The sequence below is a fragment of the Acanthopagrus latus genome, chromosome 17 (assembly GCF_904848185.1).
Source record: "Acanthopagrus latus isolate v.2019 chromosome 17, fAcaLat1.1, whole genome shotgun sequence".
NCBI lineage: Eukaryota > Metazoa > Chordata > Actinopteri > Spariformes > Sparidae > Acanthopagrus > Acanthopagrus latus.
Genome location: NC_051055.1, coordinates 144,300 through 202,121, shown reverse-complemented (window position 1 = coordinate 202,121; position 57,822 = coordinate 144,300). Strand labels below are relative to the sequence as shown.

General features: G+C 41.9%; 2 protein-coding genes and 3 long non-coding RNA genes across 8 annotated transcripts; 1 reads left to right on the top strand and 4 right to left on the bottom strand.

Annotated features, from left to right (window-relative positions):
* Window positions 1-1,639: 1,639 nt before the first annotated feature.
* Window positions 1,640-3,828, bottom strand: LOC119006465. The gene is made up of 3 exons (XR_005070804.1): window positions 2,863-3,828; window positions 2,564-2,705; window positions 1,640-2,360 (listed from the first exon to the last, which is right to left on the bottom strand). It is a non-coding gene; the product is annotated as an uncharacterized LOC119006465 (long non-coding RNA).
* Window positions 3,829-9,223: 5,395 nt separating this feature from the next.
* LOC119006649 lies at window positions 9,224-10,167 on the bottom strand. The gene is made up of 4 exons (XR_005070860.1): window positions 10,032-10,167; window positions 9,769-9,903; window positions 9,511-9,579; window positions 9,224-9,417 (listed from the first exon to the last, which is right to left on the bottom strand). It is a non-coding gene; the product is annotated as an uncharacterized LOC119006649 (long non-coding RNA).
* A 971-nt stretch (window positions 10,168-11,138) lies between these two features.
* On the bottom strand, window positions 11,139-12,150 carry LOC119006693. Its single transcript, XR_005070871.1, has 3 exons — window positions 12,012-12,150; window positions 11,390-11,498; window positions 11,139-11,284 (listed from the first exon to the last, which is right to left on the bottom strand). It is a non-coding gene; the product is annotated as an uncharacterized LOC119006693 (long non-coding RNA).
* A 5,381-nt stretch (window positions 12,151-17,531) lies between these two features.
* Window positions 17,532-25,224, top strand: LOC119006795. 3 transcript variants are annotated; one of them, XM_037075866.1, is made up of 8 exons: window positions 17,532-17,665; window positions 20,305-20,417; window positions 21,235-21,338; window positions 21,447-21,621; window positions 21,719-21,827; window positions 22,867-22,952; window positions 23,113-23,183; window positions 23,717-25,224. In XM_037075866.1, exons 1-8 carry the CDS (start codon window positions 17,639-17,641, stop codon window positions 24,982-24,984), a joined length of 1,953 nt encoding a protein of 650 aa, XP_036931761.1. In that variant the 5' UTR covers window positions 17,532-17,638; the 3' UTR covers window positions 24,985-25,224. The 3 variants fall into 3 exon arrangements, with proteins under 3 accessions (XP_036931761.1, XP_036931760.1, XP_036931759.1); XM_037075864.1 differs by lacking the exon at window positions 17,532-17,665 and adding an exon at window positions 18,369-19,148; XM_037075865.1 differs by lacking the exons at window positions 17,532-17,665; window positions 21,235-21,338; window positions 21,447-21,621 and adding an exon at window positions 18,364-19,148.
* A 1,487-nt stretch (window positions 25,225-26,711) lies between these two features.
* LOC119006796 (aldehyde dehydrogenase, mitochondrial-like) lies at window positions 26,712-55,264 on the bottom strand. 2 transcript variants are annotated; one of them, XM_037075867.1, is made up of 13 exons: window positions 55,071-55,262; window positions 52,891-52,995; window positions 49,435-49,575; window positions 49,081-49,160; window positions 48,727-48,838; window positions 47,742-47,870; window positions 46,611-46,724; window positions 45,369-45,471; window positions 38,349-38,533; window positions 36,911-37,075; window positions 29,603-29,760; window positions 29,331-29,445; window positions 26,712-26,981 (listed from the first exon to the last, which is right to left on the bottom strand). In XM_037075867.1, the coding sequence occupies exons 1-13, from the start codon at window positions 55,185-55,187 to the stop codon at window positions 26,949-26,951; spliced, it is 1,557 nt and encodes a 518-aa protein (XP_036931762.1). In that variant the 5' UTR covers window positions 55,188-55,262; the 3' UTR covers window positions 26,712-26,948. The 2 variants fall into 2 exon arrangements, with proteins under 2 accessions (XP_036931762.1, XP_036931763.1); XM_037075868.1 differs by lacking the exons at window positions 26,712-26,981; window positions 29,331-29,445 and adding an exon at window positions 31,410-31,505 and having other exon boundaries at window positions 29,635-29,760; window positions 55,071-55,264.
* Between the last annotated feature and the right edge of the window lie 2,558 nt (window positions 55,265-57,822).

Genomic DNA, 57,822 nt, shown 5'->3' with positions numbered 1-57,822 from the left:
CTTAAGTAGTGGTGGTGAGACTCTGGAGTGAGACTGTTGTTGTTCTTTCACCTGAGTTAAATGAATGCTGTGCTGTGGCCCGTTAAGGTTGTGTGGCGTTAGTGAGTGAGTTTGGAGCTGACCAGAGGATCGAAAAAGGAAAGCGAGAAGATACAACTGTGATATGACAATCCCCCGCTGAGGAGAAACTTTTAAGAACTCAGCTGTGATGGAAACGCACCTAAACCAAGTCAAGTAGAGCTGTAAATGTGTAGTAGAAAGGGGTGCAAATTAATGATAACTGATAGTAAAAACCCTGCTTTACATTAAAAAAAAGGCTTTTATTTTGCCGTGCGCCATGATCAATTACATGTAGCGGAAACCCTGACAACAGACTGGATGGAACAAATAAAAAGTACAGCAATTACATAATAAATATGTTTAATCTCACCTTTGATCAGTTTATTCATATCCTGGCAGAGGAAGGGTAGCACTGGTTTGTCCGTCTGATACAAGACGAGAAAGGGCTCGATTTCTCTTGCAACGCTGTTAAACGTCGCCACTTTCACGGTGAAAAGAGGGTCAGCACAACGGTTCTTCACCTCCTCGAATGACTTAACCTTTAGATTGGGAAGCTCATCCCGATGTAGTTTTTGACATGGGGCCAGAGCTGCAATTCTCTCTCTGAAATGTTGACATTCTCCACCCACCGGTGCTTGCAAAATTTAAGCATGGCTGTGTTACATCCAGTTGCTTTCACAAAATCCTCGTGTCGGGCTGGGCTATCATGAAACAGCCACTATAAACTTGAGAGTCCGTGTTCAACTTCCCATCCGGTGGATGTACATCCATCTCTGAATGCATTGTGCAGTATGTGCAAACCGCACGAGCTGATGTTGATATGCGTCTTTCCCGCATCAGAGGCATCAAACATCTGATATCGTTGCCAACTTTGTTGGAAAAGATAAACAAAACTCACCTCTCCAGCTGTAGGCTCGTTGTGGGGAAGCCCTGTCAGTCGATTACCGAGTGCAGTAGAGTTCCGCAGCTCAGTGAAAAAAATACTGCGGGACGATACCAAATGTTTGATGCCTTGAAATATGTGCTGGGACCCTGTTTCTAATGTTGCTGAAGTTTGGTGCTGTCCTGAACATTATTTGTGGCTTTTTGATGGCTATTTATACTTGGATCCATTTACTGCAGTGTATTGTTGTTGTGCGGTCGTTTCTGAGGATGCTAAAACTACGCAAGCCAGTAGACTGCAAAATTTATCTCTCAAGGGCGGGGTCGTACTCGGTGTCAAGGTGTGTTAGAACATGGATTAAACTTACACCAGAATATCCCTTTAACCTACATGAACGTCAGGGATATGCATGCTGGCAATCTGTCTATTACGCATTTTGATCAAGGCTTATTATGAAGTGATGTCACATTCACAAAGAAATATGAGAGAGATCTACAAATTCCTCCAAAGTGCCGAATTACCTATGAGCTCTGTCCATCACTTGTGAGCATTGATTCAAGTTTTGATGTTTACATTATGGCCTTTATCCCAGACTTAAGTCAGCACATGGATGTTTTGATTTCTTTTAACTCTTCAAAATCACACTGGCCTTAACAATTTCAGTACATATTGAGCTCACAACTGACAGTGCCACAAAACAGAGGTAAAGACCCAGCAGAATACCGTCCATCTCCATAATGGAGCTGTGAGGCGGTGCTGCAAGAACAACCAGAAGAATCATGAAAAACGAGGAGTGTCTGGTTTCCTTCTGTGAAAGTGGACTGTGTCACTGGCATCCATATGTCCTAACTTGGAGGCCATGTGTTTATAGTCCATCAAGAAGCTCTGTGTTTTCAAAACACAACGCTCACTGTCCTGGTTATAATGCAGCAAAATCATTTACTTGTTACTTCTGAAATACCAAGCTACAAAAACAGTTACTTGTGCCAGTTCTAAGTCCAAAATATAACATCACACCCTTCAAATGAGTATGGATTTTTTTCTGAACAAGAACTGAACACTTAACTACAGCACATAATTACTGAGCACTACAGTGTATGTAGGCTCTTAAGCCAGAAGCTTGCTCTTGAGGCTGTTAAGGTTTTGGGGAAAGCTTTGAACAATCCAGTTGGAGGAAGAGTTTCTGAAATGCTTCAAAAGTGTACCTGAGCTCCTTGGGATAGGCAAGATTCACTGCATATGTCAAACCAATGAGCATGGCACAAGCCCTTGGAGGGTTACCCAGAGCAGTCAGGACCGTTGTTCCGCCTATCACGATTCCGATGTCCTCTGTACCCTCTGACAGATTAGTCTGGATGCTGTAGATTTTCATCTCTTGTACAGCAAGGTCCTGTGCCACACTGTCTTCATCTGCATCCTAAGATAACAAGAACATTTTGTATTTTAGACTGTACAGCTAAAGGAGATGGTCCTAAATAAATAGAGATTGAGAGATAAAGAGATATGCATTTCAACTTACATCATACTCTTTTAAGAGATGGATAGACAGTCACAGGCTCAACATTTCCTCCTGCAGATTTAATATAAATAAAAAACATAATATGGCCAAACTTAGGATACCTTCAGTAGGATAGTCTGCAACCTCAATCCCATGGCCCTGCCCTTTGAGTGGAAGAGGTTTAGAAGCCTGGGAGAGTATTCATCTAGCTTGGACATGAACTTCCAGGTGCACCGTTGTGATTCTGTGAAACTCATCCTGGATCTAAAAGACAAATAATGTAACCAGTAAACCATATTTGATCTTGAAAATACCTGAAAACATGATTTATGAGATGACAATAACTAGTATTTTGTATCAAATAAATGACCCCTCACAATTGCAAGGGAATGTTTCTGATTACCATACACTTGTAACTCACATCAGATGCCTCAAACAGAGCTGGCCATCTGGCTTTTATGTCCTCTATGGTGGGTGACTGGTTGGCGATTTCATTTCTTCGGTGTGCAAAGGTTTTGGCCATCTTTTCTTTGAACAGTTCGTTGTTGTCTCGTTTCCTTACTTCAGTTAGCAACAGAATCCTTTCCTGTTCTTGACTTTCCTCATCCTCTCCTGCTGGTTAAAGGGGGAGGTAGTTTAATTCAGCCTTTCGAGGCTTTTACACATTCTTGGCAGATTTCTGGTCTGCAGGGCTCTTGCGCTTTAAGGCATGGCACATCACCTCAGGAACACCGGAGCTGCGGAGTTTGGTGCAATAATTTGCCATCTTGTATTTGAGGCTTTGTTGCCAGCCATAGTAACCTGAGAAGGAGCCAGGTTCCTTCAGACAAGGATATTTCTTGACAAGTGCTTCAGCAACATCACATATCTGTGTACTTGACGGATAAGCTGTATACATATATATAGTTTCAGCCAGCTTCTCTAATATGTCTGTCTTGACCTTTGAGGCAGTCAGAAGTGTTCCATTCTTTCCGTATTCATTGGCTCTTTCAAGGTACATCTCAGTCTCATATGCAAACTGCGGAATGGGGAACTGCTTTGGCCATGGCTGACATCGTTCAGTGGTGCTTATCCATCTCGGCAGGATAATGGTGTCCAGTGAAGATGATGTTCCTGAAGAGGACTCTGCGTTTGATGCTGATGACTCTGTATAAGATACTGAGTTATAGTCTGTTGACTGCTGACCAAAAGAAATGTCCAAACTTTCAACTTACTGCAAGTCAAGAATAATCGGGGCAGCATAGACAACCTTTATCGTGTCTTTGTGTTTAAATTGGTCAGTTTTATGCAGAGTGAAGTAATCTTCAAAGACTGAGTCCAAATACTGAAAACTGAACTCCTCAAAAATTCCAAAGTTCTCTTTCACAGCAGTTTGCAGCTCCTCCACAGTCGGTGGGATTCCTGATGGAAGGACCAACTTCTCAATTCGTTCGTCGATGATAACTCGCAGTTCCATCCATCTCCATCTCTGCCAGCCTGAAGATAAGAATATCAACAGACAGAAGCAGATGCTTAGAACACGCATACAGTGAATAATACAAAGAGCAAGAACACACCTGATCCAAATCAGGTGTGTTCTTGCTTGGTTGGCTGATTGGTTGGCTGATCCAAATCATGTGTGTTCTTGCTTGGTTGGAATGAAAACCTGCAGCCACATGGCCCTTTATTGGATCAGTTTGACACCACTGGTCTAGAGTGTGACACCAGGAAAAATAAACAACATAACAAATTCAGAGAGAATATTAATGACAACTGAAATACACTTGGATTTTCAAATAAAAATTATATTTCCTAATTCCGTCATCACATGATAAATCACTGACAAAATCTGCCACTTTTTTGGGTATTCCCATGTGTGTCATCAGTTATATGTCTAATGTAAATTAATACTGCTATCATGTGTTGGACCACTTTCAGTTTTAAGAATTCAAAGTTGAACAAAAAAAAAGAGTTTAAGTATTTTTGCATTCCGTCTTGACATCAAATTATTAACCATTCATATATTGAAATAATGTATTTAATATTCCTAAATAATTTAACCTTTTAAGTCATCAATTTCTATAGACTTTTTAAGATTGAGTCTGTAGGAATCAACACCAAACAAGTTCATAATTATTAGTGGGACACTGGAATTATGGACTCCTAACAATTTATTTATGTATGCCATCATTTTAACCGTCATGAAATTGCACAAAATTAATTAAAAGCCCAGTTACATGGACCCGAATACAGATGACATGATGCATGTACAGATGAAAAGTTCAATATAATGTCATTTACCTAAACCGAACAACAGATGTGACGTTTGAGTGTAACCAAGTGTTTTCTTCCCACACTGTATGCAGCCAAGGGGGTAGACATCACCAAGTTTCTGCTGCTCCCAAAGTGCCATTTTCCCAGTGTCCTCCAACTGAAAAGATCTTAGGTGCTCTTCATACCAGGCAGCAAGTAACTTTATAATAAAGTGTACACAGTTGTCCAAAATAGCAATCTGAATAATCTCAGTAAAATCAGGAAGTCCGCCTGTAGAGCCAAAGGAAAGGATCATCCCAACATTGTACCTTGTTCCATAACAGGTGACAGTCTTGGCTAACAGCACAGTAGACGCAAGTGGTGATGTGTCTCTTAAGGTTTCCTGGATGTCTGGATGCAACACATTTAAAGGCACTTCAGATACACACAGTGCCTGCTTTCCACAATCTGTTTGCCGGTGGTATGCCATCATCATCTGGTGTCGTGTCGAAAGGGTCAACAAGATATTCCTGAAATTGTTAGTGTGCCTCATAACTTGCTTAAAAAAAACTGTGTTTCGCTTCCATACACCAACCAGAGGCCCATCATCTTCGATCAATGTAAGGCGGTGTTCCAAAAAATGGTGCTTGGGTGTCAGTGTCTCTTCAGGAAAAACTGCCAAAAATCTGTCACGATGTTCAGATATTTTAAAGTCCAGGTATGCAATTGTCTCAGGTGTATGAACTGGGGCAACCACCAGTTCAACAATGTCTTTTAAAGTCATAAGAACCTGCCAAGCAGAATCACCCTCGGGTATCAGTGAACCAACGAGTGGCAACAACCGTATTAGGGCCCAATTTTCATGAGCGTTTCCCCCTATAGATTAGCGACTTGTGTAACTTTGAGGGATTTCCTGAGGGCTATTGGTTTTGTCTGATCCCTTATAGGGGAAACATGTAATTAACCCATTACGTTGAGTTAAATTAAAGTACTTGTTCTTAATGAAAACCTGAATACACAATGCCAGTTCCCTTGGAACAATCCCTTCAAAGATATCATGAAGTACATCTGGTGGGTACCCAGAGACAAAGTGAAAGTGAGTCAATTTGTCAGTCAGTGGACATGACCGCTTTACACCAAAGGAATGTGTTAAACTGGGATTTTCTTTAACAGTTTGTACATGCAAACTATGGTCCTCCTACCACACAGTTCAGTGGCAGGAAAGGCTCGGTTTGCTTGGCCTTCGGCTCGGGATCAAAGAGTCTGGATAGCACATCGGGTTTCACGTTTTTGGATCCCGGCCTGTAAGACAAAGTAAAAGAGAAGCGGTTAAAGAACAGAGCCCACCTGGCCTGGCGAGAGTTCAATCTTTTGGCCTTCCTAATAAATTCCAGATTTTTATGATCAGTCCAGACAATGAAAGGTATCTCAGCACCCTCTAGCCAATGTCGCCATTCCTCCAACGCTAGTTTTACTGCCAGCAGTTCTCGATTGCCCACGTCGTAATTCCGCTCTGCTGCAGATAGTCATCGGGACAGGAAAGCGCATGGGTGCATCTTACCATCCTTCTCGGATCTTTGGGACAGTACTGCTCCTACTCCATCATTAGAAGCATCTACCTCCACCACGAATTGTCTCTGGGGGTCCGGTAAGGTGAGGATAGGAGCTGTGGTGAAGCGGTGTTTCAGTTCCTGGAACGCCTTTTCAGCCGCCGGATTCCAAGCGAACGGGACCTGGGTGGAGGTAAGAGCATGGAGAGGAGCAGCTGTTGCGCTGAAACCTCTGACAAACTACCTGTAAAAGTTAGCAAAACCAAGGAATTGCTGCACCTTTTTGCGGCTGTCTGGGGTAGGCCATTCGGCTACAGCGCTAACTTTAGCCGGATCCATCTGTACTCTTCCAGGGGCTACAATGAAGCCCAGGAACGAGACAGTCTCGGCATGAAAGACACTCTTTTCTGCTTTGACATACAGATCATGTTGGAGCAACCTTTCAAGGACTTGGGTTACATGGTTCTGATGCGTGGCAAGATCGGGTGAGTAAATCAGAATGTCATCCAAATAAACGTAGATGAACTGGTCCAGGAAGTCTCTGAGTACGTCGTTTATCATAGCCTGGAACACAGCAGGTGCGTTAGTGAGTCCGAAAGGCATAACACAGTATTCATAGTGTCCACTCGGGGTGTTGAAGCCTGTCTTCCACTCGTCTCCTTCCCGGATTCTGATCAGATGGTAGGCGTTGCGAAGATCTAATTTGGTGAATATTTTCGCCTGTTGCAACTGGTCGAAGACAGATGTCATCAGAGGAAGTGGGTAACGATTTTTAATAGTTATATCATTCAATGGGCTATAGTCAATACATGGGCGGAGCGAACCATCCTTCTTACCCACAAAGAAGAAACCGGCCCCCGCTGGTGATGATGAGGGGCGAATGAGTCCGGCTCTCAGAGAAGCGGTGATGTATTCGTTCATGGCCTTTCTCTCGGGTCCGGATACTTTACGATGCCTCCGGAGTTGCGTGCGACGGTTCTCCGTGCGAATAGCGAGGGCGATGAGTGCGTCCAGATCAGTGGGTAAATCCAAGGGAACCAGCAGATCTTGAATCTCCGCCGATAATCCTTTCAGGAAGGTGTCGTAGAGAGCAGCATCGTTCCACCCACTCTCAGCAGCCAGCGTGCGAAAATGAATAGCATAATTGCAAACCGAATCTTTACCTTGCTTTAGGGTACTGAGTTCTTGCGCCTTCTCTCTGCTAGAACACACGGGGTCGAAGGTTTTGGTTAGCGCCGTCTGGAATCCGACTATGGTCTCACATACTGTGGAATTTCGACTCCATTCGGCCGAAGCCCAAGCTTTGGCCCGCCCGGTTAGGTGCGAGATCATGAAAGCCACTTTGGCTCGATCAGTCAAAAAGGCTTGAGGCATTAATTCAAAATGAATTGAGCAGTCTATTAAAAAGGTTTGACAAAGTCCAGGCTCACCGGCGTACTTAGTGGGAGAGGCCAGTTTGCAAGAAGCTCCTCCGGATGCAGCTTGTACTTCCGGGGTGGCTGGAGAAGGCGGGGTCGGAGTGGCGGAGCTTTGGCGACAGATCTGTCCCAGCAGTTCCTGGATCTGGGAGGAGAGTTGCCCCATGTTGGCCGCCATGGCGGTCTGAAACTCCTCCTGGCTGGTTAGGCGAGCTTCCTGAATCCGCAGCAGTTCTGAGAGTCGCCCTGTTTCTGCTGAGTCCATAGCTGGCCTAAGTATACTGACAGACTTGGACAGGAAAGAGGACTCAGATGCAGAATGAGCGAAAGTAAAGTCAAGGTTTATTAATCTGATTTTGACACTCTCCAGAATGAATGAAAACCCAAATGACTATGAAATATCTGACAAACAAGACGAACAACACAGAACATAGAATAACAGAAAACGCTCCCGCAGGAGGAAAACCTACTCTATTCTTAGAATCAATCTTAGCTATAAGATATTACAAAATAAAGTCACTCCGAAGAGGATACACCAGGCTATGAAATATAACTGCTCTGTCTTATCAAACTTACAAACACAAAATCACTCACAACGAGGAGAACAAAAAGGCTATGAAAATTCAAACACAAAAATCTTAACCAGAAAATTACAACAAAAATTCACTCTCCTAGTTTTATTTATCTGCAAAATGCAGATAAATAAAACAAGAAATATACTTAGCAAAACGAGATTCAGGACTGTGGAAAATGGCTTGGGTACACGACGTAGAAGACGAGATACTTAGGCGACGCAGACAGGGAAAGACAAAGACTTTATACACATGAGGAAGGGGAGCACAGGTGGAAACAATCAGGAATTAGGGATGACGTCAGACCGGTGACACAAGAGGAAGGGCAAGTGACCTGAAACGAGAGGAGAGTTACTTTTCAAAATAAAACATAAAATTCACGAGACAGATCCCAAGACAAGACAACCTCACTGTGATGTGACAAATGCACCATTTTCCCTACCCACCGTGTTAAGTTTTGGAAATTACTTACTCTAATTCTGTGAATCTATGAATATTATTTTAATGGCTCAATCCATTTACCAAAAAGTTCTTATGACTCCAAATTGCCAGTGCTGTCTTGTTATGTTACATTTTCCAGTTAAGCACCAGAACTCTGACCCATTATGTTTGATAGAGAAACATAGAGATAGAAGTAAACATCACAAACACATACACACACACACACACACACACGGCCATTACCATGACCCCGCAACTACACTTGTCACGTTGCACAGGGTGGTCCATGACTCCTCCTCTCCATCTGACTCTTCCCCAGTCGTTCTTGCCATGGACAATCATGCGCATCCTCATGTAATCCCTATATAAAACACATGGTGTTATCAAAACACATGCAATATCGACATCAAAGTCAGGTTTACAAAATAATAAACTTCAAATCAATAAAACTGCATCAAGTAACTACTTCGAATTACTGTGTTGTTGTGACATGTGTTTTATACAATTAATAGCAACATTTTCACAAAACAAAGGAGGAGTATATGAGACCAGATGCCAAAGATGTCTTCTTTCAAAATTTCTCAGGGATTTGTTGGTTGTTCTATGTATACTGGTTGTTTCTGGCAAAGACAGAGAGAAAAAGAAAACTAAACCTTGATGAGAAAAATGATGACCTTTTTGCAGCATGTGCAGACTCAGCTTGCTCTGATTTGTTAGCCACAGGATCCAACAGATATACTGTGCTTATGTCAGGAAGTACATACTAAAAAAGATTAATGTTATTTCAAAACAACATAATAAATATATACATAACACAAGAGGATTTCAGATCATCATTGAAGTAACAATCACTGACCAGTAACTTCCAGTGTACTCCACCAACATTTACAAAAGAAAGTATGGCTTCATAGTTGTTGAAGTCAGTCTGTAATGGAAATAAAAATAAATTAAATAATAGTCAATAACGTTTCTAGAGTATTCTTTTTAAAGAAAAGCCACATTCGGAAAATTTGAGTTATTTATTCTCTTATTCTAAAAATGCAAATCGGGTATTCCTTTTAAGATTTGGCTTTTTGAGGTCTGGACAGGATAAAGGAATGAAAACAACTATTACCCTCCGCAAACTGTGCTGTCTAACGCTTTCTCCTTTTCCAAACAGTATCACACCAGCTGTGTAATGGTTCAGTAAAAATAAGTCCTTTCCGAGGTTGAGCTGTTTGGCATACAGATGGAAGAGACTCTCCATAACCTAGTATGGAAGAAGAGAAAAGAAACACAGCTTTCAAACCTTGGAATACTTATTTCAATAAAGTCAGCATAACTACTTCATGTGTGATATTTGAGTGTAATGTGGGTAACATTCAAACCATAAAATACCTCGCCTGTCAGCCATCGGTGAGGTCTCAGTGAACAGAGTTCACTGTGGTGCACAAGAAAACTGGAACCTTCCTGGTTGGCAGATGGTATCACTGCAACTACCACTTCTGTGTCCTTCCTTTTCCACAGAGTTTTTAGCTGGGAAAACAATTGTACAATTTCTTAGCTCTTCCCATTAATATAAATAAAAATAATGAATGACTCCATATAATCAATATCTCGACCTTTGTAAATTTTAAATCACAGTTCATTCATTTCTAGCAAACAACTGAACAGGCTGTATCATGAAAAAAACATTTGAAAAGCGTAACACTAAACACCTGTAATACGATAACTTCCGCAGGTGTACCTATCACTAAATACATATTCAAAATATATGCAGAAATGAAATGTTCATCAGTCAATAACTAATTTTTGTTGGATATGCATTCAAAATGTGAGAATTCTCCTATGAGTAATGAAGTACCTGCTGTTCTTCATCCATGATTGTCTTACTCTTCGGCATTTGCTCTGAGACTGTGGCTTCTGAAGTTGGTGATACTAATATCTCCAGGCAGGCCCTTTCCATTTCTTTGACAGATGGCTCATCGTTGTTTACAAGATGAACCACACGATGTTGAGTTTTGAGCTTCTTGTGATCATGGACCTCCTTTATTGTGGACACTATCCTGTCTGCACACAGTCCCAATGGAAAATTGAAAATCCCAGAGCTTATTGCTGGAATAGCAACCGACTGAATGTTAAGGTCTCTTACCTTCTGCAAGATGCTCTCTATGGCCTTTTTTAAAGTCCCCTTGCCTTTGGAGAGCATGGTTGGGGGTGGATTAATTGTGACTTTGGGGCCAACGGCATGAATGACATATCTGCATGGTAAATTACCAGCACTTGTGACTACTGCCTGGCCAGGTTTCAGTTTGCCACACTTACGAATATGCAGGTCACTCAATATAACAATTCAACAATATCTGGCCCTCCAGCTTTAACTAAAGCCCCCCAGAATGACTCAAGCTCGTATTAGCAGCATTGACAACTGCGTCCACGTCAAACGTAGTCAGATCTGCTTTCCACACACATACTGTGAGGTCTTCTGACAGTGTAACTGACAACCTCTTGTCTTGGTGGGTGTCCAGCATGGGTGGTGGTGGCGGTGCATCCTCCAACAAAGTGTCAACATCTGTTTTGTTGGTTGGTTCGTTGGTGTTTATGAACTTCTCCTGGACCTCAGTCTGGTTTGATGTCTTCGTCTTTAAAACCTGATAATCAAAATGTTACACTGAATCCCCATTTATATTTCATGTAACCACATAGTACAATACACTTTAAGCTGATGGTGATCACAAACAACATCTTGTTGTTACCTTCTGCTTTTCATGTTTCTTGAAATCAAAAGGCTTCTTCATTGGTGAGACTAACACCTCTCCTCCCCTGCTTCCTTTGTTTCCACCTTTCAACGGCAACCCTGTGGGTCTTGTTACATAAAACAGAGAGATGTATTGTTATTACTTGAGCAAGTTATGAATTTCGGATGTCTATTTTGGATTGTGGATGCATTACAACACTAGTAAATTTTGTGAATTGATCTGTTGACATCTCTTTTTTATAAACTTTTTTAAATTTTTATTTGCTGTTGTTTTGCTTGTCTTATGAATCACTGTGGTCTGTAATAGGAAGTATTATTCAATATGAAAAACCTATGATGTTCTGTGCTTTCATATAGTGACACAGACAGTGTGTTATTGATTAATAATATTGTATGAGATGTATTTTTAAATATGACATACTATTCAGTCCTAAAATTCTACAACAAAACAGCTTTTTGAAATTATGATAACACATGGAAAAATTAAGAAATTATACATCAGCTACTTCATCTATGTTTTTTTCCCCCTACTTCCTGCATTGACGACCATCAAAACTTAATACATACAGTTTTAAATCAAGTACATTGTCTGATAATATTATGATTCCTAAAATAAATACCTTGATCTTGATTTTTAGAGAGTCTTGGTACTTTCGTAGAAGACCTTCATGCATCACCTTGTAGGTGTGCACAAAGTCATCCAATCTGGTCAGCCTTTTCTGTTGAAAACAGATCTTCTTGAGATCCCACTGACTTTTCTCCATGATTCCCTGGGTCTTGTTATCTTTAGTGTAATTCTGTTGAAGACATGTTGAGTTTAACATGAAGTCACATTAGTATTAAACTTATTGATTTATTGTGCCTACAAAGGTCAAGAAAATAGTTATTTTATTATAGTTTATGGTTAGCTGTTAAGTAAGCGGTAATATAGATTGAGCAGGTTGTGACAAATAGACAAATAAGCCCTGACAGAATGGCTAGAACCCTGATGCGAAGCTTATTACACAGCTTACTCCTGAATTAAATAATTTCAGCCAAATTTTTTGATCCGATCTTGCCTCTCAAAAAACTGCCCTTGATGGTTGAACAATCTTCAGTCTGCACACATAGCGACAGCAATCAGCAGCGAGTTGGTAGAAACTTTTATTTCTAATTCACATTAAACTGGACATTGCCTCTGACACTGAAATGAGAAATGCGGGAGAATGGGACTTTTTTGGGTAGTTGAAAGTGAAGTCTGTGTATTTCCTCATTCCGTTGCCCCGTGTTACAAAACTGTGAACACTTTTTTTGAAGTCAGGGTGCTTTCATGAAAAAACACCTGTGTCTGACCAAAAAATGGAGAACATGAGCTACTGATTATTATCCTAGCAGGACAATGCTGCCACCTACAGGCGTCAGATGGTCATAACACTTATGCAACACAATACATGACTGATCTTTATAAACAAGCTCTGCCAGACCGTATTCTTGCACACCGCGTTAAAGAAAACATTAATGACGCCAGAGACATCTTTGGCAGCGAACATTTGGATTTTTATAACATTTAGAGATGTCAATGGCAGCCAACGAGTTAATAATGCATATTAACCCTTGCAACCTGTGTCGAGTTCTGGGCAGCTCTGCTGTATTTTTTGGAGAGCATACCATAAACAGGACCTGTCCCATGCCGTCCAAGGTCTCCTGCAATATTATGTTAATATTAAGAATTTGAAAAACAATCTTTAAATTTATGCATACATATAGGCACCTGACTTACCAAGTAAAAGTCCTGACCACAGAACTGACTGAGGCAGAAAGTGCTTCAGAAGCTTGGGGATAAAGGTGGGACAGTAGTAGTCATTTGGCTCTCCCTGTGTGTCCAGTGGTGCCTGCTGGATGACTTTAAAGTGGTCATCGAAGGGTGTTGGGCTCGATTCAACCTGTGAGAGGCACAATTACATTCATGTCACACATGTAATTTGTTCATGTATTGTCGTATTTGGAGACAGCATCAGTCATTCCTTAGAACATTATGTTTCTGTGCTCCATGCAATTGTGTATACATGGCCTACATGGCTTGCAATGTCTATGCGTCAATATTTCACCCTAACCCAAACAACAAATAGTCCATTCAATATCTATGACAGACCTAAAAGATCCACAATTCAACAGAGAAAACATAAATTAACTCATTTTAGATTTTAAATCCAACAGGATAACCTACCACAGAGTCCTCCTCTGTTGTGTCAATGTCCTTAACGACTGGCGGTGCAGTTGAGGTGAGGAGTACTTGGAGTTTTTGAAAATATTTTTCAACATTTTCATGACTTGCTGGACTGGAGAAAACCACTTAGCACTCACTACAACTTCTTCCAGTTCTTTCAGCGTTGTAGCCTGAGTCATCAGCCCGAGCACATGCAAAGGAGATAGTGTTTTCCAGCACTGTGGGAAAGATTTTTTATAAATAAATATCAATATTAACAATACTGAATGATAATGGTAATAATCAAAATGAAATCATAAGAAGTAGAAGGCATCACTAACTGTTTCTTGCAGAGGTCCTTGGCATTTTTCATTAAGTGACTCAAGCACCGATGTAGTATTGGAAGATGAGCTGCATCACTCTTTGCTTGTCCTGTCACAATGTGATAATACTTTGTAAGTAGCTCTGTGAGGCTCAGGCCACACAAGTTTTGTGCAATGGCTTCCATTAAAACTGCTGAGCCATCACATAAGTACATCACAGTTCTTTTCCGAATTTTTGTCCCATGAAGTTTGACACAGTCTGTCATGAAGGATCCTAAAAAAAACGATACAGATGCTGTGGTGTGTTCTGCGGTCACAAATGTAGCAACTGGCACCGGGGAGCATCCTTTCAGGGGATGTCTTACTATCAGTTTGTAAATGTAAAATGGTGAACTCTGTCCTTTGGCCTTTTTAACTACACTGCCAGTTGCGTCCAAATATACTATGTCACTTTTTGATCTTTGATGGAACAGATGGATTGTGTTTTTGGACCAGAGCGTCATTCCTTTTGGCTGCAGAATGATTTTTTGTATGAACTTGTCCTCTGTGTTTTTTTCTTTTTCGGACATCAGCTGCATGTTGATCATCTCATTGCTGTGGAGCCTCTTTGTTTTCCTCTCTGAGTAGCTGATGGTTTTCAAAACTCCTGGGGTCGGCACTTCATCCCTGCATCCAGATGCAAGAACATCCTCCTCCAACTTTATCAAGCTCTCCAGATGAAGGCGCCTCGGAAGTTTTGAGCTTAGTTTGTCTGCAATTTCCTTTCTCTTATCTGCTCTAATTGGCCTTCTCTTGAGCATGTCCAATCTGTGCCGCACCATTTCCCCCTTGAAAAAGACCAGAGCCCTAAGTGAAGATTCACTTTCCACCTTGACGTCAACCTGGACACCACACTCCTTGAAAAGCAGGTAAACACAGGGCAGTTTTTCTTGGATCCCTTTGTTTTGACAGAGTGCCGCTTGAATCCAAAAGAGCAGAATGGGTGCACACTTCTTATGCCCTTTGCTATTATGTTAGTCCAGTGTAAAGTTTTGAATTGCCTTTTTTGTTGTTTTGCGAGAAATTTAAAAAAAAACAGCTTATCTGGCAACTTGTGAGTGAAGTTGTGGTGTCTTTCAGCACTGTTTTTTGACGATGTAGTGGAGGCACTGCTGGTATTCTGCAAGCAAGAAATGTCTTTTAAGAAATTGTTTCATAAAGAACATTTCATAACAAAACATTTCCAGCAGTCACTTTAAATTGTTTTAAAAAATAAAGCTTCTTTACAAAAAACACGTAACATAAGTTAGTTTTTGTTAATGTCCAATCCACTGTTTGACTGCACTTTCAAACAACATAATAAAATAGAAAGGATAATTATGTTCTAATAATTTTAAAAGATCTGGAATCATTTTGTGACAACATAGTAATAGCTTGTAAGATGATAATCGAAATAAACAAAGCTAATCACCGCATTTGAAATCTGTTAATCTGTAACATTTATCTTAAAAGGCATAGCTATAAAGTTTATGTACCTTCTGCTACGTATTTATTTTTCACCCCGAGTCGAGCCTAAATTGGTTTCAAGCGTTGCTTGTGTTACCAACTTTTCCACCAGAGCAACAGGGCTGGATGATTCTGTTTCAAGAGCCTGTATGTTAGATGGTTCAGTGTCGTCGTGTGCGTCTTCCCTTTCTTCTTCCCTTTCCAATGTGGTCTGGTCTAAATTCACCGGCAGAACTTCATCATCTTTGTCTTTGTCTGTTCTGTCAGGCATCTCAGGCTTTTCTGTCCCACTGACATCTCCTACACATAAACATTTTCGAAAAGTCATTAATCAAATTCTACTGATGGATATACCTAATCTTTACAATGAGGCAATAAAAATATAACTATCATTCAACCGCTTGATAAAACCATTTCAACATAAAAAAAAAAAAACATGGTGAAACATTTAACATTTCACTGTACTGAAGACCCTTATGACTGTAGTCCTAATCCTCAGCATCCTTTTGAGCCATTTTGTGTTCATTTAACTTTTTACAACAATTTTTTATGTTTTTATATGTTTCATGTTTTTTTCCCTTCTGATTTCCCAAATGTGTAACTGCTGGTTCGGGCACGGACCAGATTAAACCTGTTGTGGCTGGTTTCGGACTGAAAGTATATACAAATGACTTTGGTCGGATCATGTCATGGGCTTCCTTTTTTTTTGGCCAGGTTCAATAATAAGATGCTAGTGAGTCAGTAACTTACCTTTAAGCTGCAGTCCTCTTCTGTCCTCGGTCCAGATGACCTTCAGCCATGTCATGAATTTCTTGCTAGTGGTTTTGAAGACATCTCTTGAGACTGCCAACCACTGCTCAGGTGTCACATTTTCTGAGAAATTATGTCTCACAAAGGCTTTCAACAGAGCATCCCTACCTCCACTCAAGTTCCAGAGGTCTTTACACTTCTGCCTTTGTCCTTTCCTAACACGACCCATCTTTATTACCAATTTATTGACAATGAAGACTTGTTACCTCGCTCAAGCCCAGTTGGAGTCTTCTGGAAGTTCATCTGCATTAGCGCCATCTACTGGTTTACAACTAAGTAATGATACTTGAAAAGTCCTTTTTTATATTGGTATCAATGCTGACTCAACGTTCAGAACATACAATATGACAAGTAATATGGCATGATCATACACTGTTTTTTAACTGACTGTATTCATTTTAATTGACTGCCAGCCATATTCAGCTCAGAGAGCCCCTCACTGCCACCTGTTTCAAGACATTTGACCCATCATTCAAGACCCACAGAATATTATGTTCTAGGACTATATAAACAACAAAACCACCACAAGAAAGATTAGACGTGAGATACACCTCTTTTTTTTCCATTTTAACGTTTAGAATATTTTATATTAATTTTTAAATATCAATTTTTGCATTTTAGCTCAATAGCTTCCAGGTCATGTGACCTAATGACTCCAAACCAGTGCAGGATCATAGTACTCCACTGGAGGGTTGAGATACACCTCTTATATTTCCATTTTAAGTTTTAGAATATTTTATATTAATTTTTTAATATTAATTTTAGCATTTTAGCTCAATAGCTTCCAGGTCATGTGACCTAATGACCCCAAACCAGTCCAGGATCATAGTACTCCACTGGGGGTGGGGATACACCTCTTATTTTTCCATTTTAAGTTTTAGAATATTTTATAAAAAAAATTTTTATGTCAATATTAGCATTTTAGCTCAATAGCTTCAAGGTCATGTGATCCAATGACTCAAAATTGGTGCAGAATCACAGTACTCAATTGCCTGGTTGAGATACACCTCTTTTTATTCCATTTTAACATTTCTGACATTTTACATACATTGTTTAATGCAGTATTAGCATTTTAGCTCAACAGCTTCCAGGTCATGTGACCTAATGACTCCAAAACCGTGTAGGATCATAGTAACATACTGGCAGGTTGGGATACACCTGTTTTTATTTCATTTCAACACTCCTGATCATCATTTTTTTCAGTAGAGTCTGGGTCATGAGACATGATTCAAAACCACTACAGGATCACACTGACACGTCTCTCCATTGCCTTTCAAAAACCCACGTTTTATTCTGAAAACCGGAAGTCGACCTGACTTTCTCAACCTCAGCCGTCTATCTACCGTAAAGCCTGTAAAACGAGAGCACTTGAAATGTTGGAGCGGCTGGCTTGACTTCGCAAAAGGGAGAGACGGCTGGCTTGACCGCAGTAAATTGCTGCATAATGTACGTTATAACTGGAGGAGAGTGGGTGAGTTGTGATTTCATCTCTTTTGAATCGAAACCAGGCAAAGCTAACAGGTGTTTGATGCCTCGTATTATGTGCTGTAACCCTGTTTGTACTGCTAATGAAGTTCGATGCTTGGATTAAATTTACGCCGGAATCGCCGGAGTCGCTAACGGCGAGAGGAGGGCCCAATCTGTTGGGTCAAAATATTTAACCCAATCTTGGATAAAAACAACCCAATCAGCTCAAAATCCACAACTACCTAGCAGATGGGTTATGAAAATAACCCAGCATTTTTTAGTGTGCATCATGAGGATAATCATAAACTTAGCTCTTTATTCAAACGTTTAACTAGACTTTACAGCTTTACAGTCTGGAAATAAAGCAGCCTGATCTGGATCTGTTCATCTTGGTCCATTTATGTACATGAAGTAAAAGTAGTCTCAAACATCTCCACAGTGACAATATGATATAAGTCTGAACGTCTAACGTTTGAAAGTGAAGGCTTGTAAGGCTCCAAAGGCAGCAGGCTGAGCACTTTAACGGACGCACAACGTACTTTAACGGACATTTGAGGTTTTAATGTTGCTTTAAGTTTGACATATATGGCGTTGGATGTTCAAAGGAGTAAAGACCAAGTATATGCCCAACACTTACATTTAAATGTGAGATATGCGCCACTTGAGATCGCCATTACTTATTTATTTATTTCTTCTCTTCGGGCGCGCGATGAACCTTGGGATATGTGAGACTACGAAGTATGGTAGCGGTGCACACTCCAAAAACAGGTCAAATGAGTGCGCATTTGTGGGGTGCATTATGAGAACACTTTGAATTGGGACACCATTCGCCGCGACACGGCAACCGTCCAGCTCATCTACTCTTCTTCTAGGTAAATGTTACATTATTCACTAAACAAAAGGAGGTGCCACCCATGGCACTACATTCAATAACCATGGCCGTTCTCGGCTTCTGTATCTCCGTCCAATCAGCAGCAGGTGTCTTAATTAAGTTGAGGGCAGGTGAGATCAAATTATGGCAGCCTGGTTGCTCTTGTTTTCACATCATGCCGGTGCTCGCGTGGCTTCTGTGGACGTTGTTTCCTGGTACCCTGGGAGGTCCTGTTCAGCACGCGACATGGTCCGAGACAGACACTGATGCCCAACGCCCTGCATTCTACTTCCTGCCCATGTTCCAGCAGTCAGCGGGGCCGCTTGTAGCACCCGAGTTTTTCCGGCCGGGTCCCCATAGAAGCGCGCTTCCCGCCGGACTACCTGTGCTGCTCTTACCACCAACCAGACAGCAGCAGAGCGTCCCAGGGACCGGAACACGCGCTGTGGAGGTCTGGTGCGGTATCGATGAAATATCCGTGCGCGTGGACCGCTTCCAGCTGCGGTCTTGGGCCCTTCCGACCCAGTTCCGACTAGGTTGGTGTGAAGCTAGCAGGACCAGCCTCCGCTTCCTTTACTTCCACTCCGGACTGACGGAGTGCGGCGGACAGTCTGAGGTCAGGACACCACTCAACAGTTAGGCAGATCACAGCTTAGTGTCCTCACAGATGTTCACCTAACAGATGTTCACTTGTCACTGACAGAAGCAGATCCCTCATCATAGTCTACTGGAAATTTATTGGATCCAGAAATTGTGTTTCCTATAAACTTTTATGATTGAAATGTAATCTAGAGGCCTAGTGGATGAAATTCAGCTTGGTTACTAAGAGTTTCATGTTGGGCAATTTGCGTAATTAGCTAAGGGGAGACACTACAGGTCAAGAATAGGGGCATTTTTTTTAACTAATGTATCTCACCATGAAACTTCCCCAGTTGATTATTTACATTAAGACAGTTATATTTTGTGTTATGAGTTTTCTGAAATTGTATGTTTGAATATGCAAATGAGGCATTATCCAATTGAATATCTGCTCATCTGCATACATTTCCAGAACATAAATCTAAACATTGGATAAAGCCAGGTTCAAAATTCCTGTTTCATTTCGTTGACATATTATAGCCAAATGGAGGGAGGGAGGGATGGATGGATGGATGCTTGTTCAAAGCTGAAGACTGTTACATTAACAAAAATGTAGGGCTTCCCCACAACAAGCAAGAGGAGGAGAGTGGTGAGTTGTGCTCTCTATTCAGTAGAAATCCGGCAAAGCTAGCAGATGTCTGATGCCTTGAGTTATGTGCTGGGACCCTATTTGTACCGTTGCTGAAATTTGGTGCTGTTCTGAGCATTATTTGTGGCTATGAGTGGCTTTTTGATCGCGTTTTTTTGCTGGAGGTATAGACTGCAGTGTATTGTTATCATGCAGTCTTTGTTGAGGTTGCTAAAACTACATAAGCTAGCGGTCAGAAAACTTGGTCTCTGGGGGGGGGGGTCTTACTCGGTGTCACGGTGTGTTAGACCATGTATTAAATTTACACCGGAATGTCCCTTTTAATGAAGTTCAGTCACATCTATAAATTATTTGGTCCTGCAAAAAAAGGGGAAAAGTTGTGAGTTCTGTGAGGCAGCGTGAATTGAGCCTGTAAGACTTTTGCATTCCTTTTTTAAATATTTTAAACTGTGCAAAGCAGGAACCTAAGGACCTTATACCGATTTTGTAAATGTAGATGGATTGAAAAATGTAATCATGATGTTCTCAACTTTTTTTCTCTCAGGTGGCTCAGGGAAGGCTTGTGTATACCTTTTCACTACGTTATACTCCACGTCCACAAGGCTCGGTCATCAGAGTTGTACCACTCAACCTCCCCATCCACTGCCATTACAACAGGTAGTTGTAATCCACTGCTATTTAAAAGGTTGCCTGTCACTGTGTGTCTCGGGCTTTCAGGGAGTGATGAGCCAGTCTGTGACCCAAAAGCAAGACACAAGTTTCTGCCTGTAGTCACCATCCACTCACACTCAGTCACATTGCCTGATGATCAGTTTCATAAACATAACACCACCATGTGTCTATAGAGATTTTCACAAAGTGAGGATTAAGGTAACCTGTAATATTTGAGTGGACTATTTTGTTTTCAGGTTGTGTCATTCCCACTATTTTGTGTGTTTACTGTAAGTTTGGTAACTTTATTTACAAAAAAGTACAAACCATTTTTTTTTTATTTTTTTTTATCAGTTTGAGATCATCTTGAACTATAAGGAAAAAATCCACCAATCATTAAAAGGACTAACATGTGAGGTGAATAACAATGACCATCTTGTTATGATGGACTGCAGCCACCAAGGGACACTGAGGCTGTGAATCTTCACCAGCCTTATGACAGTAGTCTTACTAATGTCATTCGCAAATTTAAAAATTTTCGTTGAGACAAGGCTAAACAATAATTTGTTCACATTTCAAAAACATGCACACAATTTGGCACTAAAAGACATCCAGCAGTTGTCACCACAAATTCATTGGTTTTGCTGAAGACTTGAACCTTTGTGTTGCAAGAAATGTCTTGAGTATCAGACCCAGGGACTTTTTTTAAAATCAGCCTTGGAAGTGATGTACCAGATGCGTCAAAGCACATAGTCCAGGTTTCACTTCTGTTGTCTAATACTGATTTTTCTTTTTTTTTTTTTTTTTTTCTTTTCCGTTTCAGGTTTCATTACTCTTACCAGATTGGCTTCAGACCTCATGTTCAGCATATGACTTTTATGAAGAGTGTCAGGAGTAAACTACATTTCAGCCTCACAGTCTGCAATGGTAACGTGATTAAACTATCTATAAAGTGTGGGTACAATTTGCACAAGATGATATGTTGGCTGCAAATGCAATTTTCTACTTAGAATTGGCATCATATGTGTGTTACAGCCCAGTGGGAGGCCCTTCCCCCAGGCCAAGGGTTCTTTTTAGGGGAGCTGGTGTATTTTGTTGCCCAGACAGGACCTCTGTTGACTGGAGAGAGGCTTTATGTAGACTCATGCTATGCCACAGGCTCCAAAGACCCAAAGAGCATACCCAGAGTGGACATTATAACAAACTATGGGTGTGTGCATGAACATGCAGTCACACAACTTTTTGCAGTTACTGGTTTGTCACTCCACGTCCTCACTGATGTGTTGTGCTTTGATTTTCGGTTACAGCTGCCTGACAGACAGCAGCAGGGAGGGCAGCAGCTCCCAGTTCCTGATGAGAGATGGCAGTGTGTTAACATTCTCTGTGGATTCATTTTTCTTCCAAGCTGTCTCACAAGTAAGATTAAAACCAGTCCTACAACAACTTAAGGGCTTGACAACCATTTCACTTGCTCAGGTTTGTTTGTCCTTGTGGAGGGGGTAATTTACCTAAAGTGAAAAATGTGACAGCAGTGTACAAAAGACAAAGGGAAACTAACAAGGTAAGGCAGACCAATGGAGCAATGCTATACACACCCAAACAGCTCTGAGAAGAGATCTAATCAGGCTACACCTGTACTAATGTGCCATGGGCTTGTAAAGACTATACAGATTTTGGGTCAAATAAAGGTTTATTTTAAAGCAACCAGCTAAACCACAACCTTCAGAGGCTTCAAATATGGACTTGTGTTAATCTGTTCCTCTGAACCTGTAATTCTTTTTGGCACGAATTAGGTCCAGTTTAAGTTTCAGAAAAACTGTGAGAGAGTCTGATCTCCATCAGCTGTTAATAAGAAAAATACTTTACTTTTTTTACAGCATTAAAAACCCCAAACTGAAATTACATTTTTTTGGAAATGAGATTTGTTTTTCTGCCAAAATATTTTATTCAGTACTTTTACAGTATGCCCTTTTGAGCAGCAGAAATGCAAATGACTGTATTTGTAGTGTATTACGCAAAAAATGTATTTTATTTTGTAGCCGACACTGTCTTTGACATGTAAAAACATCCAAAACGTTTCTGTTAAGAGGTTTTATAACTTTACAAACATGATGAATCTACTTAGCATGACAAGTCTTGCTTTTTTTTGTTTGGGTTTTTTGCTTGTTTGCTCACCGAGGGGGTTGGCTGTTACAGAAATTGATTTGGCAGATATGGGTGGTTTAAATATAAATTTGATATATTTAGTTTGACATTGGATCAGATCTGATTTTAGATTGTTGGGTCTTGGTGGAGGTGTTCCAGTTTGTATCTCTTTATTGACACATTTCATCAACTGTTTTAACATTCCAGCAGAATGTATTTAAACAATTTTGTAACATTTCATATTTGACAGCACACAAGTTGAGTTACTCTAGTGTTGTATGATGGCCTTTAACCTGCCACCTGTGTATAGGTGCTCTACGTCCATTGTTCTATGTCAGTCAGTCTCACCACTTCCCATACCTCAAAGTCCTGCAACTACAACAAGGCTACTGGCAGGTAAGCAACCAATGTTGTTAAAATATCCTTAAATAACAAAATGACTGATCTGCCCTTTTTTTTTTTTTTTAAGTCCATTGTGGTTCAGTTTTGGTACTGTGTTGTACCTTGAAGTCAACGGTAACTAATGGACATGACTGCTTTGTTCTGTCGTGTGTAGGTGGGAGGAGCTGGACGCTCCGGCCTCACTGTGCTCCTGCTGTTTGTCCATGTGTGCTGACATACAGGACTGTAAGTTCTGAGACGTTATCATACTTGAACATGGAAACAAAGACTAATAGAAGACTAGTACTGGTTGTTCAGTATCTTACATTATCAAGGTTCAAGATAATTCATTTGTCCCTGACAACAAGATACTGATTCTCATCTTGACATTAAAGTTTGACATCTGGGAAATTATGTCCCTGTTCTCAGACTGTGTAAAACATGGAGTGGACCTCCTCTCTGATAGTCCCCTTGGTCCATTTCAGTTTGCTGTGACCAGACATCAGCCAATAGCAGCTTATGTCCTGGCTCCTATCTCTTCCCTGTTATTCCCTCTCTTCTGTCAAACCAGTTAGTCTGATGGTGTGGTCAGGTCTGCTCATAATCCAAAAACCCTGCCCTTCTCCTCAAAGTAGGCAAATTCTGAAATGTAGTGATTTTATGGCAATATAGGCAATTCTATAATCTGCACTGCAATCCATCTGACATTCAAATGGATAATTTAGTGAAATCATGAACAGGAGATTGAATGAAAAACATTGTTGTCTTTCTCTCCTCAGCTATCAAGAACACAGTGAGCAGTGCAGGCTGGTTCATTGAGCGAAAGAGTGAAGAGAAACCAAGGATGAAGGTGCCATCTTTTCAAGCAGAGGAAGGAAAAGACTGGTTGGATCAAGAGGAGAGAAGAGAAGAGCACCTTAAAGTCCAGACTTTTCCAAAGGAGACAAAAACTGGCACTGAGGAGGAAAAAGAGACAATTTCTGAGAAGACTTCTGAGCTCCTTATGGAGAAAAAAGAGTGGAGACACAGTCCTGCAATCAGCCAGCAAGATGAGGTGATGGAAGAAACGGAGAGCCAGCTAAAAGAATTAGAAACAGATGGCATCATTGTGTCTGACCAACCTAGATCAGTGGGCAGAGAGGTGGTTCAGGCCAGGGAGGATGTCCCTGGGAACAAAAATGGTTCTATGGGTGGATTATCTACTGAGAACATGAGCACGAATGCATCGAGAGATGGTTCTGCCTCTGCCACTATGACTAGCAGAAATTCCATGTTTGGTATTGCTTCTGATAATACAAGTAATCATGGTTTTGCTGAAAATGTTTCCACAGCTGCAATTCCTATCACTAAACATGTCAACATGATCACCGCTCTTGCAGAGAGATTTACCCCCAATAATGGTCGAGCTATATTTGGCAACAGTGAATTTGGTACTGTTTGGGATTCAAAAGGATCACCTAGACTTCCAGGTCAGGAAAGAGCAGGAAGGTCAGGTAAAATGGATGCTCTTCTGTGGTTGGGGCAGGTAAAGTCTGTTAAATCACTTGACACAAAGTCTGACAGAATACCAGAGCAACTGGGTGATTCTGTCAACAGCAAAGGACCACGTGGAGATGATGTGCTTCACAGTATAGAGGTCAGAGGGTCAGAATCAGACCAGTCTGCTCATCCAGCTGTTTCCAGGGCTCAAAAGTGTGTACAGGAGAGTTGGAGAGAGTTGGCTTTTGATTGTGGAATTGAGGAAGATGAAGCTTTTAATCTTGATCAGCTAACTGGAGCAGTAAAACCAAAGATAGAAGTACAGGGATTGTCGGGCGGCATTATAAGTTCTGGTTCTGTTAGTTCAGAGCAAATGTATCAGAACGAGCTCAGTCATTCTGCTGAGGTGACAGTCACTACCATCCTGCGAGGCTCTGAGAGCAGCCAGATGTCTGACAGAGGGTGGGGTGAAGTGTTGTCGGGATGGGGCCTGCAGACTTCAGGGTTTGTGGTTGAGCAGCCATCAGAGGTAAAAGAGTTGAGACAGGAGATGATGGATGACTTCTAATCATATGACATCATTCTCACTTGTTCTTGGAGGGACTTGATACAACAAATGTTTACATCTCTTTGAATTAGTTCTGTGTACAAAAGTTCAGTATGTAGTAGTTCAGTTGTATTGTTTGTGGAGTACTCAGGGCAGGTTTTGGAGCAAACCCTCAGCAAGCAAAAACAGAAGCCGGTGCTCACCTGACTTCACCTGTAGACAAGTGATGACCAATAAACTCCTGTCCACGTAATTAAATAACTTTTGCCTTGTTTTTATTGATCATGTAGTTCAAACTATGACATGATTAACATAAGCAGTATGGGGAAAGTATTTTCATTGCGGTCTTACACCATTTAGATTGCAAATAGATTTGTGTTTTAAAATCACAGTTAATGAAGTCAACAGGGTGACTCTCATTTAACTACAGCCATTGGCACATGTATGGTACATGTATTCAGTATTTTCTTCATCAATACCATGTACCATAATAACCATAATTGTAGTAAATAGGTAATTGTAAGCTGATAAACAGACTCAATTCAGAAAAAAAAACACTTAGAGAACATTTTGGTTCACCTAAGGCTCCAGCCCATGCAAGCCCTGTCAGACAAGGTGTGGATGAGTTTCTGGGTTATGTTGACAAATATTACAGTTGCTAATGCAGTAATGATAAAAATGATAGTTGTCCACTGTCTTGTCCATCCTCCACACTGACTTACTTTTTTAAAGTTTGAGATGGGTAGACAAACAGTGCGTCTCATAGGTTCTGATACTGTGCTGATTATCAAAAGCAGCAAGATATTTTGTCAGCTTAATTATGTATGAACTTATATGCAACAATGACTTTTTTCATTAACATAAAAGAATACTGCATATGAAAACAGACCATTTTATTAACATGAAGTGAGTCCATGTTGTCACTGTTTGCTGTGTAGCCTGTTTGCTGCTGCTCAACTTGTTTAGTATGTAAGTAATAAGCCAACCATGTGAAGGTCCAATAGCAACTAGCCTACCTACCGTGGTGGGGTCACACATACTTCCATCAATAAACTGATTCTCCCCTGGTGCTTGTACACTAGTCTGGAACAATGGCAGCTCAATTTAATGGCCTCATCGAGTTATGACCGGAGCTCAACTTAAAATGTTATGTAAAATGTAATGCATGGAAATGTACTGTTTCTTTTCGTCTTCACGATGTCACCTCTAAATTCACCTTTTATATCAGTTTTCTGAATATAAAGCTGCTGTCAGTATCTCATTTAAGTGAGCGTTGTCTATATTCCAACAGTGCTAACTGTTGCATTTGGTCAGTGTCTCTGCTCATGCAGTAATGGAGACAATAGTTCTCTGGCCATGTCACGTCATTGACCGTAACCTCTTATCCCATTCCATGGGGTCGTGGGGTGTTGCTGCTGGAGCCAATCCCACCATGTCTCAGGGCGAGGGCAGGGTACTCCCTGGACAAGTCGCCAGCTCATCGCAGGGCCCTCACTGACGAGCAATGTGGGGTCCAGTATCTTGCTCAGGACACTTCGACATGCAATCAGGAAAGGGAAAGAGAGGCAGTCCTGTCTGACAGCAGGATCCTCCTGATTTGGTACATCCACTGGTGATGGAGGACTAGGAAAAGCTGCCAGGTCAAGTTATTGGCCTGTTCAAGCCAGTTTGAGTTATTGGCCTGTTTGGTAGTCAAAATTGAAATGGAGTGCACACAGTAACTCACAGAAGGAAGAGGATCAGCCATCCTGAGAGTGACTCAAATTCATTTATTTTGAAAAATTAGAAATCTCAAAGCCTGCAGATTACAAACAGAGGCTGTGACTTTATAGTTTCATGTTTTCAATTAATCACGTGTAAGGTGTAGAGAGTGTCATTGTTAACAGTGCTTGGAAAATCATCAGCGGCGTGTTTGGTAATGAACTGAAGGTTTGACAACAGCAGAATCGCAGTATGATCTTCTTGACTGGGTTCACTGCACGGGTCTAAGAATTCTTCTGCGGCACCTTGATGGTCACCTGGAACATGAATAGAAAGGAGTCAAGATGTAAAGAGAGTTGCTCTGTATCTCTGTGTGCAATCATGGGGTGTTTTAACCATCAAACTCTGTGTGAATATTAGTGTTAAGAAGTGGAATTTGGAGCACTCTCTGTGTATATACACATAATATGTACAGTATGTCAACATGTAAAAAGCCTTTTCAGTCACTGACAACAGACCTCCATTCCATCCAGGGTGGAGATATTCACTGACTCTGTTTTTTACATCTGGATGCAGAAAACAAGCTATGATGCAGATGCATTATCTTTCTTTTTTTCTACTTTTTTTACATTTCCTTTTTTTTTTCTTTTTTGGCTCACCACCACCCCACCCTCTTCGGAGGACAACTTTATCTTTATTCAAGCATAGGTATAAAATAAAATAATGGTTGAAGCAGATTAGAGACCCTCTCACCCTAACGCAAACAAAACAAGAGAAACAACAAATAAACAAATAATTGAAAAAGTTTAACTGGGTCAGACAGACAGACAAGAACAAGAACAAGCAATTACATAGAAGTGATGGGGAAATAAGGTGTGAGATTATGACAGATGAACATTCGAGATATTTTAGAAAAATCTAAATCAGAGTCTTAGCCAGTTGTTGGGCTAGAGTGGGAATGGTCTGAGTTTTGGAAGCTTGCAATGGACCTGCATTTAGAACTGTGATGTGGATTGTGTGGGTGTGTGTACCTGAGAGTAAGTGTAGTGGTATGATTATGAGTGTTGGTGCATCTGAATTTAGTGTGTGAATAAACGTAGCTGTCTGGGAGGAATGGGAGGTAGGGGAGAAAAGTGGTGGGGAGGGGCGAATATAAGGTCATGTGAATATACATGGATTTTCTTAGCAATAGCTAGAGAGACAAGGACTGGGATTGTGTATTTTAGGGAAAAGGGAGTATCTGAAGTGTCGCCTAAAAGGCAGAGTGCGGGAGACATTGGGACTCTGCAGTTCAGGAGCATGGATAGTGTCTCAGTTACTGTGGTCCAGAGAGAATGAACAGGTTGGCAAAGCCAGGTGAAAATAGGTGTCAGTGCTCCCCAAAATGCACTGTGAGTAAGTGTCTCTCAGTTAGTCCCATTATAAACATTTACTCTGAGTGATACGTGTTATCTTTCTAAGTGGGTCTTATCAGTGTGTGAAGTTAAGTCAACAAGGGGTATGTAAAAGTATTGAAAGTTAGTCATATTTTCAACAATTAAGCAAATGACAAAGTAGGCAATCTGCTTGTGTTTACACCTGTTTTCAGGTGTGTTAGTCTGCACAGAGATTACTTCTGAAAAGGTGCTAAAAAGCTTGTCTGGACTGAAATGTTTTTTGTTTGCAAAAATACCAGTGCACATGTGGAGTAGGCCTCAAACAATCAGTTAATATGTTTCTGAATATCCTGTCTGTACTGCATTGATTAAAATGTGATTATTAAAGCAATACATTGCAAACACAAGTTGGTGTCGGTTAATCTATAGTTACTGCTGGGTGGCTATGGTTCTCTTGTATTACCAAATTTCAATGATCTGTATTGATTCCACTAAAAGAAGTGAAATTGACAAATACATCTTTCACTACAGTTGTTTTTAACCAACTTACATGTTGGATAAAGCTACAGATAAGTTATGTTCAGTTTTAAATGGTTTTAAACAATTCCTAATGACTGAGAATGATAAAATGACTTAATATTAATAAGCATCACATTAAATATTCAGATCAGATCTGTAATAAGAGTTTGTTGGAAGATTAATCAAACAACCTGTTGTGAATGGAAAATGAGACCTCACCAGTGTAAAATATGGAAATTAAATATCTTTGTTAAATAGAAACAGTTTAATAAACAACATCATATCAAGTGAAAAGTGCAACGGCTAATTTCATTTTTGAACTAATCTAAACTAATTTATTTTATAAACACTGAATAGATCCAACTTCCATGGCAAATCTGACCCTAACTAAACCTGGACCTCTTTCATTATGCTAAGAAATGTACCAAACTAAACTGGCAGACCATTGCTCCTATATTTGACTTAAACCTCTGTTAACCTTCATACTACTAAAGTAGTATTCTGGTATTCAGAAAACAAATAAAATAACACAGAACAATCTAAATAATTGTAGGGATGGCAAAAAATGTCAGCTTGTTAGAGAGACTGGTCAATCACGTGTGATTATATAAAAGCTGATGATGACTGATCATACAATGACAACTCTACTTGTTAGCCAAAGTTTTGTCCTCTGATAGGAACAATATCATGCACCACATCCTGGAAGTCCCAATTCAGAGCAACTCACCGGATCGGTGCCCAGTATTTGTGTGTTGATTTTTCAATCATTACCGTTTTGACCTCTGTATAGTTGTCTAGACCGTACTCTCCTAGCTCTCTGCCAGTACCAGAAGCCTTGTATCCTCCAAATGGAGCTTGAGCCCCAAACACATCGTAACAGTTAATCCTGCAGAGGAGAGAGAGAGAGAGAGCGTATTAGCTCTCCTCCTGTCAGTGGTGCAGTCAGGACAGCTGCCTGGCTGTAGCTGAAAGTGCAGGTGAGCACCAAAAATGCTTACAGAATAACATGTGCACAATAAGGATTTCAATAATAGCACTCCTACCAGACTGTGCCAGCACGGAGTCCATTGGAGACATAATTGGCCTTATCAATGTCCTTAGTAAACACAGCGGCTGCTAGACCATATTTGGTATCGTTGGCCCTTGTCAGCACTTCCTCCAGCGTTTTAAACTTGAAGATCTGCATCACTGGACCAAATATCTGCAAGAGAACCCATGGCAGAAAAAGAAAACACAAACAGTTAAACTGGAGATCATAATGCAATGTGAACAAGGCAACTGCAATGCTCATCAACACATGTTCATGGTCTGACCCATGACTGATCAGTACTGATATTTCCCTCTCGGAAATATGTATTCCTAAAGAAAAGTGGGAGGTTAAGTAGCTATTTCATGGATGGCCAAGTGTGGCTTTGTTTGAAGGTGGGACGTCATGGATATTTAGGTTTGTTGTGAAATCTGATAATCCAGGGTATAATTGGCCATTTTTGACTATTTTTGATTTTGCCATTATATTTCACCTAAAAGACTATTTACTTGGTGTCATTATTTTCAGCACAACCTCACTTGTGTGACTGTACAGTTATTTTTTTTTATTTTGACATACTGTATTAACACAATGGACAATGTTTAACTTTTTTTTATTACTAATAATGCAAATATCAGTTGTTCGCTAAATATGTGCATACATTTTAAAAATGTACAATGTTATATGTAACTATTTACATTTAAATGCAGGCAATGCTCAGGTCTGCCTGAGCTCCTTCAAAAATCGACTCCACTACACACTAAATACACCACACCAAACACTACATAACACACTAACTATACACTTCAAACACGCAATATGTCACAAATCTCTGTACTCTCAATATCGCTGGCAGTCTCTCTACACCGATCGTTGTTGTCGTTGTCATTCATCCGCCTACGTCCATCCCACAACTTCCTGTTCCTCAACAACCAAACTTGATGCTTGGACACTTTCGAGACAAATGCCCGTTTTTATCGTTTCTTCCTGCACCAGACACAAAGCACACGTGACAGCAATGTTCGCGAAAAAGCGTGGCGGACATTATTTACCCTTTTGGAGCTGCCGGTGCATCCGTTGACTTGGGAGGTGGGCCGTGTGTGTGGCCTAGCGGCTAGCAGCTAGCTACACACTAACATCCTCAGATTCCGATTCCACTTTGTTGTCCGCGCGTCTCTGGATCTCCTCAGACCCGAACAGACTCGGTCCGGACTCGTTTAGTCTATTAATTCACAACAGTTAGTTTAGATGCACAGAACGGGACCGAACCACCGGCAAAATCCTGGTCCAGCTCGCGCCGCTGCAGGTATAAATCTGATTGTTGTCGTGGGTTTTAGCTCTGGTGCACACGTGACTGTGGTGGCTACAGTTAGCAATGCTGGCGGAATTGGTAAAGCATTTATGAAATAAATTATTAACGGTATCATTGCAGTCCAAACAAATGCGATGTTGCACACCCTTGAACCAAGCAGCAGCCATGTGGAAACTCTCTGGTCGGTCTAATCCTGATCCACAGAGATATTTAAGGAACACACACACGCGCACACACACACACATTTACACAGATTCCTTGCTTTTATAGGGAGATGAAATTATTATGCAAGACCACTCCCAAATTTGAACTCTGCCTTGATTTTCGTATCTCAAATGCACACCTGTTCAGTTTCATGGCTGCATCTTATGGACCTGGCAAACTGCTTGTGTGGTAGTGCTGTAGTGCCCATCTCCAAAACTCGCCTCATATTGATCACTGAGGCTTTGCTTTAGACCTTGAAAAAACTTGATAATAACATGGTGATAGTAAGGTGATCCACTGCTCTTACTTATATGAAGTTTGACTGCAGTGGCAGTAGGCTGAGCAGAGTATTCCAAAAGTCCCTCTTCCCAGCAACACTTTCCAGCTCTCTCCCAAGGTGTTCCTAGGGCAGATGAGAAATGTAATTCCACCTTCGGGATGGAACTTCACATCCACCCTGGCAGGCACATGCACACATAGGGCCCAAGGGGTGCTTGAGCCCCTGCCCATTTTGCCTCGTATTAAAAAGTGTCCTTTCTGTGTGTTTTTTGTATGAATGAATAAATAAATTCCCGTCCAGGGGTAGACAGTAAGGAAAATCTTTTGAAGATCACTGGCCTCACCATTCTAACCAGTGGCCCAGGACAATGTTAGGTACCAATCCCCATAAAAACGAAAAAGAACATATCCCCGCCAATTCCTGCGGTCTAGCCATCAAGGCTGGAACTTTCTATGATACCAATCAGAATCAGAATCAGAAGCAGAAAAAGCTTTATTGCCAAGTACAATTTTACACATACGAGGAATTTGTTGTGGTGATGTTGGTGCATGCATCAAATAACTATCAAGTGAAAATATAACAAATATAAATATATATACACAATCTGTTTTTTGGGTAAAAGGAGCAGACCAGCTGGCATTGAACAATTACAAGATATAATGTGCAAATGAAAATGCGCAAATGAATAGGTAGTTCAAGCTGAGCATTAATGTAATGCATAGAGTTATGGTGCTGTCAGTGTGACAGTAGAGTCAGTGCAGTGTGAGGAGTGTCAGGGGGGTTTCAGGCCTTGTTGATAAGGCTGACAGCAGACGGGAAGAAACTGTTCTTGTGGCGTGAGGTTTTGGTCCTGATGGACCGCAGCCTCCTACCAGAGGGGAGTGTCTCAAAGAGTTTGTGACCGGGATGGGAGGGATCAGCAACAATCTTTCCTGCACGCCTCGGGGTCCTGGAGGTGTACAGGTCCTGAAGAGACGGGAGGTTGCAGCCAATCACCTTCTCTGCTGACCGAATGACACGCTGCAGCCTGCCCTTGTCCTTGGTGGTGGCAGCAGCGTACCAGATGGTGATGGAGGAGGTGAGGATGGACTCAATGATGGCTGTGTAGAAGTGCACCATCATTGTCTTTGGCAGACTGAATTTCTGCAGCTGCCGCAGGAAGTATATCCTCTGCTGTGCTTTCTTGATGAGGGAGCTAATGTTCAGCTCCCACTTGAGGTCCTGGGAGATGATTGTTCCCAGGAAGCGGAAAGACTCCACAGTGTCAATAGTGGAGTCACAGAGGGTGATGGGGGCAGGTGAGGCTGAGTTCCTTCTGTAGTCCACAACCATCTCCACTGTCTTTAGAGCATTGAGCTCTAGGCTGTTCTGGTTGCACCAGGTCACCAGGTGGTCAACCTCCAACCTGTAGACGGACTGGTGACTGGAGGTGCAGCTGTTGATGTACAGGGAGAAGAGCAGAGGAGAAAGAACACAGCCCTGGGGGGATCCGGTACTGATAGTCTGTGCATCGGAGATGTGTTTTCCCAGCTTTACACACTGTTTCCTGTCAGACAGGACGTCAGTAATCCACCTGCAGGTGGAGTCAGGCACGTTCAGCTGGGAGAGCTTCTCCTGTAGCAGAGCTGGGATGATGGTGTTGAAAGCAGAGCTGAAATCCACAAACAGGATCCTGGCGTAGGTTCCTGTAGAGTCCAGGTGCTGGAGGATATAGTGGAGGGCCAGGTACTATACTAGTACAATACTAGTAAATTTCCATGATTCTCGATACTTATTCGATACCATGATTCAAGAAAAAAAATTAATTAGGCTACTTAAATAAATAAATAAACTGTTTCACATCAAACTTGTGTTTAAGCTCCACTGTGCTTCAACAATGAAGTAAAACAGAGTTAAAATGGTAAATATGCCTCAACACAAACGAAAAGTCATGTTGTCATCACTTTTATCTTCCAGTAGCTCAATGATAGAACTGTTGTTCTCATTCATTCACTTTTCAAAACTAATTCAGTGTTTCATTTTTCAGCTCTATTTTGTGTTTACACACGTTTGTTTTTTCTCTGCTCCAAACCATGGATGTATTATGGTCTAAACGCGCACCACCGCTGTGGCGCACACTGAGCAGCTGGAGCGGCTCCAGGATCGGCTGCGTTCATATAAACGGACTGCGAGCTCGACTGTAGCCGCACCGAGACCCAGCACGTGCTCTGGCCTGCGTGTAACGTCCGCATCGGTCCCAACATGACGCGACACAACGCGCACTGAGGGCAAAGTTTCACGGTACCGAAACAAAGGTTCTTATTGGCTCTAGTGACAACCTTCAATCAGCAGCAATGAGCGAGCGGCACGCGTTCCACAGGACCGAGCGAGCTGTGCACACTACAGTTGCTTGCAAGTGGTGTGCTGACGTCCCAGGGCACAGCGCTCGCTGCGCACAGAAAGTAGACGTCTATCTCTGATCGGGTCGGGATCTCATAACACTAATAACGGTAATTGGCTACCGAAATTATTTCACAGAAATCATTGCAAATCACGGGGAATTAACGTGAAATTAGATTTATTACATTTTTTACTTGTTATCTATTTTCAATGCATTATTTTTCACTGGCCCCACCAGGCCAGTGCTTGGAGCGTTCTGGTGGCCCTTACAGTTTTAAAAGTACTTCCGGGCCACAGGGCCATTTATATTGTCGACCCCTGCTGTCATGCAAAGGGATGTTAAAAAAATGGTGGTATAAAAACACCACGCATTTCCTTGTAATACGGTTTTGTGTGTGTTGAGCCTATAAAGCCACTTCTCTGTCCGCTGCGGCTCCACTCTGTCTCGCACAGAGGGGAGGGAGAGAGAAAGAGAGTGAGAAAGAGAGAGGGAGGTAGAGTGAGAGGGGGAGAGCGAGAGAAATAGAGAGAGAAGCTATTGCCTCATCGACATCTCCACCAGCACAAATGAGATGAGACGCGACAGTGGAGCGACTTGAACCTTTTTGAGTTATAAATCCATTAACATAACTTTCTTTTAGGGGCTAATAAGTCGCCTTCCATGAGAGTTAAGAATAATTTAATAATATGACAGCTGTCAGTGTTGGCTGTTAATCTTGCCACAAATCTTCAACTTCTCCCAGATATTGAGTTTACTGTGACTTTGCTGTTGTAAACATTGCTGTTCCTACTAACAGTCACAGTAGCAGACACAATAATCATTTCTTGGTTTTGTCACATTTTTAGATTAGTAACATGTATTTCTAGTTTGCATTTGCCCTCCAATAAACAAGTGTTTCATTGCTTTTTAAGAATTACAGCTGAATTGTATGTCTTCTATTCCTCAGTATTATGATAATGTGAATAAACTCACATTGACAATAATCACTCACAGCTACACAGGATACATAGCTATGGAGCTGGCTTTCTCTAAGTACTTTGTTTATTAATTTTACATTATGTTATTAAGGCCTGAAAAAAATGTTTGCGCACCCACATACCGCCCTATTCTGACTTTCAGCCCCTGCCCCTCTATAATCATGTGCACATCACTGCACCCTGGGGTCCAGGAGACATTCTAGTCCCATTTCCAAATTTTACCCCTCGTTTTCAACCCACTTGCCCCCCATTTGTCCTAGATTGATACTGGGCACTAACATCCTCTGTCTGCAGCCACTCTGTCTGCAGCCACTCCCCCTCCACACATCAGTTTGGCTCCCTCTCTCTTTCCACTGCTGATGTAGCCCAGAATCTTGTTAAACTGCTCCTGATCAACCTGGACAAGTCAGCACAGACAGAACAGCAATCGTGTGTGTGAGAGCTCATGCCAGAGTATTTACACTCTTCAGGATACGGGCACTCCCCCTGTGCAATATGAAGCTTGCAGCTTGTGGGGTAGGTATTAGGGGTTTAACAAAACCAGCAGAGATTGTTTCTTTTAATTTGAATTTGTTCTATTTTAAGCTCCCTTCAGTTGTCTGAGCTCCTTACAAATTCCTCCACTGTGTTAAGGTGGTGACTTAAAAAAAAAAAAAAAAAAGGAAAACCAACATCCCAGCAACACCACTGGTATTGTCCAAAACTGCCACGCAACACTCAAGAGGTGTGTCAACCCAGACAGCCAAAGCTTTAAGAATCTGATGGTGAATCTCATTATCCTGTCTAATGGATATGGGTAAGTCCTTCAATGAGACCTTGCATCCTTTTCCAGGAACCTGCAAGTTGGACTCCTCAAATGGTTTTTTCCACTGGCACTTCGAGCCATGCTCAGAATGTACCTACTCCAAAGTAGGTGCAAAATGCCTGCCCCTCTTCCAAGTGGGCCACGGTGATGTCTTGCATTCTTCTCAAAACAAGCCTGTGTTGTAGGATTCAACTCACAACTGTGCAGGAAACCTGAGTGACGGACATTCTAGTCTAGTCAACCACAAGTCCTTCTCAATATCCACCCTGCCAATATTTACCGGTTAGTTCGGAATATTTAACATTTATACAAAAGGAGGGTATTGGGTCATTCCATGCAAACTCAGGGCTCCCGGTTCATGTCAGGGACTTTCTTGAAAAAAATCATGTTGAAAGACATTTGGTACACACTTGTGAAAAACATGGCAATAGCAGTGGTGAATGAAGAGGAAATTGAATTTGTTGTCTGTGGATGTTTTAATATGACTGTGGATCTTTCAGATCAATCTTAGGAGTACCTAAGGCCTCCAGGTTCCACATTTTATTGTAAATGTGTCATGCAGTGTAGGACTTCCACTGGTCTTGGTCTTGATCTTGACTTGGTCTTATATCATCAAAGTTTTGGTTCTGTCTCGGTCTAGATACACCCTGGTCTTAGTCATGACCTGGTCTTGGTTTAGGTCTTGACTACTACACTTCTGCTTCCGATTCCTTAAAAAGGAAGGGATACGTATCACATCTGGTGATCATACTCTATTCTCATTGGCTCACAGAGAGGTTAGTGTCACTGAAGAGTTTACGAAATAGTTTCCTTTGACTAACTAGACATTAATATAGACTGCATTACCATTAGCTTGAATCAGCGACACTGCTGTTTGAATTTAAAGGGATATTCCGGTGTAAGTTTAATCCATAGTCTAACACACCTTGACACCGAGTATGACCCGCCCTCGACAGATAAAGTTTGCAGACCACTAGCTTACGTAGTTTTAGCATCCTCAGAAACAACCGCACAACAACAATACACTGCAGCAAATGGATCCAAGTATAAATCGCCACCAAAAAGCCACAAGTAATGCTTAGAATAGCACCAAACTTCAGCACCATTACAAATAGGGTCCCAGCACATATTTCGAGGCATCAAACATTTGATATCTTTGCCGGTTATGTCGGAAAAGATAAACAAAACTTACCACTCGAGAAGCCTCCTTGTTGTGGGGAAGCCCTGCGAGTCGATTACCGAGTGCAGTAGAGTTCCGCAGTTCAGTGAATATCATTACACCGGAATATCCCTTTAAGGACTCAGTGCAATACATTGTATTGGATTTCATTTGATTTCTCTTTTTCAATCTTCTGCTCCATCTTACCTCCTCCCTGGCAATGGTCATGTTATCCTGGACATCTCCAAACACAGTAGGTTGGATGAAGTATCCTCTGTCTGCAGCCACTCCCCCTCCACACATCAGTTTGGCTCCCTCTCTCTTTCCACTGCTGATGTAGCCCAGAATCTTGTTAAACTGCTCCTGATCAACCTGGACAAGTCAGCACAGACAGAACAGCAATCGTGTGTGTGAGAGCTCATGCCAGAGTATTTACACTCTTCAGGATACGGGCACTCCCCCTGTGCAATATGAAGCTTGCAGCTTGTGGGGTAGGTATTAGGGGTTTAACAATTTGATTTTAAGGTAATGATTTGCCCAACCAGTCCACATGTGTTTCGTGGACTTGGAGAAGGCGTTCGACCGTGTCCCTCGCGGCATTCTGTGGGAGGTGCTCCGGGAGTACGGGGTTGGAGGCCCTCTGCTAAGGGCTGTGCGGTACCTGTACGACCCGAGCAGGAGTCTGGTTCGCATTGCCGGCAGTAAGTCAGACCTGTTCAGTCAATAACAGTCATGTCATTGTCTTAAACTGGTGGACAAGATCGAACGTGAAAGTGAAAGTGAAACTTAACGCTGCACAAAGAAATGTCTGTTGTGCTCCCCCTGTACCCCCTGTAGTATTTATCCATACCGAATAACATGCCCCGCTGTTGACCCATTCTACACTGCTTGTGATCTCCATTAATGCCTCTGCCACTGTAGGTTGAACATGCCTTTCCTACAGTGATGGTCGGCATCAACCGGTTTTAAACTGGTGCACAAAGACAAACTGAGTGAAGACACTTTACACACCACTGTGGCTTCAGTCCTAGTCTGATCGCCATCTTATGCAATTGACCACCATCACGTGCATTGGGCTGTGTTTTTTTCAAAAGTTGACTCTGTCACAACCGCATGCACCACTGCAGTCAACCAGATTAAAATTAATTTAATTTAAAATTAAATCAAAATTAATGGGAAAACCTGCTTTTTCAACACCAGATCCAATGTGAATCCACTCGCTACACTACAACATGCTGTGTTTTTTTCCCCCTCTTGGCACGCCTGCTGGACATGAAACTGGGGGCTTGGCTAAATCCTATCGATATCCGACTCACAATCGAGATTGTGACTCCCCTAGTAGATAAATGTTAAAGTGTGTCTGTGTATATATGTATATTTCTCTGCTTTATACTCTTTTTGTTCTTTAATGTCTTTCCCTTACATTTGAGCCTTCATGAAAATTTAAAATCAATAAAATATAACTTAAAAAGAAAAGACTACAAATAATAGTTTCATATCAGGGTAAGTAATGAATTTGGGGCACAGGGGTCTGCTCTTCACGCCCTTTCAGATAAAGAATTAGATAAGGGTTTTGTCAGTAATGGCATATGTTGTGATCTTGTTTTCTTGATCAAAATAAAGTTGTTAAGAGTGTGTGTGTTACCTGAGGTCCCTGCTCAGTCTTTAGGTCGAAAGGGTTTCCCACCACTCGTCTCTTAGCTCGCTCAACACTCCGCTCCACAAACTCATTGTAGATGTCTGCTTGGACGAAGGTGCGAGAGCCAGCACAGCAACATTGGCCTTGGTTAAAAAAGAGAGCGAAGTGGGACTGCTCCACGGCATCCTCCACTGAAGAGAAAACAGTACATTTTAGTTACTGCCAGTACAGCCGCTTACAGCTGCAACATGGCACACTTCTGAGGACACAAGCAGCGGTTTTGCATGTAATCACACAAAATAAAACAAATTGCTGTCTGGTGTAGTGTCTAAAAATCTGACCTGTAATACCATCACCCTGTTTAGAAGTGTTCTGCTGTTCTGTGTGTGTAGAAGGAAAGTACCTGAAAGGCCTGCGATGGATAAACAATGGAGAAGTAATTCCTTAATAGGCACAATGGAGTCACAATTACTGTATATGGAGATTATGACCCCCAAGTCCCCGGGAAGGGAGGGGGATGAAAAGGGGGTGTCTGGACTTCCAGTGGAGCGAGACGACAAGATGGTTGCATGAGCTTGAGCTCACGATTCAGAATTAGTCAGAATTAGCCCCCCTATATTCACTATTGCTGAGCAGTTCATAGTAGATTTTTACTTTGGAATGAATAGGGGAGTAACAACTAGGGGTCAAATGAAACGTGACATTCAACAAGGGAAGAATGAACCAGAGATGGACGATACTCAGTGTGCTAACGACAACCCTGTGGAAAACATGTGCTTGGTGCTTCAAAGCATCAGTAAGGAAATGCGTGACTTCAGAACTGAGCATAAAGTGGATCTACATATTCTCAAAGACAAACTTAAGGAAGACATGAAAAATTAACTCAAAGATCTCAAACAGGAAATTTACCAAAAACTTTCTGCTAACTCTGCTCGGATCCAGGCCAATGAAACCAGGCTGAATGAAGCAGAAGCATGGATCAATGAGACCGAGTCGGCTAACATGGACATGAAGAAGGTGCTCATCAAATCCATGGAAAGACAGAAAACAATGCTTGAAAGATATGGAGGGGTGGTCTAGGCGGAATAACATTCACATTTACAGCGTACCTGAAGGGATAGAAGGCAGCTCCGTGCCTGACTTTGTGGAGCAACTTCTGAAAAGTGAACTTGCACTGACAGTGGACAATAGGCTGCAGATTCAGTGCGCTCACAGAACTTTAGCTCGTAAACCAGAGGGGAACCAACCACCCAGGTCTATAGTGGTAAATTCTCTGGAGTTTAATACCAAAGAATCTGTATTGAAAAAAGCCTGGGGAAAGAAAATAATGATTGAAGGGCGACGCCTGTCATTTGATCATGATTATGCCACAGAAGTTATTCAGAAGCACACCGGGATAAAGAGGCTCCTGAAAGAGAAAGGAATTTGTTTCCAGACTCCGTTGGACAAGATGCGCATTCGCTGGGACTCGGGAACACGTACTTACGAGAATGCACAAGAGCTGAGGAAGAGAGGTTACTCAGTGAAAATACCAGGCGGCAGCGCCGAGGACTCGAGCCAGAAGATGGAGAGGCTTCTTTGGGCCTCGACATGGCAGCGAGCCGGGGAGAGGGGCACAGACACTGCACTCCATGCGAGGCAAAGATTACTGGAGTTTGAGCGGATTCCCTCCAACTAATCTTGTCACAGATTGTGAAACTTGGTTGGCCCCTTAAAGAAACCAGCGGTGAGAAGTTAATGTTTTGACTGATATATCCCTTCTGCCCATGATGTGACCCTTTAACTGTTATATATGGGGGAAAAAAGAAAAAAATAACCACACGTCATTCTTATTTGATTATTTCACTCACACTATGAGTAGTAACAGATATATATATATATATATAATTTTGTTTGTTTTTTTTTCTTTTTTTTTCTTCTACGCTGGTACGTGGAGTCAAAACATGTCAGTCCAATGCTAAAGACTTCATTTGGAATACGAAATACATGCCATCGGATGTCATTGGACGGCTTGGATGTGTGAAACTGCGTGTTTCACCTCTAGTGAGGGGCCCTCCTGGAGGAGGATCTCCCTTCAGCCTACCAACGGGGACCCAGGGTGACAAAGAATCACCCCAGCTTGGGAGTTAAATGTTTTTCCTTTGTCTTTTTCAGTTAGCACACGTTGTCCAGATGTTCAGGTCAGTGCAGTTTTAAGTTGTCTGGAGGCTAAAGAATGTAACACGGGATTGGATCATTTAAATGCCATATAATCATATAAAACTGGTGTCACTTAATGTAAATGGCATGAATAATCCCGTCAAGAGGAGCAAGGTCCTGGCTAAATTGAAAAAATCAAAGGCTCAAGTATTATTTTTGCAGGAAACTCACCTGCCTCAACAAGAGCATGAAAAGTTAAAACGCTTTGGTTTCAGGAATACATTTTATAGTAGCTACAGACCTAGCCATAAGAGGGGAGTGGCTATTCTTATCACAAATGCAGTTCAATTTGAATGTCTTTAAGAAGTTCGGGACAATGAAGGAAGATTTGTATTGATTAAAGGAAAGCTAGAAAACACAATGGTGACAATGATCAATGTATACGCCCCACCAGAAAGCACTAAATGTTTTTTCAAAACTCTGTTTGACACTATTGCTATAGAAACTGAAGGTATTTTGATATGTGGGGGAGATTATAATGTGGTCATGAACCATAACCTGGATGCAACAAGCCCACAACACAACAGTCACACAAGAAGGGTTAGGGTTAGTACGCACCCAGTTGAATTCATTTAATTCAGTTTATTTGCTGAAAATACTTTAAAAAAAGGGTTTGCTACTTGGGATATTTTGAGAAGTAAAACGTATTTAGTGATAAACTCATCGGTAAAGTTACTTGATTTCTCATGGTATTTCACTGGGGGGGGCTTTACCTAACTTTACAGAATATTTTTATGAGGCTCAACTTAGGTACCTGACCTCTTGGTGTAGACCTGGCTACGAGTCTAAATGGAAAGAAGTGGAAAGGGAAGAACAGGGCTTTCCAACCCAGATATTGGTGGGGGATAAACATCCGATAGGTGCTTTGAGACATGTTATGAACCCAATAGTAGCATTTAAACTTGAAATATGGAGCACTGTTGTAAGAAAATACAAACTCAAGAGGGATATATGCACTCTGAGGTGGTTTGCGTATGATTTAAAGTTTAAGCCAGGGACGTATGATCCAGCATTCAAAGAATGGGCATGAAAAGGTGTGACAGCAATATGTACAGTATCAGAGGGTGGACAATTTCAAGTTTCCAAGACCTAAAGACAAAGTAAAGCCTCATAAACAAAGACTTTTATAGATACTTGCAGTTGAGAGATTATTTCACAAAAGAGATAAGATCAAATAAAACTATAAATAAGGTGATGGGAGTTATTATCGATTCATACAAACAGAAGGGGTCCCAGCCCATCTCTACTTTCTATCGAGCTTTGGGTGAGAGCAGGAAGGAATCAACACTTTATAGAAAGGTAAAATGGGAAGCAGAACTAAACATCCAAATACAAGAGAAGGAATGGTATCACATGTGTGAGACACAATGTACATCAACAAATTCATTAATATGGAGGGAGTTCGGCTGGAAAAACCTAACTCGCTATTTTATAACACCAAAGATAAAATCTAGGCAACTTGCTATACAACAAGCCTGCTGTAGATTATGTGGGGGCAATGAAGCTGACCGTGCATGTATCTTCTGGAATTGTATAAAAATTAGGATATACTGGCAAAATGTTAACTCAGTTGTGAAAAATGTTTTGGGATATGAAATCCCAAATACTTCTCCAGTGATGTATCTTGGGAATATTGAGAAGGTTGTAATGAAAAAAGATCTGTACTTGACAAAGTGTTACTCGCAGCAAGCAAGAAAGCGGTCACAATAAACTGGCTCAATGTGAACACTTCAAGCCAGGAGCAGTGGTTGGAAATTGTCCGGGAAATCCATGTTATAGAAAAACTGACATACCTGTTGAGACTCAAAGAGAATGTATTTGAAAAAAAATGGAAAAAATGGAACATTTATATGAGACATGACACCAACTAAATGGAATAGTGGACAGAAGTCCACTATTCCATTTAGCATTCGTTCAGTAGTATCTCCAGACAGTCTGTTTCTGTCATTATTGTTACCCCAAATTGTACCTTGTTTGCTGTATTGTTTTTGCCTTATAATTGTACCTTGTTTGCTGTATTGTTTTGCCTTATACATGTGAAAACTCAATAAAAAGTTTAAGTTAAAAAAAAGAAAAGGGGATGTCTGGCTTTATTTTTAAGACCTTATTTAGAAGATATTTCACCAGTATAATCCAAAAATGGAAACTAATCATGGATAAGGGTATTGATCCAAAAAGGAGGAGGATCCAAGGGCGTGGAAAACCCCGGACCAGAACTGTATGGTAAGGGGAAGCATCAGACAGAGAAATCAGTTCATCCCGGGAGAGCTCACTGCATGTATCCGGCTATGTGAAATAAATGCCTTTGACCTGAAGACCAGCTGTTTCATCCTTGATTAAGACTCCACCTCCTAGCTTAGTAAAAAGGCAGTTAATTGTTAATATAGACAAGTAGTTTTGGCACTACACTGGCTGCATGTATTCTGATTTAACAATAATCAACAATTAATGCCAACACACCCTGTACCCTGGGAGGGGTACTGCAGAGTGCTCCAACCGGGGACTCCGTTGTTCTACTGGGGGACTTAAACGCTCTTGTGGGCAGCGACAGTGTTACCTGGAGGGGTGTGATTGGGAGGAACGGCCTCCCCAATCTGAACCCAAGTGGTGTTTTGTTACTGGACTTCTGTGCTAGTCACAGTTTATCCATAACAAACACCATGTTCAAGCATAAGGATGTCCATCAGTGCACGTGGCACCAGGACACCCTAGGCTGGAGTTCAATGGCCATATGTCTTGGACACTCGGGAGAAGAGAGGGGCTGAGCTGTCAACTGATCACCACCTGGTGGTAAGTTGGATCTGTTGTCAGGGAGGTCTTCAACTCCCACGAAGAAGAAGGAGTCCTATTGAGCATGGTTAGTTCGGGGGACTCCTGAGGCAACTGACGTGTACTGGCAGGCCAAGCATGTGGCAGCACGAGTGGTCGCTGAAGCAAGAACTCGGGTCTGGGAAAAGTTCAGGGAGGCCATGGGGGAGGACTGCCGGTCAGCCTCGAGGAAATTCTGGCAAACAATCCGGCGCCTCAGGAGGGGGAAGCAGCCCTCCACCAACACTGTTTATGGTGGAGGTGGGGAGTTGTTGACCTCGACTGGGGATATCGTCAGGCGGTGGAAGGAATACTTTGAGGATCTCCTCAATCCCACTGACACTCCTTCCATAGAGGAAGCAGAGGCTGGGGACTCAGAGGTGGATTCATTCATCACCCAAGCCGAAGTCTCTAAGGTAGTTGGGAAGCTCCTCAGTGGCAAAGCAGCGGGGGTGGATGAGATCCACCCTCAGTACCTCAAGTGTCTGGATGTTTTGGGGCTGTCTTGGCTGACACGTCTCTGCAGCATTGCTTGGCAGTCAGGGACAGTGCCTCTGGAATGGCAGACCAGGGTGGTGGTCCCTCTATTCAAAAAGGGGACCGTAGGGTGTGTTCCAACTACCGGGGATGACACTCCTCAGCCTCCCAGGGAAAGTCTACTCCAGGGTACTGGAGAGGAGAATTTGGCCGATAGTCGAACCTCAGATTCAGGAGGAACAATACGGTTTTAGTCCTGGCCGTGGAACACTGGACCAGCTCTATACCCTCTGCAGGGTGTTCGAGGGTTCATGGGAGTTTGCCAAACCAGTCCACATGTTTTGTGGACTTGGAGAAGGCATTTGACCGTGTCCCTCGTGGCATTCTGTGGAAGGTGCTCTGGGAGTACGGGGTCAGATGCCCTCTGCTAAGGGCTGTACGGTCCCTGTACGACCAGAGCAGGAGCCTGGTTCGGATTGCCAGCAGTAAGTCAGACCTGTTCCCGGTGCATTTAGGACTCTGGCAGGGCTGCCCTTTGTCACCGTTTCTGTTCATTATTTCTATGAACAGAATTTCTAGGCGCAGTCAGGGGAGAGGGTCTGGTTCGGGAGCCACTGGATTCCATCTCTGCTTTTTGCAGATGATGTTGTCTTATTGGCGCCGTCGAGCCAGAATCTCCAGCACGTCCTGGGGCGGTTTGCAGCCAAGTGTGAAGCAGCTGGGATGAAGATCAGCACCTCCAAGTCTGAGGCCATGGTTCTCGACTGGAAAAAGGTGGCTTGATCCCTCCAGGTTGGGGGAAAGTTCTAGCCTCAAGTGGAGGAGTTCAAGTATCTTAGGGTCGTGTTCACGAGTGAGGGAAGGATGGAGAGTGAGACTGACAGGCAGATCAGTGTAGCAGCCACGATCATTGAATCAGTCTGTCATGGTGAAGAGAGAGAGCTGAGCCGAAAGTCGAAGCTCTCGATTTACCAGTCGATCTATGTTCCTACCCTAACCTATGGTCATGAACTTTGGGTCATGACCGAAAGAATAAGATCCTGGATACAAGCGGCCGAAATGAGTTTCCTCTGCAGGGTAATGGAGTAGAGCCACTGCTCCTCCACATCAAGAGGAGCCAGCTGAGGTGGCTTGGGCATCTATATCAGATGCCCCCTGGACGCCTTCCCCGGGAGGTGTTCCTGGCATGCCCCACCTGAAGGAGACCCAGAAGAAAACCCAGGACACACTGGAGTGACTATGTCACTCGGTTGGCCTGGGAACGCCTTGAGATCCTCCCGGAGGAGCTAGAGGAAGTGTCCGGGGTGAGGGAAGTCTGGGTGTCCCTGCTCAGACAGCTGCCCCCGCGACCCGGCCCCGGCTAAGCAGAAGAAATTGGATGGATGGAATAATTAATGCCATTAACATGAGCTAAACACCCCACCACGATGCACTAAACTGACATTTCAGTTTTACATTTGCAGACCAAGATTTAAATGTTCAACATCAAGATTAGAATGTTTTGTAAATTCAGCTTAATAAATATCTAAATAGGATACATACTGTTGGCATCAGACAAGATGATGTTAGGACTCTTTCCTCCAAGCTCCAGAGTGACCTTCTTCAAGTTACTGCCACCTGAAGCCTGTTGGATCAGATGACCCACCTGATGGACACAGATAAGAAAAGAAACAGACGGTGAAACCTTTGCTTCAGCTAAAATAAATGTATTGGTTGAAGCTGATTGAAATTGGTGAAGTTAGTGCAATGAAAAAAATAACCAGCACATTCAAGGTGCTCATCAGATGTGCTGCATATCACAGAAACTAAAAACAGAATTTACACCAATCAAGATGTGATCGTGACCCTGCTGGCACAGACTAATGACATGAAGTGGCCATTGAAGAGTTGGTGCTTAAAGCAGACAACTTGGAAAATTGGAAGCTGCTGTTCTATCCTTGGTCTAGTACGCCTCATAGAGAGGAAGGGACAGATTTGTGTTCTTTTATGGAGAAGTGGCTACCTTAGGTAGTCGGTGGAGGTAACTTTCCTGGGTGGCTGCTGATTGAGAGAGTGCACAGAATCAGCATCAACAAGGCTGTAGCACAGTAAACGATAAGAGCAATAAAATTCCTGAATTACACAGACAAGACTCGGGTCATGAGGGCAGGCAGAATGGAGGGATCTATACACCAATGCTACCAAAGAGTTGTGACGTCAATATCCTCAAGTCAAGAAAAGTCTTCTGTCTAGTGAAGAAAGACCTAGTTTCTCTCTCCATCCCATTGATTTTCAATGGAGTGCAGGGGCACTCTTACACTAGCACCCTGGTGATACTACGAGCAAAGATTCATGTTGTGTGGAGCCTTCTTAGTGTTTTAAAAATAGTGATTTTGATGCTAGCACAAGAGTGCCCCTGCACTCCATTGAAAATCAGCTTGCCCAAAAACGAAACTACAGTAAATCTTTAAGTGCCTCTTTTGTCGTAATTATGTTTTTACACAAAGGTTTGACTCATATGCATTCACAAATAAACCCTAGGTTGCTTTTTGGCTAGTGTTTCACTTTAAGCAGTCTCTTTTGGTGCTTGTTCACCTGTGTCTGCTGAGGATGACTGGTTAGGGAAGCTTTCCTGATCATGCTACTTCTGTCTCCATGGCAACCATGATCAAAAGCATATCACACAACATTACTTGGGTCAAGCCCCCAGAAAGAGAACCAGTCCTTACTTTTATTTTCAGTTTTTTAGTATGTATACAGCATGTAATCAACCAACAGACTGCAAAAACAAGAGAATTGTCCTACCTCAGTGGAGCCAGTGAAAGCCACCTTGTCAACATCCATGTGCCTAGCAATAGCAGCACCAGCTGATGGACCCATGCCAGGCAAGATATTTACAACACCTTCAGGAAAACCCACCTGCAAACAGAAACACATCAACAAAAGCCTGAGGCCATAATTACAGTTTTGTGCCTTTAATTTTTGTAAGCTTCTATTTTTTATCCTGTTTCTGTACTCTGACTGACAACATCAGTCTTCTACTGACTGACTCATCAACTTTCAGAGGACATGCGCATGTGTTTAGTTTTCAGATTTGAGATGTTATGTGTTTTTTGATTTTCAGATACATTTTCATCAATTCATGATTATAACTGACTAACAGGATGTAGACACACTATATCAAAAACCTATCAACCTCACTGCAACTGGAGTTTAAAGGATGGCTCACACTGATAGTCCACACTGTTGTAGAAGGAATATAAAACCTGGCACACACAGCTATTTCAATATGTACAACTCAATCATAAACAGACACTTCTATATTTGAGTACACAAAAAGTAGACCAGTGCACGCTTCAACACAAGTCCGTCAAACACAGAGGCTAAAAGAGTATAGGGTATTTTGATTATGTAAAAGATGTCTATCTTCTGTGTTGCAGAGGTGTCTACTGAAGTTAGCGTAAAATCCCCAAATCCCCATTTCAGAGAGTGAGACGTGAACATAGTTGGGCTGTACTCGGATTCGAGCCTTTCCTGTCCCCTCCTGCCATGAATTCTCATCCCTGAAGTCACGGTCTTGGTCAGAACCACTGTAAATCACCTCTGTGCTATATTCCCGGTCTTCACACTGACCCGTTGGGCTCAGAGGTTGTATTCAGTCCCAGTTTGCTGTCCAACCGGCTAAGCCTTGTTGTGTCTATGACTTGCTATTATATTTGCTTATGGCAGCTACAGCAAAGAGCATTAAGTCCAAGATATAGTGAGCAGCAGGGATAAGCAGTTATGCTGCCCCTCGCAGTTTTGGAGCTGCCTTTGAATTTGAGCCATTTATTACAAATGCCACCATTAAAGATCTGTTGTATTATTTTCTGATCACTGATATTTTTCTTGTAAATTCCCATTAATAAAGAAGCGTAGAGTATCATAAAAAAGTACCTCTTTAATCAGGCTGGCTACATAGAGTGCTGTGAGTGGTGTCTGCTCTGCAACTTTCATCACCACAGTGTTACCAGTTGCAAGGGCAGGGCCCAGTTTCCAGGCCTGCATCAAAAGAGGGAAGTTCCACTGCAGGGAGAGAAGGAGAGAGGGATGAGACAAAGATTAGAGAATAATAAAGATCACATTAGACTTCTGGTCTACCAATATTTGTTCCATTTCCCATTCACCTCAATTGCAGCCTGTCTGACAAAGAATAAAAACAGGTGACTTGAGTAAGTCCAAGTTAATCTATGTTCAGCTTTGTCTAGCGGATGTGCTTTGTCGACTAATAGAGACATGGCTGCATTATGTCTGTAAAATAAAAAAAAAAGGAGTTATTTCTCCATTTTCAGTTGATTAACTACACAGTTTAGCTTCACACTCCTTTACTTTTATAGTTACTGATTGTTCTGATCAATATGTATTTATCACCATCATATGACCAATCACGTCATATGTGTTTTTGGGGAATCTTCAACTTTGTCCTGTGAACCATTTTAGGGCTTTTTTCTTTCTGTGAGAATATTTGAAGCTTATACTCCTGAAACCCATTATTTACTTATATATTTTCCCATTAGTGTATTTATGCATGTGAGAGACGTGGATATGACGGGATACATCAGACACTAGCCCCATTTACACTGCCCTTTGAGTGAGGGAATGATGCGCTGATTGTCCACATTGACACCTGTGTGTACGTTTCAGATGTAGAGAGGGGGGACAGTTTCACTGCAGCTCTGATGCGCCTCTGGAGGGAGTATCAGAGTTGCAGCAGAAGCAAACCAGCATCTGTGTGAATGGATAAGCCAAAGGTGCAGAATGGGGGTGTATCGATCTGATAGTGTTCACAGTCTGATAGCTAAACAGATCCTTCACTCACCCAATAAAAGAGAAATCACCCAGAGAGCAAAGTTACAGGACAACAAAAGTAATGTTCACTTACGGGTATGATCTGTCCACACACACCAATGGGTTCATGTCTGGTGTAGCAGAAATAATCTCCGTCAATGGGAATGGTCTTTCCTTCCCATTTGTCAGCCCAGCCTGCGTAGTACCTGAACACAACGAGTTTAGACAGTATCTGTGGTCTTATCAGTTCAAAGCAAAAATACTAAATTTCACTCATGTCTTAGCTATGAGATATCATCAAAGGCTTTCATACAGCAGTATCGTTCAACTAGACTGAGGAAGTCACAGCTATTCGTAAGAAATATCAAGGCAGTGTTAAATAAAGGCTGCTGCTCTAAAATACCATGAACTTTCTGGCTTGTGCATTGGCATTTGGCTTTGTGCATACCTGAGACATTTCACCACATTGGGTATATCCACTGTGTAGGACACAGCATATGGCTTTCCATTGTCCAAGGTCTCCAGTTCCTGCGGCAACAGCACAGTATGAAGTTACCTGTTATGTAAAATACTGAACCAACTGCAGTTGTGCAACATCACAATATATGATATGATATGAGAAGCTGTGTAGAAGACATATGTGACAAGAAAGAGATGTGCATTTTTGATCATCTGGAAGATTATTAATTCAAGTAACTGTACTCATGTGACTATTCTTATTCAAGTAAAGCACGACAGAGATAGATAGACAGATAGACAGATAGATATTCTAGCAGTGCTTCAACATTTTTAAATAACTCACGGCGAGGTAGGCAGCATCCCTCTCAATGGCATTAGCCAATCGGTTAAGTAGTAGGCCGCGATGAGAGGCATCCATCCGTCGCCATGGTGACCCCAGTCTAAATGCGTCACGTGCTGCTTTCACTGCCTTTTCTACATCTGCCTGTAAATAAATATGACACCACATCATGCTCAGTGTTTATCCTCAGATAGTGACTTCATTTAACTGAACCACAGAGAGAAGAGGCCTTCTCACACATGACACACTCCAGTACTTCTGTGGACAGAAGCCCTACAAAGTAAGTGCTATAATAGACCACTGGACATGTTTCAGTTCCTAGAAGATGTTTCATCAGAGGCGTCTTCAGTTCTAACTAACTGGAGGGGAGCTGCAGTCTTTTAAACTCTTTTCAACTTAAAACTGTGTGGGAGTGCCCTTACAGAGTCATTAAGGACAAGTTAGAGCTCGGAGTTTCAGAGTCATCAGGGCCACTTGTGGGTCATTGACCCAACCGGCCTTCATGTTGGTTGCCAGGCTAGGTGAGCCAAGGTGTGAAGGGTTGATGAGCTGTCTGGGGAGAGAACTCAGTGCAGCATTGTAGGTGGGTGATAAGTAACCTCCTCTGTTCAAAGACGGACATTCCAGTTTGACATAGGTGGATTTAAAAGCCAGCAGCTCCTCCAGTAAGTTAGAACTTTAGAAACTTCTTCGATGAGATGTGAAATGTCTTCAGGAAACTGAAACAAGTTCAGTTTTCTACAATACAGCACTTCAATTACAATGACCTGTATAGCTGAAAACTTTCATCAATCATCAAATGAATGGATGATAAAGTGGAGAGTAACAGAGTTACTGAAAAAAAAATTGTGTCACAGTAACACAGTGTAGATTACAATATTGCGAAACCATCACCATTTGTAGAGATGGCTCAGGGATGATGACGTCTGTGTGTTTTCAAGGTGTTTCCCTGGTGTCCTCCTGTTAATCTAATCCCACTGACTGTTTATAATCATATGAATGCTGTTATAATGTGTTGTTATTGAGATCCTGACCCATCATACATCCTGGAATGTGACAGAGTTACGTTTTTTGCTCTAAATTACCTAATCGCCATCAGTAAACAGGACGCTGTCTGACTCTGTCACTTGTGGGGAGGGAGGCCGTTTTCTGGGGGAAAGTTCACTGAAGTCTCAGTCTGGAGGCTGACCGTCACAGTGATTTTTTAAATTTTTTTTTTTTACAACAAACACTTGAGTTAAAGTTTTTGTTTTTTTTGCGGGGGACAGATGCTGTTTTTCGGGCAGAAATGTGACGAAAAGTCAGTAGGACAGGCGGGAGGACAGACATGAGGACAGACACTTCTCTATGTATATCTGCAGTATTTTTTTCTTCATATAAGTTGCCAAAGACAGTTACAGTTACTATGTTACTTTTGTTTGGTCATGAACCATTGCTCTGTGGGACATTTCTCTTTAAGATTAAAGTTGAGTGAAGGATCTGTGTAGTTACAGACTATTCAGATCAACACGCCTTCAATACATGCAGCCAGCTTATCCATTCACACTGGGTCGATTTGTCAATACTGTACCTCCCTACTACCTCCAGAGGCGGATCAGTGTCAGAGCAAAATTTCACCCCTCGCCACCTCCAAAACATTCACACAGAGGCGGAGAATTTGCGCAGGATACCCACATCCAACCGGCAGTGTGAATGAGACTGCGGACAGGGGACGTTCAAATATCTCTTTCTACATGTTTACATGTTTCTGCTCACTACCAAGGTGTTATTGGAGTCCACTCCATATGTGTTTATGTGGAGGAGGTCAGCAGAGGAGAGGAAGTTCATGCCACAACCTTCATGACATCCGTAAGTGGATGTCACAAACTTTGCTGCTGCTTAAAAGCTAATAAAACAGAGATATTGGTCATTGGACAAATTTCCAAATATCAGACAGTCATGGTTCTCTGTCCTATTCAGTAACTCCACACTGCTTGGTATCATTTTGGATCAAAACCTCCGTTTAGTTTAAAAAATTCAGTCATTGGATCTGGTTTCCACCATCTCAGAAATATTTCAAGGATCAGAGGATTTCTCTGTTACAAAACTCTGGAAATTATTATACATTCATCCATATCCCGTCCATCAGATTACATTTTTCCTGCCCTCTGGTACCAGTAAAGTTTCCCTCTCCCCCAACAGCTCATCCAAACCTCTGCTGCCGGAAATTTGACTCAGACTAGAAAATAAGACATCCTGGCTACTCTACACAAAGCCCTCTTTTACTGTCCTGTGTTCATTCCTTCTTTCCCTGAGACCCTCAGATCCATCTTTTCTTGTTGCTCTGAGGTCTAGATAAATTCAGGAAGGTGACTGAGTCTTTGGAGTAAGGCTTTATACAACAAGCACATTTTGTACCAGAAATAATCATCCGTGCGAAACAGTGTGCTGTATTTAACCTGGATTAAGCTATCAATTTAGTTATCGAGTATCTCAAATTACTAAAGGAATCATAGATCAGAGAGGGAGATTAGCAAGATGAGGCTGTGTGTTAGCAGTGTCATAATTGATTGAGGCATTATAACAACACTTAAAAGAATTGGCATTTTCTTAAAGCATTGTTTAATTCAATCTTATATTTACTAACTACTAAAACCTGTAACTTTACATTTTCAAGAATTGGACTTACTGAATTAACTTTGAGTCAATTTGAAAATCTGTAATAACTACAAACTTAACATATCTGAGTCTTTTAACTTTTGAAATATATTTCTAAGGATAAACTTTGAGTGTTTGTTTTGCTACTTGACAGGGGAAAAAATGACATGAAGAAGACAAACCTCTGGTGCACATCCCTTGCTTTTTCGGAGGTTAATCTGGCACATGCATATGCAGAGGTCCATCCGTCTGCAGCTAAGTGCTCATGGTTTAATGTGGCAGCACAATGAGTTCACCATTTCTTTGAGATTTAATGGCAAACTAGCCCCAGCTGCTGGACTAAAGTGTAGCTGTAGACTGGCAGAAAACAAACAAACTAAATACTCTCTTTTGGCCCTGTAACTTGTATAATAATTACAAGATGGTGGACATTCCATGATGTCTTTCCTCGCAGATGTTTGACACTTCCAAGTTTAGTCTTGTAGGACGCTTCCCTTTGCTATGCAGTACCTGATTAATGACAAGTTTACAGTAAGTATGTGTACTGAGGTACTTCAGATTGGAGGTAAAAGGACTATGAATGGTAATGCTTGTATCAACAATTATAGATGATAACAGAAGTTTGTCTAAAAAGTGATTTTAGGACAGATTCTATTCAGTTGGAAAAAATGTTTTGAAGATAGCTGATGTTTTGACAGAACCATGTGAAACAGCAAAATGATATAAAACATAGAAACTACAGGACACTTGATTTATAGATAGATGTGCATGATGTGGCTGATCCAGTTCCACTAAATGTTCCCCACCACACAGACTGTTTACCTCATCAGCCTCAGCCACTTGACAGATGACTTCCCCGGTTGCTGGGTTGATTGTGGGGAAGGTTTTCCCACTCACTGCATCATGCCACTGGTTGTTGATGAACAGCTGAAACATTTAAAAGAATCATTACAGGGCTGTAACTGCATCATCACAAACCGGTTCACATGTTTCAGATGTCGGCTGGAAAATATTCATGTCATGTCATTGTCCGAACCGCTTATCCCTTTCCATGGGGTTGCGGGGTGTTGCTGCTGGAGCCAATGCCAGCCATGTCTCAGGCGAGAGCAGGGTACTCCCTGGATAAGTCGCCAGCTCGTCGCAGGGCCCTCACTAGTGAGCAATGTGGGGTTCAGTATCTCGCTCAAGGACACTTCGACATGCAGCTCAGCCCTGCCCGGAGCTGGGATTTGAACCAGTGACCTTCCGATCACTAGTCAACCAGCTCTACCCGCTGAGCTACAGCCGCCCCGGAAAATATTCAGCACGGTAGATATTGTGAATGTGTGACTTAATGTTTGCAGGCTGCAAACTGTCAAAGAAATAGTACTTAAGCTGAAAAAAAAACATATCATTTGTATTGGCCCGCCATTGCTTAGCTGTAATTCTTGATAATGGATAAAGTAACATAAGTTTTATATTCATGTGAGGAATTATTTTTGTCACACAAAGAAAGGTACTAGTTTTAACAAATGGTAGATAGTTCTCTTTGAACAAAACTGTTCATATTTGAATATCACTAGTTTTTGGACTTGCAGTATATTTAAGATAGTTTGGCTGCAACAGTGTTCCATTTAGCTAATGTAGCTGTGTATTTATGTTGAAAAGCAAACCCCAGTTATTCATTTTAAAAGGATAGATTTAATTGTGTGTAATTTTTTTTTCCATTTCTTTAAGTGGTGTGGGGAGAACCACCTGCAAACAGATTGAACAAACTCATAAAGAGGGCAGGGTCTGTTGTTGGCTCTAAGCTTGTCACCCTGGAGGTGGTGGTGGAGGACAGGATGCCGGCAAAACTACTGGCGATCATGGACAATGTCTGTCAACCCCTCCTCAAGCTTAAGAGCAGCTTTAGCAACTGACTCATTCAACCTGCTGCCTAAAGAAATGGCACAGGAAATCATTCCTACCTGGTTGCATCAGACTTTACAATGCTCACTCCACAACACACAAGTAATCCTCTTTAAATGATTATTACTGTAAATACTGCACCTTAACCCCTCACACCTTATACACCTTTTATGCCTCAGTATTTTATTCTATTTTACAGCAACTAGCATTTGTATAAAGTATTTACAGTGTTTTTTATAAACTGTATATCTAATAGGCAAAGGCATGATGACAATACTGTACATGATTTGAATTTCTTCGATATAACTATGCAGTGCTCCAAGCAGACCAGATAGCATGCAGCAGATGACAGAACACTCATTCTAACCATACATACCAGACTTGACTTGGACTCTACCTCAAACACTTGTGTTTGTTGAATATATGTTAATGAGCAAAGGAAGATGTTAATTGGCTGAATTTCTGCTTAAACAAACTAAATAAACTTTTATGACTTTTATTTACTTTTATTTTCAAGCGAGTAAGCAAAATGACCTTAAAGGGTTAAAGGACAACACAGTTTACCTTCTTTCCCCCTGAAAACAGTTGGTTTCTTCACTTATGGAAACAGTTTGTATTATTACCTCACTAATATTGTAAATACTATAATTCTGGCAGAATTTCTTCGAAATCGTCTTGCATGTCTCTTTAGCTTAGAAATGACCCTTGAAACAGCGGTCGGCGCTCCCTGGTCATGAGGAGGGCACTGTTAATAATTAATGAATTATACAACTTAAGCTCAACACATGAACTTTATCCCTCCAGCTTGTAGTTCACTATGGGAGTCTTCGGCCACACAGTGACACTGGTTTCTCCTCCTTCAGCGGTCACACACATCAGGTTCGTGTTAACGCTACTGTGTGTGTGGACCTCACTAAAACCACACAGACGGTAACTGACCACAACTGTCCATGTTAGCTGAGTCCTCTCTGTGCACTCACGCTCAACATACGGATTTGTTTCTCTGCAGCAGCAGCACAACCGCGCGCGCGCGCGCGCACACACACACACACACACACCTGTTGATTGCGCAGTTGGCTCATGTCCAACTGCAGATCACTGAGACCACCTACCTTGCTGTAGTGGACGTCGGGCTGGGTGTTGGGTGCTGGGATGGCGGCCGCCGAGAAGTGACGGGCCGACAGTCTGTTGAGTCTGAACAGGACCTGAGAAAACACTGTCCGGAACATGTTGCTGCCTTCACTGCGCTGCTCAAACAACACTGCGACTGCTGTTGCTGCTGCGTCTTCGTCGGATATTAGTTGGCGGGTAGCACACAGCTGCTTCAGCAGCCGCGAGAGCCTCCCAGCGGCACCGGTTGGTACGGACACCGCCGCCTGCGAGGACAGACCGAGACAGACAGACGCCTCATCAACTTCTTGAAATTCTTTATTGAAGTGTACATGTCAACATTGAATACAAACTAAACAAATATATATATTAAACACATATTTTTTTAAATTTGATAATTTACACACTTGTGAAGTACCTCAAAGTGCCTCACAGAAATAAACAAACAACAGCAGAAAAATAGAAACAGCAAAATAAAAAAAGGAGAAGATAGATAAAAGAACCCAAACCCTCCCACCCCTTCAGACATGGACAGAGACATACACAGTCATACACACACTCACACATATGCACGCGGACACACACACACACACTAATACACACCCATACAGTAGCTGTCACTAAAGAGACATGGCTGGGCAGCGAGACCTGGTGCATGGAGAAAGCTACCTTTCAGGAGCCAGCCACACCGGGAGAGATGTCGGGCCAAGGCCGCAGGGAGCACCACCACAGAGACCACCCCAACCCGGGCAGACAGGAGGCCCCACACCAAGGTGCAGAGCCCTCTGGTCACCCAGGCCGGAGCCGTCCATGGGACAGCACCCCCCGCGGCCAGACCAGAGACCACCCCCAGCCCGGCAGGCCCCCAGGAGGAAACACTGGAGATTAAGAACTGACAGACTAAAACAGTAAAATAAAGCAAAAAGCATAGAAGCTGAAAACACGAGGGACTAAAACATAAGTATAAAGGCTAAAAGGACAAGGGACTAAAGGGTAAAATATGAGAGATTAAAACAGTAAAAGAAAAAATAAATAAATAGATAAATAAAATAAAATAAAATAAAAAGGATTTAAATTAATAAATAAATAAAAGAATAAATAAGTAAATAAATAAATAAAAGTGCTCTGATTAGTACGGCATAAAGGAATTAAGAAGAATTTAAATTTCAATTAAAAGCCTGGTTAAAAAGGTGGGTCTTGAGCCTCCTTTTAAAAACCTCTACAGTCTCTGCGACCCTGAGGCTCTCCGGCAGGCTGTTCCACAGTCGGGGCCCATAACAACAGAAAGCCGCCTCCCCATGGTTTTTTGAACTAACCTGTGGTATGGTTAAAAGGCCGGTGCCGGAGGACCTCAGGGTCCGTGGGGGCTGATAGACTAAAAGCAGGTCAGATAAATAAGAAGGCCCAAGACCGTTAAGACATTTAAAAACTAGTAAAAGAACCTTAAAATCAAACCTGAAACGCACGGGGAGCCAATGAAGTGACTTTAAAACCGGTGTAATGTGCTCCCGCCCTCTGGTCCTCGTCAGCACTCGTGCAGCTGAGTTTTGTAATAATTGTAGATTCGAAATGCTCTTTTTGGGAAGGCCAGAGAGCAGGGCATTACAATAGTCTAAACGACAAGAAATAAAAGCATGCATCAGCACCTCCGTGCTGGCCTGAGAGAGAAACGGGCGGACTCTGGCTATATTCTTAAGATGGTAAAAACCTGTCTTTTTATATTTTTGATGTGTGGAATAAAACTGAGCTCAGAGTCAAAAATCACACCCAGATTTTTTACAGATTGTGATGGTTTAAAATCCTTTAACTTTGGTAAAAGTTTCTCTTTCAGGCCTTCAGGACCAATGAGTAAAACTTCTGTTTTGTCCTGGTTGAGCTGTAGGAAATTTGCTGCCATCCATGTCTTGATATCTAAAATGCAGTTAAAAAGGACATCAATAGGCCCTGTGTCATCAGGAGACACAGTGATGTACAGTTGCGTATCGTCAGCATAACTATGAAAGCTGATGCCATGCCTCCTGATGACGTCCCCAAGGGGGCATGTACAGATTAAAAAGAGTTGGACCTAAAATTGACCCTTGGGGAAATCCACACTTTATTTTGTGGGTTTCTGAGGAACATGTATCCATACTTACAAAGAAGTGTCGGTCTGTGAGGTAAGAAACGAACCAGTTAAGAACAGTACCAGAGAGGCCGACCAGGTTCTTCAGTCTATTTAATAAAATGTGATGGTCTACTGTATCGAAGGCAGCGGTTAGATCCAGCAATTGTTGCATTTAGGTACTCAAAATCTTTATACAAGATGGTCAAAGTGATATTTGCCTTTTCCTCATTTTTTTCTGCCTATAATAATAATAATAATAATAATAATAATAATAATAATAATAACAACAATGCAATTATTTAGAGTCACTTTACATAGCACTCAAGGACACCACACTTAACAACAACAACACTACATCTAAAAAAATCAGGAAATATTTTAGTGCAGTTTATGAAAGATAAACAAACAAATCTGTCAGGAGTCAGGCAGAGGTGAAGTCAAGAAAGCTCACGGGAAAGGTCAAAACCAGGAAATCTAGAAAACACTGGAGATCAAAAAGGCTGGAATGCTACGTAGAAAGACAAATAACAAACTGGCAACAGACAGGGGAAACACAGGGACTATAAATACACATACAGGGTAAGCAGGTGAAAGTAATCAGGGCAGAGAAAGACAATCAGAGAGGAGGGTGTCCAGGAGGATGTCATGAG

Excerpts from the sequence above, each read along its gene's own strand:
- LOC119006796 (XM_037075867.1), bottom strand. The coding sequence starts at position 55,187 with ATGTTCCGGACAGTGTTTTCTCAGGTCCTGTTCAGACTCAACAGACTG. Across the intron at positions 52,996-55,070 it reads CCGACGTCCACTACAGCAAG|CTGTTCATCAACAACCAGTG; the intron begins GTAGGTGGTCTC and ends TAAATGTTTCAG. Across the intron at positions 29,446-29,602 it reads CTCCGTGCTGGCACAGTCTG|GATTAACTGTTACGATGTGT; the intron begins GTAGGAGTGCTA and ends TCTCCTCTGCAG.
- LOC119006795 (XM_037075864.1), top strand. The coding sequence starts at position 18,576 with ATGGCACTACATTCAATAACCATGGCCGTTCTCGGCTTCTGTATCTCC. Across the intron at positions 21,339-21,446 it reads CAGCCTCACAGTCTGCAATG|CCCAGTGGGAGGCCCTTCCC; the intron begins GTAACGTGATTA and ends TGTGTGTTACAG. Across the intron at positions 21,828-22,866 it reads TCTTCCAAGCTGTCTCACAA|GTGCTCTACGTCCATTGTTC; the intron begins GTAAGATTAAAA and ends ACCTGTGTATAG.